Raw genomic sequence first — 72,089 nt, forward strand, 5'->3', positions numbered from 1 at the left:
CTGTTGGGGCGAAGATGGCCTGGATGGACTTGTCCTGCTTTTTGTGTTCAGGACATACCTGGACAATTTTTCACATTGCAAGGTAGATGCCAGTGTTGTAGCTATCCGGGAACAGCTTGGCTAGAGGTGTGGCAAGATCTGGAGCACAGGGCTTCAGTACATTTGCCGGAATGTTGTCAGGCCCCATAGCCTTTGCAGTATCCAATGCCTTTAGTCGTTTCATGACATCACACGGAGTGAATCGAATTGGCTGAGGACTGGCAAATGTGATGCAAATGACCTCAGGAGGAGGCCGAGATGGATCATCAACTCAGCACGTCTGGCTGAAAATTGTTGCAAATGCTTCAGCCTTATCTTTTGCACTGATTTGCTGGGCTCCCCCCATCATTGAGGATGGGGATATTTGTGCAGCCACCTCCTTCAGATAGTTCTTTAATTGTTCACCACCATTCACGACTGGATGTGGCAGGACTGCAGAGGTTAGATCTGATCCATTGGTTATGGGATGGCTTAGCTCTGTCTATCACATGCTCCTTATGTAGTTTGGCACGCAGATACTCCTGTATTGTACCGTCACCATGTTGATACCTCATCTTTATATATGCTTGATGCTGCTCCTGGCATGCCCTCCTGCACTCTTCATTGAACCAGGGTTGATCTCCCGGCTTGATGGTAATGGTAGAGTGGGAGATATGCCGGGCCATGAGGTTACAGATTGTTGTTGAATACAATTCTGCTGCTGCTGATGACCCAAAGCGCCTCATGGATGCCCAGCTTAGCATTACTATATCTGTTCGAAATGTATCCCATTTAACACTGTGGTAGTACAACTTAAAAAGATGAAGGGTTTCCACAATGTGAAGGCGGGACGTCGTCTCCACAAAGACTGTGCGGTGGTCACTCAGACCAATACTGCCGTGGACAGTTGCACATGTGGCAGGCATATTGGTCAGGACGAGGCAAGTTTGTTTTCCTTCGTGTTGGTTCCCTCACCACCTGCTGCATACCCAGTCAAGCAGTTATGTCCATTAGCACTCGGCCAGCTCGGTCAGTCGTGGTGCTGCGGAGTCACTCTCGGTGATGGACATTGAAGTCCACCACCAGAGTACATTTCGTGCCCTTGCCACCCTCAGTGCTTCCCTCAAGTGGGTTTCAACGTGGAGGAGTACTGAGTCATCAGCTGAGGGAGGGCCGGAGGCTGTAATCAGCAGGAGGTTTCCTTGTCCATGTTTCACCTGATGCTATGAGGCTTCATGGGGTCTGGAGTGTATGTGGAGGACTCCCTGGCAACTCGGCTACTCCCTCATGACCGTATGCCACTGGGACGCCACCTCTGCTGGGTCCGTCCTGCCAGACAGTCCAGACATATCCTGGAATGTGATGCAGGTGTCTGGGACATTATCAGTAATATATGTTTCCGAGAGTTTGACTATGTCAGGCTGTTGCTTAACTAGTCTGTAGGACAGCACTCCTGACTGTGGCACAAGTTCCCAGATTTTAGTGAGGAGGACTTTGCAGGGTTAACAGGCCTCCATTTGTCGTTGTTGTTTCTGGTACCTAGGTGGATGACGGGTCTTGCCGCATTGCCCAGGTATTGATGCATTTACACATTGAGTCGCAAATGGTGCTGAATATTGTGCACTCAGCAGTGAGCATCTCCATTTCTGACCGTAGGTTAGAAGGAAGGTGATTGAGGAAGCAGCTGAAGATCGTTGGGCCGAGGACACTAACGTGAAGGAACTCCTGCAGTGATGTCCTGGGAATGAGATCGATGACTTACAAAAACTACAACCAGCTTCCTTTGTGCTAGGTATGATTCCAGCCAACGTCGGATCTTTGCCTCTGATTTGCATTTATTCTAGTTTTGCTTAGGCTCCTTGATTTCCTACTCGGTCGAAAGCTGCCTTGATGTCAGCTCTTGAGTTCAGCTCTTTTATCCATGTTTGAAGTAAGGCTGTATCGAGGTCAGGAGCTGATTTTCCCTGTCAGAAACAAAACTGAACGTCACTGAGCACATTACTGGTGAGTAAGTGATGCTTGATAGCTCTGTTGGTGGCAGGGGAGGCATTGGCTTTGTGATAATGACACTGCAATAGAAATCCAGAGGCCCAGGCTATTGCTCTGGGGTCATGAGTTAGAATCCCACCAGGGAAGATAGTGACATTTGAAATCAATTAATAAAATCCGGAATTAAAAAGCTGGTCTCATGGTGCCATTGTTGTGAAAAGGTAATACAAAATTATTAATTGTTGTAAAGGCCATTTGGTTCACTTTTACACTGATGTGATGGGCTCTGCCATCAATGAAGATGGGGAAAGGTGAGGAGCCACCTCCTCCAGTTAGTTGCTGAATTGTCCACGGCTATTCACGACTGGAAGTGGCAGGACTGCAAAACTTAGATCTGATCCATTGGTTGTGGGATCACTTAGTTTTGTTTACTGTATGCTGCTTCCGGTGTTTTGCAAACAACTGGGCATGTGTTGTACCTCCACTAGGTTAACACCTCATTTTTAGATATGCCTGGTGCTGCTCCTGGCATGCCCTTCATTGAACAAGAGTTGCTCCCCCGGCTTGATAGCAATGGTAGAGTTGGGTAAATGCCGGGCCATGAGGTTACAAATTTTGATTGAGTACAATTCTGCTGCTGCTGATGGCCCACATCGCCTCATGGGTGCCCAGGTTTGAGTTGCTGGATCTGTATGAAAGCTATTCCATTTAGCACGGTGCTAGTGTCACACAACACGATGGTGGGTACCCTCAGTGTGAAGACGGCACTTTGTCTCCACAAGGACTGTGTGATGATCACTCCTACTAAAACTGTCATTGACAGATGCATCTGTGACAGGCAGATTGGCGAGGACGAGGTCTAATAGATTTTCCTTTCTTGCTTGTTCTGCCACCGACTACCGTAGACCCAGTCTGGCAGCTGTGTTCCTTAGAACTCGGCCACCTCGGTCAGTAGTGGTGCCACCCAGCCATTCTAGCTGATGGACAATGAAGTCCCCTACCCAGAGTACATTCTGTGCCTCTGCTACCATCAGTGATTCTTCCAATTGGTGTTCAACAAGGAGAAGCACTGATTCAATAGCTGAGGCAGGGCTGTAGGTAGTAATCAACAGGTGGTTTCGTTGCCCATGTTTGACCTGATGCCATGAAGCTTCATGGGGTCTGCAGTCAAGGATCTGTCCTGCCGCTGGGAGAGGACACGCCCAGGGATGGTTATGGTGGTGCCTGGAACATTGTGAGGTACGAATCAGTGAATATGAGTATGTTTTCTGCTGCTAATGTAGTCTGTGCTACTGCTCTCCCTATTTTGGCACAAGCCCCCAGATGTTCATTGACGATTTCGCAGGGTCGACAGGGCTGGGTTTGTTTATGTTGTTTCTGGCGCCTAGGTGGATGCAAGGTGGTCCCTCCAGTTTCATTGCTTTTCTTAGATTTTGTAGTCGTTTAGTACAATTGAGTAGCTTGCTAGGTCATTTCAGAATCAAGCGCATTTCGGTGGGTCTGGAGTCACATGTACGCCAGACCAGGTTACGATGGTAGATTAGTGAACCAGATGAGTTTTTACAACAATGGGCAATGGTTTCATAGTCACCATTAGAATAGATATTTGAATTCCAGACGTTTATTAATTGAATTTAAATTTTCCGATTTGTTATGGTAAGATTCGAACCTATGTCCCCAGAGCATTAGCCTGGCCCTCTGGGTGCTACTAGTCCAGTGGTATCAACACTACGCCACCGCCTCCCCATGATTCAGCTTGAGGAGAGGCAGAGCTTTAACACTGGTCTAATTCCAGTAAATTCCCTCCTCACATCTTCTAACACTTCATCTAGTCTGGTATTTTCTGTCTATAAATCATTTTAATCCAAGATTTGCTCTCATTTTCTCTACATCTAATGTGCAGTGTCATTACCTCCTGATCCCAGAGGAACTTATTGTGCAAGAAGCAAATGTTCACCTGCCAAACTTTATTTTCCTTCTATAACTTATCTACTGGTCCCTTCAATGCTTTGTGTTTGTTTTATTGAACTGTGAGGTGCAGAGATGATGACCATTGCCCAACTGTTCTCATTCCTTTTTTTAGCCAAATTTGCATTTCTGGATGCTCTCAGAGCTACCGCTGGGAATGGAATTGTAAACCCCACTGGAATCCTCCAAAATACATTATTCCAGGTGTGACTGTTTTTCACAATAATTTCAGAGGATGACGGGCCCCCATTTTACTTTTATTTTGAATTAATTTTTCTTTTTTTCATTTTTATATTTTGCTTGTGTATATTTTATTTTATTTAATCTTTGTTTGTTCAGTTTGCTTACCCACTATTTTAATGTTTGTGCTTGTGGATGTTCAATTCTCAGTTCGTTATCACCCTATCTGCACTAATGCTTTGTCTTCCAACACACCATTAACATACTGTTTGCCTTTGCTCCATGACCTTCTTGTCAGCTATTCTGTGACCTTGTCCTATCTACATCTTCTCCTTTGTTATATCTTGCCCCACCCCCGCTTTACTTGTTTAAAACCTTTCACATTTCTAATATTTGCCAGTTCTGAAGAAGGGTCACTGACCTGAAACGTTAACTCTGCTTCTGTCTCCACAGATGCTGCCAGACGTGCTGAGTATTTCCAGAAATTCCTGTTTTTTTTTTATTTCAGATTTCCAGCATCCCCAGTATTTTGTTTTCATTTTGGTGACTGTTTTTTTGTCAGGCTGCTGATCAACTATTCCCAGTGATGTGCTAACGGCATTGTACTTCTGGCTTCATGCATTCAAAGTTCTCTCAACGTTCTGGACCCCCTCTTAGTAAGGTCACACACGTTTCACCGAGTGTAAGCTCTATCTGTCTCAAAATTTCAAAATCATCACTCATGGCAAACTGAAATTATCGTTTCTCACAAACCAAGTAAACCAAGCCTTTTTTTCCACCCTGTTATTCCTCTCCAACACTTCTGTAAGATCTGTTCAAGTGTTAAAGATTACCCAAAAGGAGATCGTGGATTTATAAGCAGTTTATTTAGGAGCAATAGTTCAAATACAACACAATGTCAGAATAGACAATATGGACATCCGACCTGTGACATGTGAAAATGGTTTTCTATCCCGGATCGGTTGGATGGAATGGCCTGGTCTCTGCTTTCTGAACTGCGACAGGGAGAATGGTTTGCTATCCTGGATTGGATTGATGGAATAGAAAACATAGACAAATCGTACTGGGATTAAGCCATTCGGCCCTTCGAGCCTGCTCTGCCATTCAATACGATCAAGGCTGTTCCTCCAAACTCAGTAACTTGTTCACGCTATCTCCCTATATGCCTTGATCCCATTAGCCCAAAGAACTACATAAAACCCTTTCTGGAAGATATTTTAATGAACTGGCCTCAACTGCTGTCCGTGGTATGGAATTCCACAGGTTCACCAGTCTACGGGGTAAGAAATCTCTCCTCATATCAGTCCTAAATTGCGTACCCCCTATCCTAAGAATGTTACCCCTTGTGCTGGGCTTTCTGCCATCGGGAACATCCTTCCTGCATCTAGTCTGTCCAGTCCTGTTAGAATTTTGTAGGTTACTGTGAGCTCCCCTCTCATTCTTCTAAGCTCTAGCGAATGCAAGCCGAATTGACCCAATCTCTCTTCATACACCAGTCCTGCCATTCCAGGAATCAGTCTGGTGAACCGTCGCTGCACTCGCTCCATAGCAAGAACATCCTTCCTCAGATAAGGAGACCAAAGCTGCACACAATAGTCCAGATGTGGTCTCACAAGTCCTTGTATAATTGCAGCAAAACGCCATTGCTACTGTACTCGAATCCTTTCGATATCAAGGCTAACAACCATTTGCCTTCTTAATGGCTGGCTGCACCTGCATGCTTTCTTTCAGCGACCGATGCACAAGGACACCCAGTTCTCGCTGCACCTCCCACTTTTCCAATATATCGCCGTTCAGATAATGGTATGTCTTTCTGTTTTTGCCACCAAAGTGCATAACCTCACATTTATCCACATTATACTGCATCTGCCATGCATTTGCCCACTCACTCAACCTGTCCAAATTACACTGGCGCTTCTTTGCATCCTCCTCACAGCTCCCACTCCCTCCCAGTTTTGTCTCATCTGCAAACTTGGATCTGTCACATTTAATTCCTTCATCTACATCATTAATATTCGGGTGGCACAGTGGCGCAGTGGTTAGTACCTCAGCCTCACAGCTCCAGCGACCCGGGTGCTCCCTGTGACTGCACGGGTTTCTGCCCGGTGGTATGGTTTCCTCCCACAGCCAAAGACTTGCAGGTTGATAGGTAAATTGACCATTGTAAATTGCCCCTAGAATAGGTAAGAGAACGGTGGGAATGTGGTAGGAAATATGGGATTAATGTAAGATTAGTATAACTGGGTGGTTGTCGGTAGGCACAGACTCGTTGGGCCAAAGAGCCTGTTTGATTGCTACATCTCTCTATGACTGTAGATATTGTGCATAGCTGGGTTCCAGCACTGATCCCTGCGGTACGCCACTAGTCACTGCCTGCCACTTGGAAAAATTCCCCATTTTATTCCTACTCTTTTTTTGCTGTCTGCCAACCAATTCTGTTTCCATATCAGTACCTTACCCCCAATCCCACTTGCTTCAATTTTGCACGCTAATCTCTTATTTGGGACCTTATCGAAAGCCTTCTGCATGTCCAAATACAGCACATCCACTCGTTCTCCCTTATCTATTCTACTAGTTACATCCTCAAAAAGATTCCAGTAGATTTGTAAAGTATGATTTTCCTTTCGTAAATCCATGTTGACTTGGTCCGATCCTGACATTGATTTCCAAGTACTCAGCTATTACATTTTTTATACTGGACTCTAGCATTTTCCTCAACAATGATGTCAGGCTAACCTGTCTATAATTCCCTGTTTTCTCTCTCCCTCCTTTTGTAAAAATAGAGGGGGTGCATTAGCTACCCTCCAATCCGTTGGAACTGTTCCAGAGTCTTTATAATATTGAAAAATGACCAGCAATGAATCTACTATTTCTAGGGCCACTTCCTTAAGTACTCTGGGATGTCGATTACCAGGCCCTGGGGATTTATCCGCTTTCAATCCCATCAATTTCCCGAACTCCATTTCCTGCTTTCATACAGTTCCTCTTTCTAACTAGATCCTATGTTCCCCAAGATTCTGGGAGATAATTTGTGTCCTCCATTGTGAAGACAGAACCAAAGTATGTATTTAATTGGTCTGTAATTTCTTTTTTCCCCATTATAAATTCCCCCCGTTTCTGACTGTAAGGGACCCAAATTTGTCTTCACTAATCTTTTTCTCTTCACACAAATATAGAAGCTTTTACAGTCAGTTTTTATGCTCTCCGCAACCGTACACTCATGCTCTATTTTCCCCTTCCTAATAAATCACTTTGTCCTGATTTGCTGAATTCTAAATTGCTCCCAATCCTCAGCTTTGCTGCTTGATCTGGCCATTTTATGCTTCTCCTCTTTGGATCTAATGCTATCCCTGATTTTGTCAGCCACGGTTGAGTTACCCTTCCTGTTTTATTTTTGCGCCAGAGAGGAATGAACAATTGTTGTAATTCATCCATGCACTCTTTAAATGCTGGCCATTGCCTATCCGTTGTCAACCCTTTAAGTAACGTCCCCCAATCCATCAGAGCCATGTTGCGCCTCATATTTGCATAGTTTCCTTTATTTAAATTCAGGACCTTAGTCTAGGAATCAACTCTCTCACTCTCCATCTGAATGATGCATCCAACCATGTTATGGTCGTTCTTTCCCAAGTGGCCCCACACAACAAGATTATTAACTAGCACATTCTCATTTCACAATACCCAGTCTACGATGGCCTGTTCTGTAGCAGGTTCCTCAACAGATTGGTCCAAAAAATTATGTACGCACTCCAGAAATTTATCCTCTCCAGTATTATTGATAATTAGGTTTGTCCAGTCTATATGCAGATTAACATCACCCATAATTGCAGTTGCACCTTGGTCTCTGCTGTCTGACCTGTGACAGGTGAGAATGGTTTACTATCCGGGATCGAATGGATGGAATGACCTGGCCTCTGCTGTCTGCCATACTGTTCACTGCCGTGCCTTTCGGCTGATCATGGTATTAAGCCAAAGTGAACATGGATCCACCTTGAGGAGCCTCCTCATCTCGTCCGTGTTTTTCTCTTCTCTGATGCCCATTTATGTACTTTATTTTGGGGGCTGGTGGTTGTCTTATGCCAATCTCTTGACCAATTACATCTTCCCATTCAATGGTCCAATTACCAAGGGACCAGGTACCCAAGGTGGACGCCTCCTATTCCAGCCCCCAGCACATAAGGTCATCCCTTTGCTTATCACTGGTAAGGACCTCTTATTAACTTCAGTCAGACAAGGTAAGAGATGGTAATATTATTTTCAGCAACATTTGTGATTGTTACTTGCTGTACTATTCAACTCAGGAACATCGATATTTTAAAACAAATAGAGGAAGATATGTTTTTCAAGAGATGTGCGGTTCGCTGGCAAGGCCAGCATTTGTTCCCATCCCAAATTGCCCTTGATGTGCCCTATGCTTTGTACAGGTGTACAGGAAACGGACCGAACCTGACCAGCATGAATTTTGAAGGCCGAAAGGGCTTTTTCTCCAAGCTAAAGTAACCTGTTAGTTGCTTCAAGCAGTTTTCATTGCAGATTAACGGAGTCACTAGTGAAAGAAAAAAAAACACATTCATGCTGCGGAATATTTAACAAAAAGCGGAAAGGTCATACAAATTGAGTCAAAACCGAAAAAGACTTACTTTAAAGTTATGTTTCACTTTGCTTCCTTGTGAGAACTTTGGAGAAGCTTCACGTACATAGAAACATGCAGAGAAGCCAGTGGTATAGCGGTGATGTCACCAGACCAGTAACACAAAGGTCCAGACTATTCCTCTGGAAGTCCACTCTTATTTAGCAGCAAAGTGATGGAAGGGATCATCGACAGTGCTATCAAACAGCACTTGCTCAACGACAGGACAGACCCAATAGAGGTGTAGGTACAGTGGTATACAGTAGGGATGGTGCTGACCTGTAAGTCCACAACATTGACTCTGGCCCCCATGAAGCCTCATGCCATCTGGTCAAACATGGGCAAGGAAACCTCCTGTTGATTACCACCTACCACCCTCCCTCAGCTGATGAATCAGTACACCTCCATGTTGAACAGCACCAGGAGGAAACACTGAGGGTTGCATGTGTGCCAAATGTACTCTGGTTGGGAAGATCCAATGGCTGTCAGCAAGAGTGGCTTAGGAGCACCACGACTGACGAAGCTGGCCGAGTCCAAAAGGACATAGCTGCTAGATTTGACCTGTGACAGAAAGTGAGGGGACCAACTCAAGGGAAAAAAACTTATTTGACCGCGTCTCACCAATCTGCCTGCCGCAGATGCATCTGTCCCTGACAGTATTGGTAGGTGTGACCAGTACACAGTCCTTGTGGAGACAAAGTCCCACCTTCACATTGAGGATATCTTCCATTGTTTTGTGCGGCACTACCACCATGCTAAATGGGATAGATTTCAAACAGATCCAGCAACTCATAACCTGGCATCCTTGAGGTACAGTGGGCCATCAGTAGCAGCAGGATTGTACTCAACCATAATCTGTAATCTCATGGCCCGGCATGTTCCTCATTTTGCCATTACCATCAAGCCGGGGTATCAACCCCGGTTCAATGAAGAGTGCAGGAAGGCATGCCAGCAGCAACACCAGGCATACCTAAAAATGAGGTGTCAACCAGGTCACTTGTGCCTTACAGCATGCAAAACAGTGTAAGCAGCACGCAGTAAACAGAACGTAACGATCTCATAACCAACAGATCAGATTTAAGCTTTGCAGTCAAGTCACATTCAGTCGTGAATGGTGGTGGACAATTAAATAACGAACTGGAGGAGGTGGCTCCACAAATATCCCCATCCTCAATGATGGGGGAGCTCATCACATCAGTGCTAAAGATAAAGCTAAAGAATTTCTAACAATCCCCAGCCATAGGTTCCAAATGGATGATCCATCTCGACCTGCCCCTGAGGTCCCCAGCATCACGGATCCCGGTTTTCAGCCAATTCGCTTGACTTGGGTTTATATTAAATAAAAACGACTGAAGGCTCAGGATACTGCAACAACTATGGGCCCTGATGATATAACGGCAATTCTACTGAAGTCCTGTGTTCATTGCTTTCCACACCTCGAGTCAAACTGATCCAGGACAGTTACAACATTGGCAGCAACCTGGCAGTGCGGAAAATTTCCCAGTTATGTCCTGTACACAAAAAGCAGGACAAATCGAACCCAGCCAATTACCGCGCTATCAGTTTACTCTCGATCATCAGTAAAGTGATGGATGGTGTCACCGACAATGTTTTCAAGCAGCACTTGCTTAGCAATAGCCTGCTCAGTGACGCTCAGTTTGGATTCCGCCAGGGCCACTATGCTCCTGACCTCAGTACATCCTTGGGTCAAACATGGACAAAAGAGCTAAACTCAAGAGGTGAGGTGAGAGCCACTGCCCTTGATTTCAAGGCAGCATTTGACCGAGTATGGCATCAAGGAGTCCTAGCAAAACTGAAGTTAATGGGAATCGGGGCGAAAACACTCCGCTGGTTGGAAATGTACCTCGTGCAAAGGAGGATGGTTGCAGTTGTTGGTGGTCAATCATCTCCGCTCCTGGATATCACTGCAGGAGTTTTGCATGATAGTATCCAAGCCCCACCATTTTCAGTTGCTTCATCAATGACCTTCCTTCAATCATAAGGTCAGAAATGGAGAAGTTCGCTGCTGGTTGAACAATGCTGAGCACCATTCATGACTGCATGTAGAAATGCAGCAAGACCCAGACATTTTCCAGGCATAGGCTGATATCTGCTCTGTAATTCAATAAGAGGGTGGCTGATCTTAGAGTCATACAGCACTGAAACAGGCCCTTCGGCCCAACGAGTCTGCGCCGAATTGTAATGCCTAATTAAAGATGAGGTGCTCTTCCTCGAGCGGCTGTTGAACTTCATTAGAACAGTTCCGAAGGCTGACGACAGAGAGGTCAGCATGGCAGCAAGGTCGAGAATTAAAATGACAGGAGATCAGAAGTTCAGGGTCAAGCTTGTATTCTGTATAGAAATGTTCAAAGTGGTCACCTAGTCTACGTTTATCTCCCCATTGTAGAGGAGACTGCAACATGAGCAGTGAATACAGTATGCTGACTTTAATGAAGTACAAATGAATAGCTGTTTCATCTTGACACCTCATTTACGGCCTTGGACAGTCAGACTGTGTTAGGGCAGTTGCTACATCCCCTGCTCTTGCATGGGAGGGAGAGTGGGTATTGAATGGGATAAAGGTTTGGAGCAGGGTGTCACTGAGGGAATGGTCCCTCCGGAATACTTAAAGGCAAGGGGAAGATGTGTTTGCAGGCATCACACTAGAGATGGGGGAAATGATGGAGGATGCGGCATTGAATGCACAGTCTGGTGGGGTGGAAGGTGAGGACAAGGAGAACCATATCTGCAAAGGAATTTGAGATAAAGTCCTGGAAATGGAATGGAAATTGAAGGAGGAGGCTGGAGGGAACGGGTTCATAAACTCCGGGGCAAATTAAGCTTCACACTCACTGAGTGCAGCCCCAGACTCCAGTGTAAAGCAGGGAACATTTTCCGACTTCCAATCACCTGGTGTAGGCCTCAAACCCCCATAACATTCTCCAGGTCTCACATTTACTCCAAGCAGGGTGGCAGCTGCGGTGTTTCACCCGGTGACAGGCCCGGGTTAACGGCTGAAATTTTTGTAGGGGACAATGTGCTGCAGGGCGCCTGTGCAGCCATCCTGGACCAGGAAGCAAGGGGAGAGAATATTGTGAATTCCGCTGCTGGACTGACAGTCATGGCTTTTGTAAACTCCTTTTACAGGGATCTGGAAGGGGAAGATTGACAAATGGGAAATTCAAATCAAGCAACACATCAAGGTCTGACTGTCACTTGATTCGTGAGGACCTGAATATCAAACGCCTTTGAATGTGGAAGGAAAAAAGGTTAGTCACTTCTGTCCATGAGAAAAGTTGTCAAGTATCAGTACTGAGATATACAAAGCCCTGGTTAGACCACTTCTGGACTATTGTGTTCACTTCTGTGCACCACACCTTAGGAAGGATATATTGGCCTTGGAGACAGTGCAGTATAGATTTACCTGAATGGTACCTTGTCTCCAACGGTTAAATTAACAAAGAAGAAAGAACGGTACAGCACAGGAACAGATCATTCGGCCCTCGAAGCCTGCACCGATCTTGAAGCCTGCCTAGACTAAAACCTTACAAGGACAGATTACGCAAATGAGTCACAGTAAATACAGCACATAAGGAGGACATTCAGCTTTTTGACTTGATGCCAGCTGCCTGTAGACCAATCTAATAATCCCATTCCCCCGTTCTATCCCGATAGGTCTGCAGGTTTAAATCCGGGAAGTGCCCATTCATTTGCCTTTTGAAATCATTGAATTTCTCCACTTCTACCACACTGTAAGGCAGCGAGTTCCAGATAATTATCATTCACTATGTAAAAACATATTTCCTCACATCCTCCCTGTATATTTTGCCCAAACCCACAAATCTGTGTTCCCTAGCCGGTGTACTATCAGTTAATAGGAAAGCTTTTCTTTGTCTACCTTACCTAGCCCTGTTATAATTTTGAACACCTCGATCAGATTTCCCATCATCTCCTTTGCTCCAAGGTGAACCAACACAGCTTCTCCAATCCAACCTTGTAGCTAAAATCTCTCACTCTTAAAACGGTTCTGGCAAATCTCCTCTGCACCCTTTCTAGGAACTTCACATCTTTCCTAAAGTGTGGTAATTACGACTGGATACACTACTCGATTTGTGGCCTAGCCAGAGCTTTATAAACCCCTGCAGTCACTTGTGAACTTGCTGGAATCTCAGCAGGTTCGATGATCAGTTAAATTCCTTTCCGTACACGGAGCAGATGAAGAACCACTTCCTGCTGTGGACTCACCTGTGGATCAGCAGGTGTTGATATAAAGTGAATCCCTTCCCACATGCGGTGCAGAGAAACAGCCTCTCCCCATTGTGAGTGGGTTTGTGTATCAACAGATTATTTTTGCTTTCAAAGCTCTTCTCATAGTCAGAACGTTTAAATGGTTTCCCATAGAATCGTAGAATGTTTACAGACGGAGACCATTTGACCCCTTGTGGCTGGGCTGGCTCTCTACAAGAGCAACACACCAAGTCCCACTCCCCCGCCAATTCCCCATAGTCCTACAAATTGTTTCTCTTCAGAAAATTTCTCCAATTTCCTTTTGAAGTTCACGATTGAATCATGCTTCCACGACACGTCCAGCTAGTGCATTCCAGATCTTAACCACTCGCTGCATAAAGAAGGTTTTTCCTCAAGCCGCCTTTGCTTCTTTTGACAATCACTTTAAATCAGTGTTGCTTGGTTCTTGCCTCTTCCACCAATTGCAACAGTTTCTCCCTATCTATTCTCTCCAGACCCTTCGTGATTTTGAGCACCTCTATCAAATTTCCTCTCATGTTTCTCTGAGGGGAATGGTTCCAGCTTCTGCAGCATATACCTATCAGAATTTCCTTGCCCTGCAACCAATCTTGTAAATCTTCGGTGTACCGTTTCAACTGCGTAAGCATCCTTCCTAAAGTGTGGTGCTCAGATCTGGACACAATCTCCAGTGGAGGCAGATCCAGCGTTTTATAAAGCATTACCATAACTTCCTTACTTTTGTATGCTATCGCTCTATTTATAAAGCCCAGGATTCCACATGCTGTATTAACTGCTTTCTCAGCCTACCTTGCAACCTGCAGTGATATGTGCAGATATATCCCCAGGTCCCTCTGCTCCTGCACTCCTTTTAGAATTGTACCCTTTATTTTAGATTGCTTCTTCTCGTTCTTCCTACGAAAATGAATCACTTTGCACTTTTCTACATTAAATTACATCTGTCACATGTCCGCCCATTCCACCAGCCTGTCTATGTCTTCTTGCAATCTCTCACTACCCTCCTCACAGATCACAATACTTCCAGGTTTTGTGTCATCTTCAAATTTTGAAATTATGCTCTGCACCCCCAACTCTAAGTCATTAATATAGATCAAAGAAAGCAGTGGCCCTAATACTTACCCATGGGAAACCCCACTAAATATCATCCTCCTGTCTGAGCAACAACTGTTCACCACGACTCGCTTATCTCTCAGCCAACCTAGAATCCATGCTTCTACTGTCCCTTTTATTCCATGGGCTCTAATACTGCTGACAAGTCTGTTATGTGACACCTTATAAAATGTCTTTTGGAAGTCCATGTACACCACATAAACCACATTACCTTCATCAACCTTTCCATTGCCTCATCAAAAAAAAACTCAAGCAAGTAGTTAAACATGATTTTCCTTTAACTACTCCATGCGACTTTCCTTAATAAATCCAAATTTGTCCCAATAATTGTTACTTTTCTCATGGATTTTTGTTTCTAAATGATTTCCCACCCCAAGGTTAAACTGATTAGTTTGTAGATGTTGAGGTTGCAATTGCACACTTTTTGAGCAATGGCGTAATATTTGCAATTCTCTGGTCCTCTGGCCGCACACTTATCTATGAAGGATTGGAAAATTATGGCCAGTATCTCCAGAATTCCCTGCCTTACTTGCATCAGTATCCTTGGATGTATCTCATCAGTTTCTGTTGACTAAGCAACATTACGTACGGTCCCCCCGTGACTGAGAGAGTGAGCGATTACCCGTAACCTTCTGTATTCCAGGGAATACAGGTTTAGTTTATCTAATTTTTCCTCACAACCTGACCCTTGGAGAATGCCCATCTTCCCAAACACTTTGGCTTCATCGGCCATTTAGCAGCTTATCATGGACCACATCGGCTGCTTGAAAAAAATGTATCGAATCTGGTTGTCTTCCAAATTGGTTTATTTTATATTAAAGGCATGTAATCAGTAAGTATGGAATTGAGTTTGTGTCGGAGCTGATGAAATTTGTGTTTCGTCATCACAGTAGCTAATTGGACGAATTTGTTGCATTTTCAAACATGGACGTTGGATAAGCAGTCTGATAATTTCGCAGCACTGGAAACGTGAAGAGAAATGGCTGTGCGGCAGAGTTGAGTGTCATAAGAATACATGTCAAAAATAACGCTGTGCTTTCAAATGATACCTCTGAGGGACAGCAGTTAGACGAGGGAGAGGAAGGGGGCACGGACATTGGGGGCACCAGTGTTTACAATGTGGTAACTGAAAGGGTAGTTATTGATGGTGATTCTATGGCTACGATTAGAAATATAAGAAAATAACATAAGGACATAAGTAACAGGAGAAAGAGTAGGCTATTTGGCCTCTCGAGCTTGCTGCACCATTCATGGCTGATTGGATTGTGGCCTTACTCCACTTTAATGCCTGCCCCAAAAACTCTTGGCTCCTTTGTCAATGAAAAATCTGCCTATCCCAGCCTTGAATACGTTGATTGACCCAGCCGCTAACTCTTTCTGGGAAAGAGCATTCCAAACGCTAACAACCCTGGAGGAGAAGAAATTCCTCCTCATCCCTGCCTTCAATGGGAGATTTCCGTATTTTTCAGATTGTGCCCAACAGTTCCAAATTCCCCCACGAGAGGAAACATCCTCTCTGCAGCTACCCTGTCAAGCCCCCTCAGAATCGTACATGCCTCAATAACATCACTTCTCATTCTTCTAAACTCCAAACACTATAGGCTCAACCTGCTTAACCTTTCTTTATAAGACAAACCACTCATCCCAGGAATCAGCCGAGTGAATCTTCTCTGAACTGCTGCCAATACAAGTATATGCTTCCTTAAGTATGGTGACCAAACCTCTAGAAAGTACTCTAAGTCTGTCTCAGCAACGCTATGTACAGTTTTAGCAAGAATTCCCAACTTTATCCTCCACCCCGCCTTGCAATAAATGTCAGCATTCCACGTGCCTTCCTAATTACTTGCTATTTCTACATGCTTAATTATTCTGATTCATGTACAACGATACCCAGGTCCCCCTGCACCGCAGAATTTTTCCATCGCTCTCCATTTTAATAATATTTGTTTTTTACCCCTATTCTTCCAAGTTAAGTAGTCTAGCTCACATTTTCCCAATTATACTCCATTTGCCAATGTTTTTCCCACTCACCTAACCAATTCTAACACTTCATATAACTCTGCTCCCTCCTCACAATTCGCTTTCCGACCTATTTTCGTATTGTGAGCAAAATTGGCTACAATTCAGTCGGTCACTTTATCCACTTTATGTAATTCATTAAAATAGACTGTAAATAGTTGCCGCCCATCACTGATCCCTATGGCACCTCACGGGTTACAGTTTTCCAACCGGAATATGACTCATTCATCCCAAGCCTTTGCTTCCTGTTAGTTATCCATTCTACATATATTCTAATATATTTCCCCCAGCAGCATAAGCACATATCTTGTCTAGTAACCTTTTATGTGGCATCTTATCGAATGCTTTTTGGACATGCAAATGCACTACATCTACTGGTTAGAGGTTAACATCAGTAGGGATAGCGAGCACTGAATTCCTAAAGGCAGATCATGGTTGACAAATCCAATTAATGTATTTGATGAAATAACAGTGAAGGAATGTTGAAGGGAATGTGGTGGATGCGGTCAATATGGAGTTTCAGAAAGTCTTCGACAAAGTACAACATAAAAGGCATGTTAACAAAATTGAAGCATATGGAATAGACCGGTCAGTGTCTAATTGTATAAAACATTGGCTCAAGGACAGATAACGGGGAGATTTCTTAAATTCTTTTTTTTTCCAGACCGGAGGATAGTAGATAGTGCTGTTCCTCCAGATCAGTGCTCGGACCTCTGCTCCTTTTGCTCTATATATTAAGGACAAGGATTTGGAATACAGAGTAGAATTCCAAAATGTGCAGATGATGTGATAGCCTGGAACCTGCTGCCTGGGGAGGTGATGGAGGCAGGTAGATGGCAACGTTTAAGAGGCGTCTTGACAAATACATGAATAGGATGGGAATAGAAGGATACGGTTCCCGGAAGTACAGAAGATTTTAGTTAGACAGGCATCAAGATCGGTGCAGGCTTCGAGGACCGAATGGCCTATTACTGCGCTGTGTTGTTCTTTGTTCTTTGTTTTTGTTATTTGATGCCAAACTTGGAGCGATTGCAAACAGTGCGGATGCTGTGAACTGCCTGTAGCAGGAACTAGATAGGCTAGCACAATGGATAGACAAGTGGCAGATTACATTTAATACAGACAAGTGTGAGGCGATGCATTTCGCCAGAAGGCATAGGGTAAGGCAATATAGACTTAATGACACAGCTCAAAACGGTGTGTACGAACAGAGGGACCGGGGGCAGCATGCGCATCAGTCTTTGACTGTGGCAGGATTTATTGAGAGTGTGGTTAGTAAATCTGGTTGCATCTTCGGCTTCATAAATAGAAGCATTGTGTACGAAGGTGTAGAACCTATGCTGAACCTATATAAAGATTTGGTTGGGTCCCAACTAGATCAATGCGTCCAGTTCCAGTCACACTTCAGGGAGAATATGAGAGTCATTGAGAGCATGCAGAGGAGACTTTTCAGAATGGTTCCAGGAATGGGGGATCTGAGTTACAAAGTTAGGTTGGAAAAGCTGCGTTTGTTCTCTTTGGTGGAAAATAGATTGTGGGGAGTTTTGCTAGAGGTGAACAAGATATTACAGGCTTAGATAAGTTAGAAAAGGAAAACAAATGTTCAGTTAGCTGCTGGTGAAAGGGCTAGGGAACACAGTTTAAAATTCTGGGCAACAGAGGCAGGGGGAATATTAGAAACTATTTTATTTATGCAATGAGTGTTTCTGTCCTGGAACTCACCTCCCACGTAGGTAGTGGAAGCAGAGACAATCAATGATTCCAAAAGGAAATTGGATAGGCACCTGAAGGAAATAAACTCGTAGGCTACAGAGAATGAGCGAGGGAGTGGGACTGACTGATTTCTGCTGAAAGCCGCCATGGCCTATGTGCGTCGAATGACCTCCTCCTGTGTAGTAAATGACTCTCTATGTCGTAATGACGCTATAAAGGACCAATAAGGTGTATGACGGGTTATAATGAACTATAAAAGCTTACAATGCATTATTATAAAGTTCATAAAATATTATGCATCATTATAAATACTATGAATAATTATATAATGTTATAAAGGATTACTCAGGATTATGAAGGGTGATAAAGGGTTATAGCGGAATATATTATTTTCAAAGAATTATTCAGGTTATTAGGTATTATGAAGGGTTATAAAGGATTAGAAGGGATTATAATTGGTTATAACGTTCATAAAGCATTATGAAGTGGTAAAGTCTCCATAAATGAGTGTACAGGGCTATGATGAATCACAAAGTGTTATCAACGATTACGATTATTATAAAGTGTTATAAAGTTCTCAAATCATTATAAAGCAATACAAATTATAGCAATGCATTGTGAAGTGTTATAAATGTTTATAAAGGGTTATAAATAATTATAAAGGATTAGGAAGGATTAAAAGTGTTATACAGGATTACCACGGGGTTTAAGGGATTATTAGCTGTTAGAAAGTGCAATAAAGAGTTATGAATGATTATAGACTTCTGTCAAGAATTGTGAATGATTGTGAAGGATTATAAAGTGCTATAAATGATTGCACAGGACTAGAAACAATTGCAATGTATAATAAACTGTTATAAAGGATTATAAAGGTTTGTAAAGGGTTATAACATATAAAACATATTATGGATTACAAAATATAAATTGATATTAGATGTTATAAAGTATTTTAAAATGTTACAGTGGATTCTGAAGGGTTAAAAGTTTATAAAGGATTATAAAAAAAGAAAGAATTCTTAAAGATGATGAAGGGTTATAAACGATTCAAACGATTATAAAAATAAAAAGGGTAATAAAGATTTACAAAGGCTTCTAAGGACTTATGAAAGATTATAAAAGGCTGCAAAGGACTATAAATATTATAAAGATGAGAGATTATTATGAACTGGTAAAAAGGGTTATAAAGGATTATGCTGGTTTATCGGATTATAAAGGAGGACAAAGAGTTAGCATCAGTAAAATAGTTATTAAGCATTATAAATTGCTTTTAAGGATTATAAAGATTATAAAGTATTACAAAAGTTTATAAAGTATTATAACGGATTATCAAGGGTTCTAAAGGACCATAAAAGGTTGTAAATAATTTTAAATTGTCTGAAGGAGCGCGAAGTATTATAAAGGTATCTCAAGTTCTATAACGGATTATATAGTATTATAAAGCATTATAAAGGGCTATAATTAAGGATTATAAATGTTTATAACGTGTCATAAAATAGTTAAAATGGATATAAAGTAATATAAAGAAGAGTAAAGGACTATAAAGGATTATGCAGTTCTTAAGATCATTTGTAATGATTCTAAGAATTGTAAACGATGATAAAGTTTCGAAATTATCATAAAGATTTATAAACGGGTATGAAGTACTTAAGGCTGAATCTTCTCACCACTTGCTCTATTCTTCCTGTTGTTGCAGTTTTGGTTGTTGCCTGGTTGCTGTTGAGACTGCCGGTTGGCCGGGCCGCTGGTGACGCTTTTCAGCAACAGACTCTGCCCTCAGCGCGTTGGCGGGGTCAGCGCGGTGGACGGGGCTGCTGTTGCCGCATTCCCCCAGCATACTCTGCTCTCAGCGTAGTGAGCTGTGTCAGCGCGATGGGCGTGGTCGGCAGTCATCAGACCCTGCTCACTGTTCATTTTGCCATCAGCATGGGAACAGGCTGCACCCTGTCTCCATAACGATAAGCTGCCCGCCCCATCACCCCACCAACACCTCCCACCCAGACCCGCGCGCCCCAATGCTCTGTCACCATAGGGCCAGTTTTAGGTCCCACCCCGCTGTCATCATAGTGACAGACGCAATACGTCAGCTGCTGGAAATGTGCAATGAAATTAGATGCTGTTGGAAATAGTCAGTGATTCGCTTCCTCTCATTATTGAATGAATTTACCAATTTGAGTAAAGGGATATTTCAACACATTCTTCAGCTGCTCTCTGAACTGAGCCTGGGTCACTGCATAAATCGCAGTGTTTGTGCAGCAACTCAGGAGCTGCAGCATGTAACCCACTTGCAGCAGAAACATTGGTGGAATTACAGACCGATATCCTAAATTATACAACTGGCTCCAGATCGAAACCACCATAAATACTGCCCATAACAAAATGAAATTTGCCGAGATAACTAACAATAAAATGATCGATTTCCTTCGGCTCTGCATCTCTGGGTCTCTGCGAATCTCCCCAATGCTGTGAGCCCGGAGTCTGCTGCGTGCTCTGCTACTTACTAAAATGTGTCTCACAGTGAAAGCATTGAGAAAAAGAATCACCACAAAGGGGGCAAATGGGGTTAGAATGTGACGGAAGAGCTCGATTGTTATCCAGACCCGAGAGAACCGAATACCATCTGTAACAGAACAAAACCAAGGCATGTTCACCTTCGAATACCGACCTGTAAAAATAAAATACCAGGTGATGTTCTTTAAACAGCTCAGCACAGTCACTGTTCCCAGAACCACAGCTGCCGTTTTCTCGGTGCAATATTTACTTTTCAGCTTCTGGCAACAAATGGCCACAAATCGATCAAAGGTGAAAGTGACGGTGAACCAGACAGAACAGTCTGTGGCTGCAAACAGCAGGACTGCGTGGATATTACACACGGGGATGGACCGCAAGGAATTAAGTTGTTCCAGATAAACAATGGGAATGTGCCTCAATATCAGGTCGAAGATAATGACCAGTAGATCCGCCGCTGCCATGGCCACCAGGTAGCGAGTGACACAATTGGAGAGACCGCACTTTCGCCGAGACATGATCCCAATCGTCAGCAAGTTAACTGTGAGGAAGGGAAATAAACAGGGAAATTATACATCAGGCTGTGCGCAAAGTTGCCAGTTTGATTAAGGACTCATTGGGATTTCGATATGTGTTCCTGTGTCCAGTGATGCATTGAAGTGATCGTAACTAAACTAACAAACGGGATGGTCTGTGAAACTGAGGAAGGCAGGATAGATGAAATGATAAAAGGAAAACACTGAAATAGTCGTTTAATATTACAAAACTTGAGTATTTCTGAAAATAGAGACACATTCTCGCAGCTTTTCGGCTTAAACACACTCATAAGGACAATCCAAAAGTATATGAATGTGAGGAAAAAACAGTAACTTATTGCTATATGAGAAGAAGGTGCTGCTCAGTTGGCAAGTGAAATCTGATTGGTCGAGGCTCTGCCATGGAGAATGCATCAGTTTCCGATGACTGACCGTTAACTGCTCAGCTTTGTTTGCAATTTAAACCAGGGAGCTTGACTCTGATCAGTTGAGGCATTGCCCGGAGGAATGAGCCAACGAATGGATGTCACTCATTTTGTTTAGTTGAAACAGGAGCATTTAAGTTACGTGTTCTTTCTGCCTTCAAAGAACAGGGCTCTGTGTATTAATATATGTAGCTTCCAGTAAGTGCAAATTCGCCACACTGCGAGCCCTACTGGCAATCATGAACTGGTTGTCAGCGCAATTCTTAGTACACTGAAGATTATTTAGGCACCAGCCAGGGACCAGAGCCTGAGGGTGTGAGCAATGAGAGGCAGTCCGGGTAGGAGTGGAAGCCATAGCCCAGTAACTGAGGCTAGGAATTTGGTGAGAGCTAGTAGCCCAGTAACTGAGGTCGGTACAGCAGGGCCTAGAGCCCAGTAACCGAGGCCGGGGAGCAGCAAGTGCCAGAGCCCTGTAACCAAGGCTGGCGAACAACGGCAGCCACAGACCAGTAATAAAGGCTGGTTAGAATTGACAGCTAGAGGCCACTAACGGAGGTTGGGGAGCAGTGAAAGCCGTGGGCCAGTTAAGAGGCAGGTGTAACCATCAAAGTTGACTTCAAGAGTTTCATACCAGAATAGGGAAGAACGCCGTGCATAATGCTTAAAGGGCCACAATTCGTTAAGTGTACCCAGGAGGGCTTTTTGAACCAGCACGTAGAAAGTCCTACAAGAGAAGGTGCAGTGCTGGACCTAATCTTAGGGAATAAAGCCGGAAAAGTGGTGGCAGTGTCAGTGGGGGAGCATTTCGGGGATTTTGACGATAACTCTGTCAGATTTAATGTAGTTATGGAAAAGGACAAAGAGGGACTGGAAATTAAAGTACTGAATTGGGGGAAGGTTGCTTTCAATATGATAAACAGGATCTGGTCAGTGTGGATTGAGAGCAAGTACTAGTAGGAAAGTCTACATCAGACCAGTGGGAGTCATTCAAAAAGGAAATAGGAAGAGTTCAGTGCCAGCATGCTCCAGTAAAGATGAAGGGTAGGACCAATAAGTTCAGGGAACACTGGATGTAACGGGATATAGACGATTGTATCAGGATTTCAGATTCAGAACGCTGAACACAACGGTGACCCTAGAGGTGTATAGAAAGTATAGAGGGGTGGGTTCATGAAAAAGCACTGGTGGGCAAGATAAGTTGAGGCAGCTGATTGGTAAGTAGGAACAGGTGGGTGTTTCTAGCCTATTTTTACTACTTTCAATCGCTGAATTAAATGTAAAGGTAGGGATGTTAGATTCTGAGTGGTAGTGTATGGAGTGGAATAAGGTTCCTACCCTAATTATTACTCTGTATTAAAGGGTGTAACTAAGGAGCTTATTCTAAGGGTAAGTCAGGGCAATAGAGCTCAGCCCTGTGATATGCTCCTCCTGCGAAGGAGGGAAATCTGAGAAACTTGCCATGTCCCTGGCAACCATGTGTGCAGGAAATGTGTCGAGCTGCAGCGACTGGTTGACTGCAATGCGCACCTGGATCTGCGGATGGACTCACTGTGGAGCATACGCGATGCGGAGGCCATCGTGGATAGCACGGTCAGTGAGATGGTCACATCACAGGTAATGACGTGTCAGTGATCAAGCATTTCGTGGATAGCTCTGTAAAATTTAAGGTACTTATGGAGAAGGGGAAAGATGCACAGGAAATAAAGTAACTGAATTGGGGGAAGGCCGATTTTAATATGATCAAACAGGATCTGGCCAAAGTGGAATGGGAGAGCAACTTGTCGAAACTCTCCATAAAACTAATGCGAGTCATTCAAAGAGAAAATAGCGAGTGTTCAGACATGTATCTGCTCAGGTGAAGGGTAGGACCAACAGGTCCAGGGAACCCTGGATGTCAACGGATATAAAAGGTTGGATAAGGGAAAAAGGAGGCTTATGGCAGATTCAGAGCACTGCAAACAGCGGAGGCACTGAAGGAGTATAGGAAGTGTAGGGGTACTTAAAAGAGTAATTACGAGAGCTAAGAGGGGACATGAAAAAACACTGGTGGGCAAGATAAAGGAAAATCCTCAGTCGTTTCATAATTATGTAAAGGGCAAGAGAATTACCAGAGAAAGTGGAGAGCCCATTAGGGATCAAAGTGACAATCTGTGTGCGGATCTGCTGAGGTTTGCAATGATTACTTTTCATCAGTGTTCACTAAGGAGAAGGACGATGTAGGTGTAGAGATTAGGGAGCGGGATTGTGATATACTGGAGCATATTAGCATTGAGAGGGAGGAAATATTAGCTGTTTTAGCGGGCTTAAAAGTGAACAAATCCGCAGGCCCAGGTGAGATATATCCCAGGCTGTTATGTAAGGCAAGGGAGGAGATAGCAGGGGCTCTGACACAAATTTACCAATTCTCTCTGGTCACTGGAGAAATACCAGAGGAATGGAGGGCAGCGAATGTGGTGCCATTATTCAAGAAGGGTAGCAGGGATAAACCAGGTAATTACAGGCAGGTGTGTCTGACATCAGTGGTTGGGAATCTATTTGAAGAAATTCTGAGGGACAGGATTGCTCTCCACTTGGAGAGACAGGAATTAATCAGGGATAGTCAGAATGGTTTTGTCAGGGAGATCGTGTCTAATTAACTTGATTGAATTTTACGAGGAGGTAACTAGATGTGTAGATGAGGGTAAAATAAGTGATGTAGTCTACATGGACTTCAGTCTGGCTTTTGATAAGATCCCACATGGGAGATTGGTCAAGAAGGTAAGAGACCATGGGATCCAGGGCAATTTGGCAAATTGGATCCAAAATTAGCAAAGTGGCAGGAGGCATAGGGTAATGATCGAGAGTTGTTTATGCGAGTGGAAACATGTGACTAGTGGTGCACCGCAGGGATCCGTGCGGGCACCCTTGCTGTTTCTCCTGTGCATTAATGAATTAAACGAGAATATAGGTGGTATGATCAGTAAGTTCGTAGGTGACACGAAAATTGGTGGTGTCATAAATAGTGAGGAGGAAAGCCTTAGATTACAGGACAGTATAGATGGGCTGGTAAGATGGGCGGAGCTGTAGCAAATGGAATTTAACCCTGATGAGTATGAGATGATACATTTTGGGAGGGGTAACAAGGTAAGGGAATATACAATGGATGGTAGGACCCTTAGAAGTACAGAGGGTCAGATGGCCCTTGGTGTGCTTGTCGATAGATCACAGAAGGCAGCAGCACAGGTAGATAAGTTTGCTAGGAAGGCATATGGAATACTTGCCTTTTTAAGCAAAACATATAAGGGCAGGGATGTTATGATGGAACTGCAGAAAATGCTAGTTCGGCCACAGCTGGAGTACTGTGTACAGTTCTGGGAACCACACGATAGGAAGGCTGTGATTGCACTGAAGAGGTTGCAGAGGACATCCACCAGAATGTTGCCTGGGCCGGAGCATTTCAGCAATGAAGAGAGACTGAAAAGGCGCGGTTATTTTCCTTACAGCAGAGAAGGCTGAGGGGGATATGACTGAGGTATAGAAAATTATGAGGGGCATTGATAGGATAGATCGGAAGAAAAGTTTTTTTCTATTAGCGGAGCATCAATGACCAGGGTGCATAGATGTAAGATGAGGGGCTGGAGGTTTAGATGGGATTTTAGGATTTTCTTCCGCCAGAGGGTCATTTGAATTTGTCAGACACTGCCTGAAGGTGTAGTACAGGCAGGAACCCGCGCAGCATTTAAGAAGTACATAGAGGAGCACTTTGAACGCCAGACTCGGGGCCAAGTGGTGGAAAATGGGATTCGAATAGATAAGTATTTGATGGCCGGCACAGACACGATGGGATTAAGGACCTGGTTCTGTGCTGTATAACTCTATGACTCTATGACATCTAAGCTGTTAGTGGTGTCAGTGGCAGCTGTGTGTGGTGATTTCACATGTTCCCATTTACACCTCATCTGCACGCATCATTTGTTTATTTACTTCTCCCATTACCATTCCATTTTTCATTTCTCTATCATCAATTGGTGATATAATCTCTCCTGTTTATCACTCTATTACAGACCATGCCATTTGTACTTTCCTCCACTCCCTCCTTTCCCTGCCTGGCCTAAAATCTGTACCATCTGTCCCTCTCCCAGTTCTGACGAAGGGTCACTGACCTGAAACAATAACTATACTTCTCTCTCCACAGATGCTGTCGGACCTAAGAATATTTCCAGCATTTTCTGTTTTTATTTCAGATGCAGCATCTGCAGCATTTTGCTCTTGTATAGAAAGTTAGATATTGGACTGACTGAGAGATTCTCTCACCTGTGACAGGCAACACGGAATTCAATTATTTCAATGCAATAATTGGAAATGTGTCCACTGAAAAATCAATGAAACAAAAAATCTCAATCATTACTAAGTTAAGTGTAACCAAGGGAAATTCCCAGAAAAATAATGTATCAGGTTGGGAGTAAAAACACCAGTTTAAAGAAGTTCGGGGTATTTCTGCTGGAGACAGGATTTAAATTAAAACATCATGACAGTATTAGGAAATAGAATTTTAATAGAACAGGAATTGCAACTGGAATCAGAGAGAGGATTGAAAAATAAACAAAATAAGATTATTGAACTAAAATGCGTAATACCAGATTCACAATAAATCTGACATCTTGTAATTACAGATGAGGACAGTCACAACTTGTTTCTCAACATTGTGGTGAATGGCTGTTGTTCGGTCTGGAAAGGGTTTTTGAGTGATGTTTCCCAGGGTTCAGTACTCGGATCACGGTGGTTTCTTATGCACCAGCAGAGATCCGGAAATGCTCGTGCTGAAATGACTATCTATATTGCACTCCCTTTAACTCCCCGTCCGATTCCAATCCATCATTCCCATGCAATCAAACTCATGCCATAACATCCTAAACATTTCAGGCCTCCCATATAATCACCTCCCATTCCTCATAATACACCTTGCTCCCGTGCCATACACAACCACCTTCGTAGATCACCCATGCCATTCCCAGCCCATGCCGCCCCATTTAGTTTAACTGAGTTTAGTTTAGCTTAATTTAGAGATACAGCACTGAAAAAGGCCCTTCGGCCCACCGAGTCTGTGCCGACCATCAACCACCCATTTATACTAATCCTACACGAATTCCATATTCCTACCATATCCCCACCTGTCCCTATATTGCCCTACCACCTACCTGTACTAGTGGCAATTTATAATGGCAAATTTACCTGTCAACCTGCAAGTCTTTGGCATGTGGGAGGAAACCGGAGCACCCGGAGGAAACCCACGCAGACACAGGGAGAACCTGCAAACTCCACACAGGCAGTACCCAGAATTGAACCCGGGTCGCTGGAGCAGTGAGGCTGCGGTGCTAACCACTGCATTCTGAACTACTGTGACATCCACCCTCAACCCACCCATGCTGTCCCCTCTCCATCCTACCATGCTGTCTCCACTCCTCCCCATAATGGTGTGACACCGCTCTATCTTCATCATCAGTAGCCAGCAGTGGAAGCCATAACTCATTAACAGATGCTGGGGAGCCATTAGAGTAGAACCCGATTAACTGAGGCCATCGAGCAGAGTGCGCTGAAGGCCAGTAACTGAGGTCAATGGGTGGTAAAAGGCGGTGACCAGTAAGTGAAATTGTGGAGCAATGAGTGATGGAGCACACTATCTGAGGCCGGGGAGCACTGACAGCTGGAGCCTAGTAACCGAGGCCGGGGAGCGGTGAGCGCCAGTGGTCAGAAACCGAGGCCAGATGGTGGGGAGGTGGAAATATGAGAGCCTAAACCCAGTTATTGAGGCCGGCGGCGCGGGCGGGGACGGGTGTTGTGAAGGGGGTGCAGGAGGGTGGGTACCAATGTGAGAGCCACAACCCAGTAATTGAGGCTGGGGAGCAGTGAGAACCAGAGGCAAGTAACCAAAGCCAAGGACCAGTGCGATCATGGGGCGAGTAACCGAGGACAGGGAGCATTGACAGCCGGAGTCCAGTACAAAGGCCAAAGAGTAGCAAGAGCCATCGCTCAGTAACAGGGGCCAGGAACCTGCCAGAACGCAGAACCAAATGGTGCGCACAGCGTGCGCTGGGATACTGAGCATAGTAACCGAAGCTAGGGAGCACTGAAAGCCAGAACAAGGTAACCAAAGTGAGGGAGCAGCGAGAATCAGAGCCTGGTAACCAATACGAGAGATCAGTGTGACCCAGAGCCCAGCAACTGAGGCCAGCGAGCAATGCCAGCTGGAGCCCAGTGAACAAGACCACAGCACAGAGAGCCGGAGCCCAGTAATGGAGACCAGGGACCAGAGATGGCTGGACCAAGGTCTAGGAGGAGAGAGAAGAGTGGGGTCTCATTACCAAGGTAGGGAAGCAGCGATAACCGGCGCTCAGGAACAAAGGTCAGGAACAGGGATGGCTGGAACATATTTACGTAGACCTGGAAGCAGCGCAAATCAGAGTCCAGGAACTGTGGCTGGGGAAGAGTGAGAGCCAAGAGACAGAGCCACTTATTTTGTTTACCTGAATCAGGAGCAATGTCTGTACATGTGCTTTCTTTCTGCAAAGAACAGGGCTCTGTTTACTAATACATGCAGCTTCATGTAATTGCAAATGTACACTTCTTGGCACACTGAGGATTATTTCACAAATGCTGCCCAATTACGGAATCACATCTAATGTTGGACACTGTGTTTTAAGTTTTGCAAGCACCGCCTTGTTGGATTCGGCCTGTGCATTGCCTGTTGTGACCAGTGGAAGGGACATGTTTGATACAATGCACCAGTTTTCCATTACATTGGTATGCTTGGGAATGTCCTGATGAGTGCACGACGAACAGCTTCAACAACTGGTCTCTATTTTCAGCAATATTGAAATAGTTCAACTCACTGTTGATCATATCGACCCCTCCCCCATTTTCCTTGCAGAAACTTAGGTATTGAGGCCACTATCTGAGGCAGTGCAGCAACAGCAGGAGCCAGCATCTAGTAACAAGGGCGGGGAGCAGTGAAAGTAAGACACAAGTAACTGAGATTGTGGAGAAGTGAGAGCCAGAGCCCAATAACTGGGGTTGGGAAGCTGTGGCACCTGCAGCCTAGTAACTGAGGCCAGGGAGCATACAGGGCGGGAGCCTCGTAAACAAGGCCGGTGAGAAGTGAAAACTGGAGCCCAGTAGCCAACGTCAGGGAGCAGAGAGGGTTGGAGCCTCGTTACCAAGGCCGGGCATCAGCGAGAACAGGAGCCCAATTGCCGAGGCTAGGGAAGAGCGAGGGCCAGGAGACAGAGACCAGTAACCGAGGAGAGCCAGAAGCGAGAGCTGAGGGCAGGTCCGTAGTAATTGAGCCTGGGGAGTGGTGAGAGCCAGAACCCAATAGCTGAGGCCAGGGAACAGTGAGGTCTAGGGGTCACTGCACAGTAAGCAAGGCTGGGGTTTAACAAGCCCTGATGCCCATGAGCGGACTGGGGCATAGTGAAAGCTGGAGCCCAATAAATGAGGCCAGTGAACATCGAGAGCCAGAGGTCCATTCGCCGAGACTGGAGGTCATTGAGAGCAAGAGAACAGTTGCTGAGGCTGGTTGTAGTGAGAGCCAGAGCCCAGTAACCAATGCCAGGGAGCAGCGAGAGCTGGAGCCCGGTAAACAAAGGTGGAAGCAATGAGAGCTGGAGCCGAGGAACCAAGTCCGGGGTGCAGTGAAAGGCGGAGCCTAGAGGCCAATAATGGAGCCTGATCCCAGTTTTCGAGGCCAGGGAACAGAAAAGAAATGTCCACAAATCAATTTCAGGAAGCAGCGCGATCTGGACGCCATTAACTGAGGCTAGGAGAGCGGGAGGTAGTGGCCAGTAACCAAGGCAAGGGAACATCAAAAGCCTGAGCCCAGTATGAGAGGCCAAGAGCAGCAAAAGCTGGAGTCTGGTAACAGAAACTGGGCTACAACAAGAGGCGGAGTCTGGAGCACAACAACAGAGCGTGGGGTGCAGCGAGAGCTGGAACCCAGTAATCGATGCCAGGGGCACTAAGTTCTGGAACGCAGTTCTCCAGCCCGGGAAGCAGCAAGTGCCAAAACCAAGTAATGGAATCCAGGAAGCAAAAGGGATCTGGAGCCCAGTCACGAAAGCCGGACAGCAGTTGGAATCAGTATCCATTGCCAAGACTGGTGTGCAGTGAGAACAGGAGGGCAGTAACCGAAGAAAGGGAACAGCAAGGGCCGGTGTCCGGTAACTGAGGCCAGCTGCAGCGAAAGCCAGTGCAGTAATAAAGGCCAAAGAGTATCAAAAGCTGAAGCCCAGTAACCGAGGCCAGAAACCAGCCAGAGCCCAGAAGCCGAGGCACTGAGTCTGGAGAGCAGCAGGAAACAAGTAACATTGACCGAGGCCAAGAGCCAGCCAGAGCCCAGAATCTAAGGCTGTAAGCAGTGAGAGTCAGAGTCTAGTAACCGAGGCCGGTAACATCAGGGTTTGGAGTCCATTAACCAAGGATGGAAATTATAGTGAGATCCAGTAGCCCAGTTACTGAGGCTGGTAGTAGCAGCGCCTGGAGTCAATTAACTGAGGTCGGGGTGCAGCAAGCGCCGGAGCCCAGTAACCATGGCTGGTGAACAACGACAGCCAGAGACCAGTAACCGAGGCGAGGTAGAATCGACAGCCAGAGGCGACTGAGGCTGGGGAGCAGTGAGAACCGAGAGCCAGCAAAGAGGCAGGTGCCATCATCAAAATTGTGTTTATCAATTTCAGATCATAACATCTAATCATGTTATTGTATGGCAGCTGTTTGTGGTGATTTTACATTTTCCCACATACATCTTCTCTACACCCATCATTTGTTTCTTTGCCTATCCCATTGCCATCCCATTTTACGTTCCACTATCGTCATTTTGTGATATAATCTCTCCTGTTTTCCATTGTATTATATACCTTGTCATTGGTACTTTCCTCAACTCCTTTCTTTACCTACCTGGATTACAAACCGTCCCACCTCTCACCTCTCCCAGTTCTGACGAAGGAAACATTAATTCACTGACCTGAAACATTATTTCTTTTTCTCTGTCCACCGATGCTGTCATACTTGCTGAATATTTCCAGCCTTTTCTGTTTTTATTTCAGATTTGCAGGATCTGCAGCACTTTTCCCTTGCATAGAAAGTTAAATGTTGGACTGACTGAGAGATACCCTCACCTGTGACAGGCAGCGCGGAATTCAATTATTTTAAAGCAGTAATTGGAAATGAGCCCACTGAAAAATTAATGAAACAAATAATCTCAATCGTCACTATGATAACTGTAAACACGGGAAATTATAGGGGATCAGACATTAGGTTGGGAGCAAAAACATCAGTTTAAAGAAGTTGAGAGAGACATTTATACATTTATTAACATAGCCAATGATGGATCTAATTACTGTACCTTTGACAGTTATTTCTGCTGGACACAGGATTTAAAGTAAATCATCACGACTGTATTAGGAAATACAGTAAAAAAAAACAGCTGGAATCAGTGAATGGATTGACAAGTAAATAAAAAAAGCTATTAAAGTTAACATGAGCAATAACAGATTTATAATAAATATGACGACTGGTAAATATTAATGAGTACAGTTACAACTTCAGTACGTTTTTCGTATCAACATTGTGGTGAATGGCAGTTGCTTTTCAGACTGGAGCAAGATTTGTAGTCATGGTCCCCGGGTTCAGACCGAGTATCACTGCTGTTTCTTATCCGCGAGCAGAGATTCAGAAATGTTAGTGCTGAAATTAATATCGATATTGTAACAGCGGCCCAGTGGCGCAGTGGTTAGCACTACAGCCTCACAGCTCCAGCGACCCGTGTTCAATTCTGGGTACTACCTGTGTGGAGTTTGCAAGTTCTCCCTGTGTCTGCGTGGGTTTCCTCCGGGTGCTCTGGTTTCGTCCCACATGCCAAAGACTTGCAGGTTGATAGGTAAATTGGCCATTATTGCCATGCAATCCGTCTCATGCCATATCATCCCAAACATTTTAACATTCTCATATCATTACATGCCATTCCCCATCATACACCTTGTTCCCATGCCGTCCCCAACCACCGTCATATACTACCCATGCCATTCCCACCCCTTACCGCCCCACTCCAAACTACCATGATGTCCATCCTCAACTCACCCATGCCATCCTGTCTCCATCCTGCCATGCCGTCTCCACTCCTCCCCCACAATGGCGTCGCACCTCTTTCTCCCATCATCATCAGGACCGCTGGTGGGAGGCCAGAATACAGTAACAGAGGCTGGAGAGCCACAAGAGTTGGGATCGAGTAACTGAGGCCGATCAGCAGGAAAAGGCGAAGACCAGTAAGTGAAACTGGGGAACAATGAGAGATGGAGCACGCTATCTGAGTCCGGGAAGAAGTGAGAGTGGAAGCTGAGTAAACGAGGTTGTGTAGCAGATAAAGCTGGAGGCTGGTAACCAAAGCAAAGGAGCAGTGAGAGCCCAAGCCCATTAACCAAGGCCAGGGAGCAACGAGAGCCGGAGTCCTGTAACCGAGTCATGACAGCATTGAAGGTGCAGCCCAGTAACCGAGGCTGGGGAGCCTTGAGAGCCGGAGCCCAGCTTTTGAGGTAAGGGAGCGGTGAGAGCTGGCGACCACTAACCGAGGCTGCACAACAGTGAGAGCTGGAGCCCAGTAACCGAGGCCGGGGTGGTTGGGGTGAGGGTGGGGGAATGTGAGAGCCAGAGCCCAGTAATTGAGGCCGGGGAGCTGTGAGAGCTGGAGCGTAGTACCAAGGTCCGAGCCAAGAAAGAGCTGAATCGCAGTAACAGGGACCAGGAACCAGCCAGAGCCCAGAACTCACGGGCGTGAGCAGTGATCGCTGGTATCCGGAGCCCAGTAACCGAGGCAAAGAACAGTCAGAGCTAGAACCAGGTACCTGAGGCAAGGCAGCAGTGAAAGCCAGAGCCAGGTAACTGAGATGAGGGATCAGTGAGAGTCAGAGCCAGGTAATCGAGGCAAGGCAGTTGTGAGAGCTGAAGTCCGGAGCCATGTAATCGAGGCTTGTATAGCAGACACCTCATAGCAAATCAAGCCACTATCCAATCAGAAAAGTGCAGACAGATAGTAATGTGTTTTATTTTTACAGGTTTTATGTTTTTCATCAATACTTCTGCTAGGATACATTAGCTGACATCTCGGAAACTATCTAATCGACATAAATTGGGCTAACATACTTGTCCTCATTCAGTGATAATTGGATTAATTTTCAAAGGGGCCTAGACAGTAAAATATCCAAAGCCATCGCCATTCACTATACCTCAGTTATATACCAATACAACCAGTTACAGTAACGGAGGGAAGGATATGATAGAAAGTTAAGTAGAAACAGAAAATGCTGGAAATACTCAGTCGGTCCGGCAGCGTCTGTGGAGAGCGAAACAGTTAATGTTTTAGGTCAGTGATACATCGCCAGAACTGGCAGTGCTTTGAGATGTAATAGTTTTTCCTCCAGGCAGGGAATGGGAAAGATAAAATCATCAACATTAAGTTAAAAACAATTCAGATCGTAAAATCTGATCTCATTATTGGACGGCGGCTGTTGCTGGTGAATCGGCATTTTCCCATGTATACATCCTCTACACCCATTCTTTGTTTCTTTACTTGTCCCATTGCCAATTTACATTATAGCATCATCCGTTTTGTCGTTTAATCTCTCCTGTTTTCCACCCTATTACAGAATTTTCCGCTTATACTTTCCTTCTCTCTTTCCTTTCCCTGCCTGGTTTACAATCTGTTCCCTCTCTAGGCACTCCCAGTTCTGACGGGGGGTGGGGTCACTGACCAGAAATATTAGTTATGTTTTCTCTCTCCACAGCTACTTCCAGACCTGCTGAAAATTTCCAGAATGTTATGATTTTATAACAGATTTCCAGGTTCTGAAGCACTTTTCTTTGTATAGAAAGTTAGTTATTGGAAAGACTGAGAGATTCCTTCACCTGTGACAGGCAGCACGGAATTCAGTTATTTCAGAACAATGATTGGAAATGAGTCCACTTGAAAATCACTGAAGCAAGTAATCTCTGTAATTGCTAAGTTAACTGTAAACAGATATTGTCAGAGAAATTGTACACCAGGTAATGAGTAAAAAGATGCGTTTGAAGAAGTTGGGTGACATTTGTACATTGGTTACCAGATTCAGGGCTGCATATAATTTGTGGCAGGAATTTCCCGATGAAAAATGGGTTTGAATTAAATACTTTTTTATAGTGCGGGAGCTATATAGCGGGTCTGGCAACATCTGTGGAGAAAGGAATTGAGTTAACGTTTCAGTTCTGCGACGTCATCAGAACTGGAAACGGTTATAAATGATATCAACTTTGAGTAATTGGTGGTGGGGGAAGGGGGAAAGAAGAGCAAAAGGGACGTCTTTGATAGAGTATAGGGCAGGAAAGATGAAATGAAAGAAATATCCTGCAACAGCAGGCAAAGGGATTGGTAATAGTAAAAGATCAAGGCATGAGTCCAACATGAGTGTTAATGGCAGAATAATGAACAGCTCTGTCTGAAAGGAAAAACATGAAAAACAAGTTTAAGCCCAGCAGAATGCAAAACAAAATGGCAGTCAAGGTCGAAATCCGATTTTCTCCACGTGGTTTAAAGAAACGGCTGAAGGCACTGGGTACTGCAAAGGTTATGGGATAAGAGCAAAGTACTTCAGAAGCTGGAACACTAAAATGAGAACAGGAAGTACCAGGAATATTTAGCAGGTCTGGCAGAATCTGTGGAGGGAGAAACAGATTTAAAGCTTCAGGTCTGCGATCCTTCATCAGAACTGGCAAAATGAACAAGTGAGATGGGGAACGGGGGAAGTAGAGCAAGAAGGAAGGACTGTGATGGGACAGAGTGAGGAGAGATAAAATGGCAGATGCCATGCAACAGAATGCAAATTGAGTACTAAATAGTTGCAGTAAAAGAAAAGGCATGAGTCCAGAGAGAATGCAAAGGCAGAATATTGAATAGCTGTGCACGAAGGCAAAAACATGAAAAGTAATTTAGAGACTAGCACACGCTTAAGAAATGAATAACGTGAAAGAAGCATATATATTTATATAGATAAATTAAATAAAAGTAATAAATAATCAAAAATAATTGGGCTCATGTTCTGAAATTATTGAACTCATTATTGAGTCCAGTAGACTGTAGATTGCCTAATGAAACAATAAGGCATTGTTCCTCGAGCTTGAGCTAATGTTCATTGGAACACTGCAGCAGGCCAAGGACATACATGTGGCTATGGGAACAAGATGGAGCATTAAAACGGGAAGCTACCGGAAGCTCAGGATCATGCTTGTAGACCGAGCGGAGGTATTCTGTAAAGTGGTTACCCAACCTGTTTTTGTCTCCCAATGTAGAGGAGACCGAACTATGAGCAGCGAATGCAGTATAGTAAATTAAAAAGAATACAAGTAAATCACTGCCTCACCCGACCAACCCTGTTTGTGGACCAAAATAAGCTGTGCCCTGAGCCAAGCTGTTCCAGTACAGCTGCAACCCAGCAATGTAGAAAACTGCCTAAGTTGAGAGGAGGTGTTGCTGTAGTGGTATTGTCGTTTGATTAATAACCCAGAGGCCCCGAGTATTCCCCTGTGGACATGGGTTCGAATACCACCATGGAAGAAGATGAAATTTTAAATCCATGAATAAAAAAATATGGGACTAAAAAGCTAATTTAATGATGGTCATGAAACCATTGTTAAAGGTCACAAAAAAGCAGTCTGGTTCACAATTGCATTTTCATGAAGGAAATCCACAGTTCATACCTGATCTGGCCTACATTTGACTACAGACCCACATCAATGTGTTTGACTCTGCAAATTGTCGAGCAATCCACTCAGTTACACCTCTTCCACGAACATTCACTCCCTCCACCAGCGATGTACAGTGGCAACAGTGTGTACCATCTACAAGATGCAATGCACCAAGGCTAATCAGCCCATACTTTCCAAACATGTGACCTCTTCCACTTGAAAGTACAAGGGCAGCAGATGCACGCCAATAGCCCTAGCTGCAATTTCCCCTCTAAACCACACACTATTCTGACTTCAACTATATGACCTTTCCTTCGCTGTCACTGCGGCAAAATCCCAGAACGCAATTCTTAATAGCACTGCGGGTCTACCAACACCACATGGACTGCAGCGTTTCAAGAAGGCAGCTCACCACCTGGGCAATTAGGGATAGGCAATACATGCTGGCCTGGGCAGCGATGTCTACATCCCATGAAAGCAATAAAAACACTAAAAAGACGGACCTGCTGGCATCGACCTAGGCACTGGAAATGACTACAGAAAATCCAGCCTTGTTGATCCTTACTAACGTCTGGGAGATTCTGTCACAGGTGGGGGAGCTGTGCCACAGACTGGTCAAACAACAGCCTGACAAACTCATACTTTCTACATAATTCCTAACGGACCTTGTTCCAGACACGATTATCGCCATTCATGGCAGGGCAGACCCAAAAGAGGTGGTGGGCCTGTGGGAGGGAGTTGCACTGGGAGTCCTCCACATCGACTCCTGAGTCCATGAAGTCTCATGACATAGTCAAGGAACCTCCTGCTGATTACCACCTACTGCACCCGCTCCCCACCCTCGTTCTCAACTTATGAATCAGTAATCCTCCATGTTGAACACCACGATGAGGTAGCACTGAGGGTGGCAAGGGTGAAGAACGCACTCTAGGTGGAGGACTTCAATTCCCAGTAGCTCGGTAGCACCACGACTGGTCGAGTCCTGCAGGTCATAGCTGCTGGACTGGTTCTGCGGCAAGCGGAGAAGGAACCAACACGAGGGGGAAATATACTTGACATCATCCTCATCAATCTGCTTGCCGTAGATGCATCTGTCCATTGGTAGGAGTGACCACCGCAGAGCCCTTGTGGAAACGGAGTCCCACCTTCACATTGAAAATACCGTCCATCGTGTTGTGTGGCATTATCACCGTGCGAAGTGGGATGTCTTTAGAACAAATTTAGCAATGCAAAACTGGCATCCATAAGGCACTGTGGATCGTGATCAGCATCAGAATTGTACTCAAACACACTCCCTAACCTCATGTCCCGGCATATTCCCCACTCTACTGTTACCATCAAGCCAGGGTATCAACCCTGGTTCAATGAAGAGTGCAACAGGACATGCCAGGTGCAGCACCAAGCATACCTCAAAATGAGGTGCCAACCTGCTGAAGCTACAACACAGGACTACTTGCATGCCAAAGCAGCATAATCAGCATGGGCGAGACAGAGCTAAGTGATCCCACAACCAACGATTCAGATCGAAGCACTGCAGTCATGAATGGTGGTGGATATTTCAATAAATAACTGGAGGAAGTAGATTCATAAATTTCCCGAACATCAATGATGGGGTAGCGCAGCACATCAGTGCAAAATACCAGGTCGAGCTTCCGGACTGTTGCTGGAACTGCATCCATCCAAGCAGGTCAAGAGTATTCCATCACACTCCTGACTTGTGCCTTGTGGATGGTTGACAGGATTTGCGGAGTCAGGACGTGAATTACTCAGGACGGGATTCCTGGCCTCTGACTTGCTATTGTAGCCACGGTACTTATATGGCTACTCCAGTTCAGTTTTTGGTCAACGATCGCTGAAGCCCCCACTTTCAAAAGCATGGCGGTTATCATTGACCAGAAACTAAACTGGAGTAGCCATATGAATATCGTGGGTACAACAGCAGGTCAGAGGCCAGAGATCCTGTGGGGAGTAACTCACATCCTGACTCCCCAAAGCATGTCCACCATCTTCAAGGCATAAGTCAGGAGTGTGATGGAATACTCTCCACTTGCTTGGATGGATGCAGCTCGAGCAACACTCCGGATGCTCGACAACATCCGGGACAAAGCAGCCCGCTTGGTTAGCACCCCGTCAACAAACATTCCCTCCCTCCACTACCGACGCACAGTGGCAGCAGTGTGTACAATCTGCAAGATGCACTGCAGCAATGCACCAAGGCTAATCAGGCACCACCGTCCACACAGTCCACCTAGAAGGACACGAGCATCAGATTCGTGGGAACAGCACCACCTTCAGGTTCCCCTCCAAGCCACACACCATCCTGACTTGGAACCATATCACTATTCCTTCATGGTTGCTGGGTCAAAAGCCTGGAACACCCTTCCAAATGGCACTGTGGGTGTTCCTACACTATGTGGACTGCAGCGGTTCAAGCAGACAGCTCACCACCACCTTCTCATGGGCTATTCGGCATGGGCAGTAAATGCCGCCTGGTCATTGACGCCCACATCACATAAAACAGATAAAAAAGTATGTCCTGTACATAAAACGCAGGATAAATCCAACCCGGCGAATTACCGCCCTATCAGTCAACTCCTGATTATCAGCAATGGAATGGCATAGGTCGTTGACAATGCTACAAAGCAGCACTTGATCAGCCGTAAACTGCTCACTGATGCTCAATTTGGCTTCTGCCAGGGCCGTGCAGCTCTGACCTCATTTAACCTTTGATAAAAAGATGGACTAAAGAGCTGAACTCCAGGAGTGAGGTGAGAGTGACTGACCATGACATGAAGCCAACATTTGACAGAGTATGGCATCAAGGAGCACTAGCAAAACTGAAGCCAGTGGGAATCAGGGGGGAAACTTTCCATTGGTTCGAATTGTACAGAGCACAAAGAAAGATGGTTGTGGTTGTTGGAGGTCAATCTTCTCAGTCCCAGGGCATCACTGCAGGAGTTGCTCAGAGTAGTGTCCTGGGCTAATGATCTCAGTTGCTTCATTAACCAACTTTCCTCCAGCATAATGTCAGAAGTGGGAATGTTCACTGATGATTGCACAATGTTCAACACCATTTGCGACTCCTCAGATACTGAAGCAACCCATGGCCACATACAACAAGTCTTGAAAAACGTCCAGCTTGGGCACATAAGTGGCAAGTAACATTCGCGCCACACAAGTGCCAGGCAATGACCATCTCAAACAGGAGAGAATCTAACCATCTCCCCTTGACATTCAATGGCATTGCCATCGCTGCATCCCCCACCATCAACATCCTGGTTGTCACCATTGAGCAGAAACTGAACTCGACAAGACAGATAAATGCTTCATCCACAAATGCAGGTCAGTGAACAAATAACAAAGAACAAACAATGTACAGCACAGGAACAGGCCATTCGGCCCTCCAAATCTGCGCCGATCTTCATGCCTGCCTAAACTAAAACTTTCTGCACTTCCGGGAACCGTATCCCTCTATTCCCTTCCTATTCATGAATTTGTCAAGATGCCTCTTAAATGTTGCTATCGTAACTGCTTCCACCACCTCCCCCAGCAGCAAATTCCAAGCAGTCACCACCCTCGGTGTAAAGAACTTGCCTCGCACATCCTCTCTAAACTTTGCCCCTATCACCTTAAACCTAAATCCCCTAGTAACTGACTCTTCCACCCTGGGAAAAAGCTTCTGACTATCCACTCTGTCCATACAGCTAATAACTCTGTAAACCTCTATCATGTCGCTCCTCCACCTCCGTCGTTCCAGTGAAAACAATCCGACTTTATCCAAACTCTCCTCATAGCTAATGCCCTCCAGATCAGGCAACTTCCTGGTAAACCTCTTCTGTACCCTTTCCAAAGACTCCACGTCCTTCTGGTAGTGTGGCGACCAGAAATACACGCAATATTCTAAGTGAGGTCGAATTAAAGTTCTGTACAGCTGCAGCATGACTTGCCAATTCTTATACTCTAAGCCCCGACTAATGAAGGCAAGCATGCCGTATCCCTGCTTGACTACCTTATCCACCTGCGTTGCCACTTTCAGTGACCTGTAGACCTGTATGCCCAGATTTCTCTGCCTGTCAATACTTCTGAGGGTCCTGCCATTTACTGTACACTTCCCACCTGCGTTAGCCCTTCCAAAATGCATTACCTCACATTTATCCGGATTAAACTCCATCTGCCATTTCCCCGCCCAAGTCTCCAACCGATCTATATTTTGCTGTATCCTCTGACAATCCTCAACACTATCCGTAACTCCACTAACCTTTCTGTCGTCCGCAAACTTACTAATCAGACAAGCTACATTTTCCTACAAATCATTTATATATACTGCAAACAGCAAAGGTCCCAGCACTGATCCCTTTGGAACACCACTAGTCACATCCCTCCATTCAAAAATGCACCCTTACACTGCTGCACTCTGTCTTCGATGACTGAGCCAGTTCTGCATCCATCTTGCCAGCTCCCCTCTGATCCTGAGTGACTTCCCTTTTGTACCAGTCTGCCATGAGGGACCTTGTCAAAGGCTTTACTGAAGTCCATATAGATAACATCCACTGCCCTTCCTTCATCAATCATCTTTGTCATTTCCTCAAAAACTCAATAAAATTAGTGAGACATGACCTCCCCTTCACAAAACCATGCTGTCTCTAGCTAATACGTTTGTTTGTTTCCAAATGGGAGCAAATTCTGTCCCAAAGAATCTCTCTAATATTTTCCCTACCACTGACGTAAGGCTCACCGGCCTATAATTACCTGGATTATCCTTGCTACCCTTCATAAATAAAGGAACAACATTGGCTATTCTCCAGTCCTCTAGGACCTCACCCAGGCTGGTAATTCTCTGGTGAGCACCTCACCAACTGTCTTCTCAATGCCTGAACACCATCTAGAAGGCTCAAGTCGGATGTGTGATGGAATACTCTCCTTTTGCCTGGAAGGGTGCATCTCCAACAACACTCAGGAAGCTCGATATCATCCAGAGTGGCACCCAATCTACCGCTTTCAACACTCACTTCCTCCACCACCAAGGCACCGTGGCAGCAGAGTGTACCAAATAGAAGAGGCGCCTTCGGCAGCACCTTCCAAACCCGTGAACATGGGAATGCCACCACCTGCAGCTTCCTCTCCAGGCTACACACCATTTGCATTGTAACTATATCAACGTTCCTTCATTGTCGCTTTGTTATAATCCTGGAAGTCCCTTTCTAACAGCAATGTGGATGTACCTACCTGATGCGGACAGCAGTGGTTCAAGAAGGCCGCTCACCACCATCTTCTCAAGGGCCATTAGTGATGGGCAATACATGCTGGCCTGGCGAACGACGCCAACAGCACATGATCGAATAAAAACATAGTTGTTGAACTTAATATTGAGTCGTGAGGACTGTAGAATGCCGAAAAGGAAGATGAGGTGCTGTCCCTCGAGCTTCCGTTTACATTAAATCATTCTGATTGGACTGGCAAATAGACTAAAAGGAAGCATCGATTTCAAACAAAGAACAAAGAACAAAGATAATTACAGCACAGGAACAGGCCCTTCGGCCCTCCAAGCCTGCGCCGATCCAGATCCTCTCTCTAAACATGTCGCCTATTTTCTAAGGTTCTGTATCTCTTTTCTTCCTGCCCATTCATGTATCTGTCTCGATACATCTTAAAAGACTCCATCTTGCACGCATCTACCACCTCTGCTGGCAATGCGTTCCAGGTGCCCACCACCCTCTGCGTAAAGAACTTTCCACGCATATCCCCCCTAAACATTTCCCCTTTCACTTTGAACTCGTGTCCTCTAGTAATTGAAACCCCCACTCTGGGAAAAAGCCTCTTGCTATCCACCCTGTCTATACCTCTCATGATTTTGTACACCTCAATCAGGTCCCCCCTCAACCTCCGTCTTTCTAATGAAAATAATCCTAATCTACTCAACCTATCTTCATAGCTAGCGCCCTCCATACCAGGCAACATCCTGGTGAACCTCCTCTGCACCCTCTCCAAAGCATCCACATCCTTTTGATAATGTGGCGACCAGAACTGTACGCAGTATTCCAAATGTGGCTGAACCAAAGTCCTATACAACTGTAACATGACCTGCCAACTCTTGTGCTCAATGCCCCGTCCGATGAAGGAAAGCATGCCGTCTGCCTTCTTGACCACTCTATTTACCTGCGTTGCCACCTTCAGGGAACAGTGGACCTGAACACCCAAATCTCTCTGGACATCAATTTTCCCCAGGACTTTTCCATTTACTGTATAGTTCACTCTTGAATTGGATCTTCCAAAATGCATCACCTCGCATTTGCCCTGATTGAACTCCATCTGCCATTTCTCTGCCCAACTCTCTAATCTATCTATATTCTGCTGTATTCTCTGACAGTCCCCTTCACTATCTGCTACTCCACCAATCTTAGTGTCGTCTGCAAACTTGCTAATCAGTCCACCTATACTTTCCTCCAAATCATTAATGTAGATCACAAACAACAGTGGTCCCAGCACGGACCCCTGTGCAACACCACTGGTCACACGTCTCCATTTTGAGAAACTCCCTTCTACTGCTACTCTCTGTTTCCTGTTGCCCAGCCAGTTCTTTATCCATCTAGCTAGTACACCTTGGACCCCAAGCGCCTTCACTTTCTCCATCAGCCTGCCATGGGGAACCTTATCAAACGCCTAACTGAAGTCCATGTATATGACATCGACAGCCCTTCCCTCATCAATCAACTTTGTCACTTCCTCAAAGAATTCTCTTAAGTTGGTAAGACATGACCTTCCCTGCACAAAACCATGTTGCCTATCACTGATGAGCCCATTTTCTTCCAAATGGGAATAGATCCTATCCCTCAGTATCTTCTCCAGCAGCTTCCCTACCACTGACGTCAGGCTCACCGGTCTATAATTACCTGGATTATCCCTGCTACCCTTCTTAAACAAGGAGATAACATTAGCAATTCTCCAGTCCTCCGGGACCTCACCCGTGTTTAAGGATGCTGCAAAGATATCTGTTAAGGCCCCAGCTATTTCCTCTCTCGCTTCCCTCAGTAACCTGGGATAGATCCCATCCGGACCTGGGGACTTGTCCACCTTAATGCCCTTTAGAATACCCAACACTTCCTCCCTCCTTATGCCGACTTGACCGAGAGTAATCAGACATCTTTTCCTAACCTCAACATCCGTCATGTCCCTCTCCTCGGTGAATACCGATGCAAAGTACTCGTTTAGAATCTCACCCATTTTCTCTGAGTCCAAGCATAACATTCCTCCTTTGTCCTTTAGTGGGCCAATCCTTTCTCTAGTTACCCTCTTTCTCCTTATATATGAATAAAAGGCTTTGGGATTTTCCTTAACCCTGTTGGAATCAGCAATTGATCCAGAACTTGATAAAACATGGATTTATCGGATTGCATTAAACATGAGTAAGAAAGGGAGGCTTTGCATTGAAATAGCGCCTTTGACGACCACCGGACATCTCAAAGCGTTATACTGCCAATGCAGCATTTTTGAAGTTCAGTCACTGTTCTCATCCAGGAAACGCAGCGCCCAGTATGCAGACATCAAACTGCCAGAAACTGCCTAAATACCTGTTTTTCTGATGTTCACTGAGGGACACATATTGACCAGGAGACCAGGAATGGCCTCCAAGCTCTTATTTGAAATAGTGCCACGGATTCGTTTGTAACCACCTAAACAAGCCTTGGGTAGTGTCTCTTCTGAAAGCTGGCACGTCCAACAGTGCAGCTCTCCCTCAGTATTACACTGTCATTTTGTGCTCAAACCCGAGATTGGGACTTGAAGATAGAATATTGTGATTCAAGGTAGTAACTGGTTGCTAATAAATCAGCACTACACTCAATATTGATAACAGAATTCAGGAGATCTTTTACCAACATTTTAGTGAATAGCTGTTTTTGGGACTAGAGAGAGCTAAACAGTGGCATTCCTCAGGGTTCAGTACGATGACCACTGCTGTTTATGATATACATGAATGACTTCGGGGTACAAAGCACAATATCGAAATTTGTAGAAGATGTGAAGTGTGGTGGGGGTTAAACTAATTCAACAGGGGAATGGGAACCTAAACTGTAGTGCCAGTGTACAGGATGTTGAGAGTAGTGAGGTCAGGGAAAAGGTTCCAAGGACGCAAGAGGGCACTAGCAAGCAATAACCTGGTTCAAAGTGTGTCCACTTCAACGCCAGGAGCATCCGGAAGAAGGTGGGTGAGCTTGCAGCATGGGTTGGTACCTGGGATCTCGATGTAGTGGCCATTTCGGAGACATGGGAAGAGCAGGGGCAGGAATGGGTGTTGCAGGTTCCGGGATTTAGATGTTTCAGTAAGTACAGAGAAGATGGTAAAAGATGGGGCGGGGGGGCGGTGGGTGTGTGTGTGGCATTGTTAATCAAGGAGAGTATTACAGCGACAGAAAGGACGTTTGAGGACTCGTCTACTGAGGTAGTATGGGCCGAGGTTAGAAACAGGAGAAGTGAGGTCACCCTGTTGGGAGTCTTTAATAGACCTCCGAATATTTCCAGAGATGTAGAGGAAAGGATAGCGAAGATGATTCTAGACGGGGGCGAGAGTAACAGGGTAGTTGTTATGGGGGACTTTAACTTTCCAAATAATGACTGGAAATACGATAGTTCGAGTACTTTACATGGGTCAGTTTTTGTCCAGTGTGTGCAGGAGGGTTTTCTGACACAGTATGTAGACAGGCCAACCAGGGGCGATGCCACATTGGATTTGGTACTGGGTAATGAACCCGGCCAGGTGTTATATTTAGATGTAGGTGAGCACTTTGGTGATAGTGATCACAATTCGGTTAGGTTTACCTTAGCGATGGGCAGGGACAGGTATATACAGCAGGGCAAGAATTATAGCTGGGGGAAAGGAAATTATGATGCAAATAGGCAAGATTTAGGATGCGTAGGATGGGGAAGGAAAGTGCAGGGGATGGGAACAATCGAAATGTTGAGCTTATTCAAGGAGCAGCTACTGCGTGTCCTTGATAAGTATGTACCTGTCAGGCAGGGAGGAGGTTGTCGAGCAAGGGAGCCGTGGTTTACTAAAGAAGTTGAAGCGCTTGTCAAGAGGAAGAAGAAGGCTTATGTTAGGATGAGACGTGAAGGCTCAGTTCGGGTGCTTGAGAGTTACAAGCTAGCCAGGAAGGATCTAAAGGGAGAGCTAAGAAGAGCAAGGAGAGGACACGAGAAGTCATTGGCGGATAGGATCAGGGAAAACTCTAAGGCTTTCTATAGGTATATCAGGAATAAAAGAATGACCAGAGTTAGATTAGGGCCAATCAAGGATAGTAGTGGGAAGTTGTGTGTGGAATCAGAGGAGATAGGGGAAGCGTTAAATGAATATTTTTCGTCAGTATTTACAGTAGAGAAAGAAAATGTTGTCGAGGAGAATGCTGAGATTCAGGCTACTAGGCGAGATGGGATTGAGGTTCACAAGGAGGAGGTGTTAGCAATTTTGGAAAGTGTTAAAATGGATAAGTGCCCTGGGCCAGATGGGATTTATCCTAGAATTCTGTGGGAAGCTAGGGAGTAGATTGCAGAGCCTTTGTCCTTGATCTTTATGTCGTCATTGTCGACAGGAATAGTGCCGGAAGACTGGAGGATAGCAAATGTTGTCCCCTTGTTCAAGAAGGGGAGTAGAGACAGCCCTGGTAAATATAGACCTGTGAGCCTTACTTCAGTTGTGGGTAAAATGTTGGAAAAGGTTATCAGAGACAGGATTTATAATCATCTTGAAAAGAATATTTTCATTAGCGATAGTCAGCACAGTTTTGTGAAGGCTAGGTCGTGCCTCACAAACCGTATTGAGTTTTTCGAGAAGGTGACCAAACAGGTGGATGAGGGTAAAGCCGTGGATGTGGTGTATATGGATTTCAGTAAGGCGTTTGATAAGGTTCCCCACGGTGGGCTATTGCAGAAAATACGGAAGTATGGGGTTGAAGGTGATTTAGAGCTTTGGATCAGAAATTGGCGAGCTGAAAGAAGACAGAGGGTGGTGGTTGATAGCAAATGTTCATCCTGGAGTTTAGTTACTAGTGGTGTACCGCAAGGATCTGTTTTGGGGCCACTGCTGTTTGTCATTTTTATAAATGACCTGGAAGAGGGTGTAGAAGGGTGGGTTAGTAAATTTGCCGATGACACTAAGGTCGGTGGAGTTGTGGATAGTGCCGAAGGATGTTGTAGGGTACAGAGGGACATAGATAGGCTACAGAGATGGGCTGAGAGATGGCAAATGGAGTTTAATGCGGAAAAGTGTGAGGTGATTCACTTTGGAAGGAGTAACAGGAATGCCGAGTACTGGGCTAATGGGAAGATTCTTGGTAGTGTAGATGAACAGAGAGATCTTGGTGTCCAGGTACATAAATCCCTGAAAGTTGCAACCCAGGTTAATAGGGCTGTTAAGAAGGCATATGGTGTGTTACCTTTTATTAGTAGGAGGATCGAGTTTCGGAGCCACGAGGTCATGCTGCAGCTGTACTAAACTCTGGTGAGACCTCACCTGGAGTATTGCAAGCTTTTCTGGTCACCGCATTATTGGAAGAATGTGGAAGCTTTGGAAAGGGTGCAGAGGAGATTTACTAACATGTTGCCTGGTATGGAGGGAAGGTCTTACGAGGAAAGGCTGAGGGACTTGAAGTTGTTTTCGTTGGAGAGAAGGAGGAGGAGATGTGACTCAATGGAGCCATATAAGATAATCAGAGGGTTAGATAGGGTGGATAGTGAGAGTCTTTTTCCTCGGATGGTGATGGCAAACACGAGGGGACATAGCTTTAAGTTGAGGGGTGATAGATATAGGGCAGATGTTAGAGGTAGTTTCTTTACTCAGAGAGTAGTAGGGGCGTGGAACGCCCTGCCTGCAGCAGTCGTAGACTTGCCAACTTTAAGGGCATTTAAGTGGTCATTGGATAGACATATGGATGAAAATGGAATAGTGTAGGTCAGATGGTTTCACAGGTCGGCGCAACACCGAGGGCCGAATGGCCTGTACTGCGCTGCAATGTTCTAATTCTAATTCTAAGTCTAATGGAATTCTAAAGGGAATGGCAGAGCAGTTGCGTGGGCGGACACAAGGACACCAATATGCATTGGTAACACGCCATTATTGTAAGTAAACTTGCCAAGGTGTGTGGCAGAATCATAAGAATACCAAGTAAGACACAGAGCTGTTATGATGTACATTAGGCTATATTAAGCTATTTGGCCAAAATCATGGACAAAACGGTACGCTTTAATGGGTGTGGTAAACGAGAAAAGCGCCGGAGAGGGGAGGTGAGATTTGGACAGGGAATTCCAGAGTTTAGGGCTGAGACAACTGATGGCAAGTCCGACAATGGTGAAGCGATTACAATTAGCGATGCATGAGGAGCCAGTTCTGCATGAGCACAGATATCGAGGATGGTTGTGGAGCTGGAGGATATTACAGATATATAGAGAGACGAGACCATGAGGGGGTTTGAAAACAAGGAAAATAATTTTAAAATCAAGACTTTTGTTAACTGGGAGCCAGCGTTGGTCAGCGAGCACAGAGGTGTCAGGTGAACGGGTCATGGTGCAACTTAAAACATGACCAGCAGCGCTTTGAATTATTTCATGTTTATGGAGGGTGGAATGTGGGAGAGCAGCCAGGAGTGCATTGTAATAGTCCAGTCTGGAGGGTTTCATCAGATCGAATGTGGCAGAGTGAATTTCAAGTACTGTTAAGGAGTTGGAACTGGGCGATCTTATTAAAAGTGTTTGATGAAGCAACACATAAAATTCTTGCTACCAAAATTGGAAATCATGGGATTATCGGATCAATGGTTTCACGGCTCGGATTTTGGCTGAACAACAGATAGCAGAGAGTAGTGGAGAAAGCTTGTTTTTCAGTCTGGAGGGAAGTTCACAGTGGGGTTGGGACCGCTGCTGTTTTGATGTATGTTAATGTCATGGGCATTTGTACACAGGTGAATAATATCGAAGTTTTCATATGGCACGAAACTGGTAAATGTTAATCAACAGTGTGAAGGACAGTAACCTATTTCAGGAAGACAGAGAGTGACTGGTGAGATGCGCAGCCACCAGGCAAATGCAATTTAACACTAAAATGTGATGAGATACCTGCTCTGAAGACATGTGAGGAAACGGCATTTAAACTGAACAGTTCAATTTTCATGCGGATGCAGGATTAAAGGGACCTGAGTTATCCGTACCCAGAACTTTGAAAGTTGCAGGACAAGTTGAGAAGTCTTTCAAAAACATGGACTCCTCGGCTTTGCAAATAGAGGCACAGAGTAACAAAAATCATAATATTTCTTTTATCCATCATTTGTTAGTTCCCAGCTCGAGCATTGGGTCCACTTCTGAGCAGTACACTTTGGCAAGGATTTCAAGGACTTAGTGGAGAAGTGGAGGTAGTACCAGAGATCAGAACCTACAGTTGCATGGAGAGATTGAACAAGCTGGGATTGTTGTTTCTCGAGCAGTGAAGGGTAAGGGGAGATTTAATATAGAAGTTCAAGAAGATTTTGATCGGGTAATTCAGGCAGAACGTTTTCTCGTGTCAGAAAGTTCAGTATTAAGAAAACATAGATTTCAGGTAATTACCAAAGAACCAGTGCGGAAATGAGGAAAATTCTCTTACATAATGAGCTGTTGGCATCAGGAATTTCCTGCCTGCAAACATGCTGCTAGCAGATCCAAAAATATATATTTCCAAAGGAAATTTAGCAAATACATCAAAATGAAAAGAGAAAACATATCAATGCCATAGTCTGGGGAAAGTGGAGGTGAGGTGAATAATTAGATAATGTTTTTCAAAGAGCCAGAATGGCCACAACAGGCAGAATATCCTACCTTTGTGTTGCATAAATCTAAATGACCAGTTTCTTGTTGAATCGGAGGCACCACGCATAATGCTCCTTGGTTAGGTGTAGGTATAAAAAGCGGCCCTGGAAACTCTGGAAAACATCTCCTTTTGCAACTCTTAAATTTCTCTGCAGCCTCTAATGAATTGATTGGTAATGTTGCAGACCCAGAGGTACTGCAATTACAGTCCTCAATCTTTGACTGGAGTAGGGTCACTAAATCCTATGGCCTCCCTGAATGTCTGCAGCAGCTCACAAAACAACCTCAAGAAAACCATCCACAGCACCTCCACTAACTGTGCAATAGCAGGCATAAGTCAAAAGCCTGCATGTTGGATACCTGGGACTTTTAAATAACACTGGAGGGGGTTTCTCGTGCTACTGAACGCATGTTCAACTGTGGGTGACTAACACGGGAGTACAGTGGACATGAACTGGAGTCCTGAAAAACATGGGGAACTGTGCAGGACACGCTGGACGTGTACAACAGTACAAAAGAGATATTTTATGGATCCAGGTTTCCGTAGCATCGGTGCCAGGGAAGGATACAGAAGAAAATAAATTCATTCTAAAAGGCGAATTAGAAAAAGTCTTGCAGAAATATGAAAAAATAAACAAGGGAAAGGGACTAATTGTTGCGATGAGGCCATGGAGGGATTTAAACACAAGAAATATAATATTAAAATTAAGGTCTGCCAGACCGGAGCCAATGCAGGTCAGAGAGCACAGGGATGGTGTGTGATCGGGACTTGGTGAACCTTCGGATACAGGCAGAAGCAGTTTGGATGAGCTGACGTTTGGAAAGCTATGTAACATGGATGATGGCCAGGATAGCAATGGGATAGTCAAGTGCAGAGTTAGCAAAGGCACAGATGAGGGGTTAATGTAGCAGATGGGCTGAGACAGAGGTGGAGCTGGGCAATATTCGAGATGTTGGTAGTTGGCAGCGTTGGTGATGGAGAGCATAAGGGGTCGGAACTCAGCTCCGGGTTGAATAGAACACAGGGGTTGTTGACAGTCTGTTGCATGTTCAGTCATTGGCTAGGGAGGGAGATGCAGTTCGTGGATAGGGAACAGAGTTTGTGAAAAAGATCGGTGAAATCGAAAATTTCAAGTGCACTATTTCAGTGAAACAGCATTTGCACATCTAACGTCTGGAAATAGAGACTTACCAGAGGCAGCAACAGCAGCAAAGATGAGAAAGTAAATTACAACAACTGTATTTCAATGAAAAATTGTTTGCATATCTGATAGCTAGAAAGAGAGACTTACTAGGGGCAGCAACATCAGCAAGGAGCGAGGGGTAAATGAAAAGAACAGTAGTGCAGTTAAACATGACTATGGAATTAATAGCTGGATATGGCATCTTACCAGGTACACCAACAATAGCGAGCATGGGGTAGTAAATGTATTGAATAATCAGAAGTGCAAAATAGATCCGCCATTTTAATGGTAGCCCATCATAATTCGCAGAAAGATGATCAAAATCCCAGGATAAACTCCGGTCCATTGTTGTAACATTCCCATCTACTGTTCTCATATTCTGGCCCATTGTTGTAATTGTCCAATTTATTTTTTCAGATATTCACGCATTGTTGTATCATTGCAATCTATTGCTCTCAGATTCCGATCTATCCTCTCCCTCTCTCTGGAGCCGCTGATCGCTTTTAGTACTGGAGGTGAAAGTATGGGATCACACATTGAAACGAGTCCCTTATTAATAGAAGAGAGAAACCCTCCAGTGATACAATTAGAGTCCATATAGACTGACATTAAGTACGGTCACTGAACAAACAGGTTCAGTTAACTCCTCTCAATCCAATACGTTTCGCGCCACAATTAAGTATAACATTTAGCAGGCCCAAAAGGGATAGATGAGGGCTGACTATGGAAGGAATTGTGGGAAAAAGCAGAGGAACGGGCCAGAATCTTCCAATCCTCCCTGTGTATAGGACTGGCGACAGAGGACTGGAGATTTACAAATGTTACACTCTGTTTAACAAAAGGAGAGGTAGTGCAATGTCCTCGGGTTTCATAAGTTAGAAATCATCAGGCATTAGTCTTTAGAACTGCTGGAGCTCTTTGTTTGTATCACTCAGCTTCCATGCTGCTTGGGAAAACTGCCTTTAGGGTGATGTAGTGTTACATGTCACATACTCCAGTGTAGCAGTGAATGTGGCTGCCTGGAGCTCCCTAACACATAAAAATAAGTTCCTATCTCGTTGGTTTTTAACTCTTTACAAACAACATAAAATATCAGTCTTTCTTTAAAATAATGACACCTCCATATGAGTATTACTGTTGCACTCACTAACTTTTTTTTCGGAACTAAAAAAAATTAACAGTAGACTATCAGAAATAACCCAAACCACTTTTGGAAACTTATTTAAGGCTTCTTTTCTTTGCTAAACATTTTATTCACGGTAGCACCTAGCTGGAAATATTTTGAACGTCCATCTTGTAGATTTGGTATTTGGCACTTTCCGTGGTGAATTCACACGCTGTGCAGGTGATGTTGTGTGAGATGGTCCTGATTTTGCAGTAGCCGTACTTGCTGTTGCTAATGTTGTGCCACTTTCTGGTGACGTTGTTTGTGTTATCCCATTGGTTCGTGATGTTTCCGGTGTTGCTGATAACTTTTTTCTGTTTTTTTCCAGCTTAGTTCTAGGTCGAATATGGACTCTGTTTCTTCTCATTTCTGCCTCACTGGTGCAGGACCTTGGATTATGAGCTCCAATAACAGCTTTCTCTATCTTCCAGGATGTTATGATTGGATACTGTACGTATAGAGTTTATCCTTGCAACAGCTCAGGTAGGGATTTAGCATGCATGATATATCGTTGACATCTTCTGCCTGTGCTTCAGTGAGTTGTTGTTTCACTTCCCCCTGGGTACTTGAAGGATGTATCTTTCATGGCAGAGTTCTCTTATACATTCTTCTATGCAACAGCTCTGCAAGCAGTTTCATGTCAGCCTTGAGAGGTGTGGATCGAAGTCACAATAAGTCAAAGTTTGGGTCTTCCTTCATCTCTCCGATTTTTTCTAAGGTCTCTTTTCACCGCGTGGTCATCTCTTTATTGATACCCGTGTCCCTGTGGCAAGTGAGGTGAAGCTGTTAAGCAAAGTCATTGAATTCTCTGGAGGTGGGTTGGGTGCCATCATCAAATTAATTTTCAGGAATACCTTGCTGAAGAAACTAACCTCCTACTGCTGGAATGCTTGGCGTAGCTCTCAACTCTTTTACCTTCTGGACAAAAAGGGAACATTGTATTGTAGTCTGCGACTATGAGGTATCATTGTTGATTTTTTCTGAATAATTTGGCTTCCACAGTATGCCATGTCCTGCGTGGTACTTGTGAAGCTGTCATCTCCTCTTTCTGTAGTGTGTTTCTGTAATTCTGGCATACATTGCAGGTAGACAATTTTTTTCCATACCTTTGTATGTTCCTATCCAGATATGGCTCTCAGCTTACACTTCCCATTCCCACTTGGCCTTCATGTATCTTCTGAAGAAGTTCTTCCTGCATTGTTTTGGGTTTGATCATTCTGGATCCGGCTAGCAGAATACAGTCTTCTAGTGAGATGTCATCTCTGATAGACCAGTACTGCCGTTTTGTTGGCTCTGTTTGATGTATCTTATGAGGCCTTCCCTGGATCACTTGCTGAGAGGGCAACTGTAACTGCGTTTTTGCTGCTGGTATTACGTTCGCTAGGTGATGAACCTTTATATCCAAATCGTTTATATTGTGTTTCTCCTGTGGCAATAACCGAGATACCGTGCCTGACTGTACCATTTTTCTTCCTGGCTTTAATTTCAGAGTGAAATCCTAACTGCAAAGCCACAAGCCTAACCGCTGCAGCTTTGCTGGTGATTTACCTGGATTGATATTGTTGATCTGCTCCGGTGGACGATGATCACTCTCCACTATGAAGTGTCTTCCATAGAGAAAGGTGTGGAACTTCTCACACCCATACACAACTGCCAAAATCTCTTTTTCTGTGTTGGCATATCTTGCTTCAGCTGATGCCAGAGCTTTCGATGCAAATGCTATCGGTTTTTCTTCTTGTACCAGGGCCACTCCCAGACCTTTCATTGAAGCAACTACTTGCAGATTGGCAGGTTTCTTTCTGTCGTAGTATCGGAGACCTGTCTCCTAACATACTACCTTTTTTGATTTTGTTAACACTCCTGGCGTGTGACTCTGACCACGGGTCCTCTCCATCTTCTTTCATCAGATCCTGCTGGCTTGCGGTGCCTTCTGACATGTGTGACATTTAGGAGTTAATGCATTGGATCAAGCGAAGGAAACTTCACAATTCTCCGTTGTGTCTTGGGGCTTCCATTCCGGAGTTAGTAAAGATTCTTTAAGTACTTGTCTTAACTCCATCAGATGTGTACACCATTCAGAAGAATTGAAATCTGGGCACCTTCACAATGCATCTGCCTGCAATTCACTTGATCCCAGCTTACCTGGTTGTCTCCATGGCTTCATGTAGATGGCTGTCATGATCTTATCATCTACACCGTATATCTGTACATCATCAGCCAGGCCAGCTGTTCCTTTACATACTCAGTATTCCTTATCAACTTGCTGCTGGAACACATCCTGGCTCACGTCAATTCCAAAACGTAGACGAAGGAATTTGTGCAATCCAAAGGGTGTATAAGTTTATTTTGGGTTTTGGGACCAGAATCTGTCCAATAGGACAGTTGGATGAGCTGTGTGCTGGCAAATCAAATCGGAGTTTATTAAATAAGTAAAAGTACGCTTATCAGCAGGCAGCAGACATTCAGCGATCATTCAGTTCTTGCTTCCCGAAGCTGCTGAGCACAACAGATGTCGTCTTCAACATGTTTGTTCTTTATTCTCTCATGATAACTGCGCATCGTTCCTTATTTTCAGCCCTTTTTTATCCGCTACTTCTTTAACCATATTCGTCTGTATTTTGCCATTCCTCGTATGATTGCCTAATTCTAACGTCACTGTTGTCCCATTGCTCCTTTCCCCGGACTGTCTTCATTGACATATACACACCGTACAGTTGTATTCTTTGATTCGATCACGTTGTGCCTATTCTATCATTTACTAGACATTTATCCTCTTGTGGAACCTATCTGTTCCAGATAAATCTTAGCATAGCCTCCCAAATGTCGTGCCCTGTGCCGTCAGCATCATGATTTAATACTTGTGGTTTGCAATCAGCCAAGTTCTGCAAACTTTCTGATTTCAGCATTATCATCTCGCTCCCCGACGCCTGCCCAAAGGTCGGGCTAGTACTTTAACACTATCATGCGTGGCTTAATATCCCATCTTGCATTCAACTTAGCAGACATAGCCTTTCTTAGAGCACATGATATTGCGGGTAAAATCCAGACAATCAATTGATTATAATCCATTACAATTCATTCGTACAAATCATTCCTTCGCTGACGTAATCATAATCTTCTTTAAAAGAACAGATCACGATTTTTAAACACATCAATCTCTGGAACTAACAGGAGTTTATAGTAATATCAACAGCGAAGATTCCTCATAAAGCTTCACGTTCCTGAAGGCATTTCTGGCATCAATCGTTCGGAAAGATTGTTACCCTGCCAGTGAAGGTAGAATCTCTTCCTGTGCTGGAATATGGTCGCGAATACTCTTTATTGCTTGATTATGATCTTTGGGATCCATGCCAATTCTGGCTATCCATTTGGCTTCTTTCTCACCATGCTGGAATTTACCCAGTCTGCAGGCTCTCTGACTCTGGTGTTCACCTTTTTTCCTTCCATCTCCTGAACTCCCTTGCAAGTTTATCTTTTAGCTCTATTGGTACTCTATGTGGGGGCTGAATCACTCGCTTACATAGAAACATCGAAACATCGAAAATAGAAGCTGGAGTAGGCCATTTGGCCCTTTAGGCCTGCTCTGCCATTCAAAAAGGATCATGGCAGATCATCTAATTCATTACCTTGTTCCCACTTTCTCCCAATATCCCTTGATCCCTTTGGCAGTTAGAACTGTATCTATCTCCATATTGAATGGCTTGGCCACCTCTCCCTTCTGCAGTTGATAAGACCACAGGTTCACCACGTTCTGTGTGAAGAAATGTCTCCTCATCTCGGTTCTAAATGGAATATCCCATATCCTGAGACTGTACCCCGTATCCTGTGACTGGCTTTATCGTTGGGTCGATATTGTTGTGATAGTCAAAATCTTCAAAGCATCGCACTGTCTTATCAGAACACTTTGGGGACATTTGTCCCCGATCCTGTTTGCTTTCGATTGGAGGGCGCCTTTCAATGGATGTACGGTCTTCAACCATCAGTGTCGCCTCCTTCCTCATGCTTTATTGAGATCATCTGCAGCTCGCTGCAACTGCTCAACCCGATATAGCAGGACCATCAGTTTCAAGGACGTAGAACATGCACTTAACAACGTTTCATTTGTGTGTCCCTCTGATTTGCGTTGTTCCTCGTAGTCGAATCTCAATTCCCCTGTATGTTGTTAGCACGACGTTGTTTGCTATCAGAGCATCTTTTCTTGGATAGCCATTGTCATCCAAATTTTCTCGAAGTATATTCTGCTACAGTCTGAGCAGGATAAAGTTACTGTGTGCTCCAGTATTAATCTTCACCTTCAGGTTTATCGTTGTGCCCTTATTTCTCACCCTCTTCCTGATCTGCATGGTTGTGTGAATTTTGTTTCTCTGGAAACGGTCGCATCCAGACATTTCATGCAGTTGTATGATTCCTATATATACCGTGTGCTCAAACTCATCGTCATTTTCCACGGTATGGACATTATTATTTCTTTTCCTGTTCATGCGCCCTGTTGCTCTGTCCCTGGTGAATCCTACACCACGTTCCTTCTTTTTTTCTGCACATCTTTACTTAGTGATTGGTCTTTCTGCATGTTTTGCAGATTGATAAATATGAGGGACATTTTCTTCTGTCTGCGTAATCATATGGCCATCCATAACGCCTACACACATTTCTGTCTGTCCAATGTGCATTTTGGTTGCTGTTTCACTGCATCAATCCTGCTGCCTTTCTCTTGAATTAACTGAAGGCAGGTCTTTTGGGAAGTCAATGTCTTCTTCTGTCTGCTCGTGGAGTAATGTGCTCTAGCAGAGCCTACAGCCTGCTACATTTTGAGCTTGTCCATTCCAATTCGAACATTTTGTACTTAATGGGAGTGCAGACCCTAAATTAGCTGATCTGTCAGTCTTTCATCAGTGTCCTTAAACTTACATTTTCTGGATGCATTTTACAATCTTGTTTAACGCTTATTGCCAAGGTAATTGAATGCAAAAGTTGGGAGGTTATGCTTCAGCTATATAAGGCATTGGTGCGACCACATCTGGAGTACTGTGTACAGTACTGGTCTCCTTATTTAAGGAAGGATGTACATCCGTTGGAGGCAGTATAGAGACGGTTTATTAGACTCATACTTGGAATGGGTAGGCTGTTTCACGGGGAAGGATTGGACAGGCTAGGCTCGTATCTGCTCGAATTTAGAAGAGTAAGAGGCGACTTAACTGAAACAGATAAGGTCCTGAGGGGTCTTGACAGAGAGTGTAGATGTGGAATGGATGTTTCCCTTGTGGAAGAATCGAGGACGAGGGGTCACTGTTTACAAATAAGGTGTCGCCCATTTAAGTCAGAGACGAGGAGTTTTTTTTTCTCTCAGAGGGTCGTGAGTCTTTAGAATTCGCTTCCTCAAAAGATATTGGAAGCAGAGTCTTTGAATAATTTTAAGGCAGACGCAGATGGGTTCTTGATAAGCAAGGGGGTGGAATGTGTTCGGGAGTAGAAAGAAATGTGGAGTAATCTGTTCAGCCATGAAATTATTGAATGGCAGAGCAGGCTTGAAGGGCTGATTGGCCTACTCTTGCTCCTAGTTTATAAGTTCATAAGAAGGGCGGCACAGTGGCGCAGTGGTTAGCACCGCAGCCTCACAACTCCAGCGGCCCCGATTCAATTCTGGGTGCTGCCTGTGTGGAGCTTGCAAGTTCTCCCTGTTCTTGCGTGGGTTTCCTCTGGTTTCCTCCCACATACCAAAGACTTGCAGGTTGATAGGTAAATTGGCCATTAGCAATTGCCCCTAGTGTCGGTAGGTGGTAGGGAAATATAGGGACAGGTGGGGTTGTGGTAGGAATATGGAATTAGTGTAGGATTAGTATAAATGGGTGGTTGATGGTCAGCACAGACTCGGTGGGCCGAAGGGCCTGTTTCATTGCTGTATCTCTAAAGTAAACTAAAATAAGTTACTACGTTCTCAATCGGCTCACCTAGCTCCTTTATGAGGCCTTGAAATTCATATCTGCAGATATATTGATTTGATTTTGGCTGGAGATGATTGCTGAATCTTCCAACTATTTTGTCTGGGTTTCTGGTGTCCTCTTTACTCAGCTCCGAGCTAATAAACAAATGTAATCCTTTATCTTCTGCCCACAGAAGGATATCGCTGAGCCACTGCTCTTCATTACTGCCTTTCAGAAAACTGCTGAATCTCAATATGTACTTTTGTTTAAACTTCTTAAATGCCTCTATGACCCCGCCAGCCATCCATTTCATTATGAGCTATGGCTGAGCATTCAGAGCTGTGCCTGTGGTCATTTTTGCTTTTGCACAATTCACCGTATCTTAAATGTCTCTCTGGCACCAATGTGGGGCTTTTTTTTGTATTTAATGCAGCAGTAAATTGATTTAAATATTTGTTGCCACCCTTTTATGTCTTCTGGTTCCCACAAATGTCAAATCATCATACTTCAGAACTTCTGAACACTCTGTATATTTCATTCGCTTTTATTCATCCTGGAGAAACTGCCATGCGGCCGGTGTAGTGTTACATATCACATGACTCCAGTGCAGCAGTGAATGTGGCTGCCTGGAGCACACTTACCTAAAACAATAAGTTCTCAACTAATTAGCTGTTAGAACTTTGCCTGAAATATAACGATATTCAACAGGTGAGACAAATCATGTAACGAAAGGCCAGTCAGTCTAACGACACTGCCTGAGAAATTTCTAGAGGTCATAACCCAGGAGAAAAGTATGTGTTGTTTGGAAAGACATTGGTTAATAAATGACAAGCAGCACGGATATGATAATGGCAAATCGTGTTTGTTAAACTTCAGCAACAACAATAAATTATGTTTACATAACACCTTTAACATAATAAAATATACCAAGGCACTTCACAGGCGCATCAAGAATCTATTATCACACTGCTCCACAAAAGGACAGATTGGGTCAGATGACCAAAAGCTTGGTCGAAGAGGTAGGTATTAACGAGTGTTCCAAAGGAGGAAAGCGATGTGGAGAGGTGGAGAGGTGCAGGGAGGATGTTCCAGAGCTTGGTCCCAGGCAACTGTAAGTGCGGCCACCAGCGGTGGAGCGATGAAAATCAGGGATGCACAAGTCCCCAGAATTGGAGGAGTGCAGAATTAGAGGGTTGTAGAGTTGCTGGAGATTACAGAGTTCGGGAAGGATGAGACCATGGAGAGATTTGAAAACAAGGATAAGAATTTTAAAATCAGATGTTGCTTCAATGTAGTAGGTCGGTGACTGATAGTTGAACAGGAGTTAGTGTGAGTTACAACACAGGCAGTCGAGGTTTGGATGACCTCAAGTTTACCGAGAGTGGTAAGTGGTGGAGCAGCCAGGAGTCCGTTGGAATAGTCAAGTCTGGAGGTAACGAACGCAAAAACGAAGGTTTCAGCTGCAGATTAGCTGAGATATGGGAGAGATCGGACGACTTTGTGGATGTAGAAATGTTTGATCTTAGTGAAGGTACAAATATAAGATCATAAGATCATCTCGGGGTCAAATGTTAAACTGAGGTTTCGAAGATGCCAGCTTAATATCTGACTATTACCAGGGAGAGGGGTGGTGTTGGTAGTTAGGTATTGGACTTTGGAGTGCGGATCAAAAGGAACATACAAACATATGACTTCGAAGGAGGAGCAGGCCATTTGTCTCTTCGAGCCTGCTCTGTATTTGATAATATCATTGCTGACCTGATCGCCACCTCAACTCGACTTTCCTGATCACCTGCTATAACGTTTAACTCCTTTGTTAATGAAGTGTGTATGTAAATCAGCCTTTAAAATATCCAATGACCCTGCCTCAGGAGGGTTGGATTCCAAATATTTAATTGGAAGACATTACTAACACTGGATGTCAGATGGACAGTTCTATAATTTAGCAAAATTGGAGTCCAGATAAGTGGTGGTGATGTAGAGCTGAGTGTCATCAGTGAATGTAAAATCTGATGCTACCTTTGCCGCCATTTTGACCTTTCATCCACACAGATATTTTAGTAACGTTTTTAATGCTTTACCTTACTTGATGTTCCCAAATACCAACAGTACCTTTGATCTATCGCAACTAATATGAACACGAACCTGCAAAGTGATCCACAGAATAAAGGAGACTGCGATCTGTTTGTTTCTGCTTCGCCACATTCACCTACAAGCGGATCCAATGCCAATGAGATGAAGTCATCACGAGAGGCCCTTCCACTCAGTCGTAAAAGCTGCTTTCCATGACCTGTGAGTGGGTTTAAGCTGCACCTCGATCAGTCAATCTCAGCAAAACTAGAACATCATCAGGGGTTCGATTACAGAGTGGGATCCTGAGATGTTTTTTGTGGCAGCCTGGCTGCTGCTGCTTGTACCTCTCACAATCTGAGAGGTGGTCTGTACCAATCTCCCTCCGAGAGAGCAGTTGGATTAGAAAGTGAAGATCTTGTGCTATTATTCAGATTAACGGCCGGTAACAATTGGAAATTGTTACTGAGGAAATCCCGGGCGTTGTTATGTGCTCGTCTCCCTCCTGTTGGTCCAGATGTAAATGCTCGGTGTGGACCGAGTGCTATAAGTGTGGCGCATCTATGTCCAGAACAGAAGCTGCGTCTTTGAATCACATCTAGATGATAGAGTTTCCACAGTTTCAGCATCCTGGCTTTACATCAGGGTAATGAATTGAGGATGTTCTTTTTCCAGTGTCGCTGCAATGAATATGTTCAAAAACCTATGGTCATATCCGTTTTATTTTTCATTTACTGTCGATTTGAGCCCTCCATTTTCATTTAACACAATTTTATATTGAGCATCGTTCAAGGGTTGTGTGTGTTCTTTTTTTTCCAAATTAATTCTGTCACCCAGTTTGAGCAGTCACATACAGAACCCACCCAGCGTCTGGCTGAAACCTAATCCAGAGCGATATTTTTTGTCGGTTAGATCAACTGGTTCGAACGTTATGCTAATAATACCAAAGGCACGGGTATTTTCCTAACATTTCATGCCGGGACATTGCAAATAAAGTCAGACAAAACGTTGATTGGTGGGAACGGGCGCGGGGGATTATTTTGAATAATATCCATTCCACCTTTGCTACTGGGGTGGAGTAAAACCTTTTTTTCTTTAAATTAGCTTTTCTTAGGCTTGTTAATAAATGTTTAACTCACAGTCTGTTCTTCTTAATGGTCGCAACCAGTAACAAACAGACAGATTGTGTCTGAATATCCCATGATGTAAGGAATACGTCAGCTTAGGGCAAAAAGGTTCCGATCAAATGTACACCCCAAATAAACAAAAGCAGGTAGATAAATAAAATTTCACTTCAGTCGATATTAATATTCCCCATCCTTGAACATTCTTATTTCAACACAGCCTTTAGTAGCGGAGAAATAACTTCAGTGTAAATCACACTTTTATAATTCGACCAGTGGAAGAGATGCAACATAACTAAAAACTGCCAGAAACCCGACTGAAGCCAGGGACACTTAGTGTAGCACTCTCCCAGCTGAACTAGTTCTACCTCACATCAAATAAATCGTTACCTCATTCTTTTTGGAGAAAGTAAACCCTGGTAAGCATTATTCCTCTCGTGTGCTCTTCACTTCGGGATCTTAGAGCTCAGTGTGTATAAATATTCTGCTGAAATATTGATAAACATAGAAAGATTATTTACCAGGAGAGACCTCACAGTGTTGACCACACAGTGAAATACCAAGACATGTCTATTGTTACGAAAGTACTTCCACTTGTTGTTTCATTTTGTGGACTTGTCTTTTTAAAACTGTAAAGGATTTCACAGATGCAGGACTTTATGTTTTTTTGTTTTTTTTTTCAAGGAAGATGTCATCAGAAGGCTTTTTGGACTTGGTTTGTAAACAGCCCTTACTGCAGATCACCTGCTAAGATAAATAAACAACATTTACTGGAAAGTATTAACAGAGAAGTGACAAGGCAAGAGCAATGAGGATCAGGAGGATATTGACCTGCTCTTTGAAGTTTGGTTTTTGGAGAGATTATTTTTGGTTTTGCTTTGGACAGAGAATTGGGGGTGTGGAGAATGTTCTAAAAGGAATTTAAAGAACAACCTTCCACGGGCAAATCCCAACTCAGCTACTTCCACCTCTAAGAAAAATGGCTTCCAGCTTTCAAACTCTTTAAGGAGCCCTGAGAAACAACTGCAGGAAACTGATTGAATGTTTTGCCACATTCCTTCTGAGAGGCCTGCCAATCTGATCTCAACGTCACCTCCAAAGACCTGCTCCAGGAAGATCCCAGTGAAAGTTGTCAATGTGTAATTGGGACGCCAGGCATAAAGGGGCAAGCGACATCTTTCCATGTCTTCTTTTTTTTTCTTTTAAAGTTAGCAAGTATTAGCTGTACACTGCTTATGCAAAGCAGGTTGATGAGCAGAGCTCATGAAGTTTATACCCTGTTTACTGAGTAGACTTCCACAGATTATGAGGTGGCAAAAAGTCTATTCCAGCTGTGTGTGAGCTGGCCCTGAAGATTACTGACAAAAAATTTTGCAACCTCTGGAGACAGCCTGGGCAGATTTATGTAGAATTTCAGTGGGTTAATCAAATTAATTGTGATCGTTGGATGCAGGCATTAAAGGTAGAAACCAGGGATGAGGTTCTTAGGGAAGTAATTCTCCTGGAAACATTTTTTTAAAATTCCGTCCATTGGAAAGATTCCATGTAGAGAACCAGAAGGTACCAACAGCCAGACAGGCAGTGGAAATTGCTGACGAACAGAGGCTTGTTGACAAGCCCACACCCTTTGCCCATCATCCCCACAAATGCAAGACGGATATAAATAGGGAAAGTGAAAGGAAAGCAAGTAGCTGCGGACAAGAAGGAAGAGTGCGGCAGGCCTCTGGATCTCCTCCTCAGGACAGGAAGGAAGGTGCTGTGGGTGGAAGTGAGGTCCAAAAGCCAAGTATTCTCATCATCACAAGGTGAGACGCCGTTTTGCAGAATGCTTAATATTGTAGGGCAAAGCCATGGGATTTACTGGAGTACACAAAGCCAATGTTGAACAAGCATCCCTGACTGAGAGTATGACAGAACAGTCTGTATCTCTGACTGCAGTCTAAGTACTAAAACTGCTGTGAATGCGGAGTCAGGAACAGGGTACCTGAGAGTTCTCAGTATTTCTTGTCAAAAGGAAAAGTAACACCTTATTCCTCAAATGGGGCAGGTAAACCCATGAATAACTTAAAGGAGCGACACAACATTATTTACTCAGAACAGGCATAACATTTCCACCAGAGAGTGCACTGAATGTCCATGTTTTAGTGAATAAAATTGGTGGGCAGAATATGTCCGTACTTTTATATCAGGTGCAGCTGGAGTGTAAACTATGCCTAATTTTTTCAGTGCAACGCGCTCTGCGGAAGTGCCACCACACAGCCCTCGTGATATTACGCGTTAGGGCTTTCTTAAATGGAGGGAGCTGAGCAACAAATATTCATGACATAGAGGGGGCGGCCGCCGTGTCACTGGCAATGGCATCCAGGCGCCACCGTGCCAGCACCAGCACCATTTTTAAAGGTTTTCAAGCCCTTCAGGATGTATTTACATTGTTGAAAATAGAGACATGTTGTCGAAGCTTTCTGTCTTGCACTCATCAGAACAATATGCAAGAATAACCAATATAGGTGAAAACAATAACTTTTATTGCATGAGAAGAGAGTGCTGATTGGCTGGCAAGTGGACTCTAATTCGTCGAGCTTTAGCCATGGTGAATGCACCAGCTTACGGTGACTGGCAGTTAACTGCCAAGCTTTGTTTGAAATTTAAAGCTTGACTCTGATTGGTCATGGCATTGCCCTGAGGAATGAACTAGCGAATGGCTGTCACTTACTTTGTTCATTTGAAACAGGCGCATGTGCGTGCATATTCTTTTCCCACCTGCAAAGAACAGGACCCTGTGCATTAATATATGCAGCTTCCAATAGACACAAATCCGATCATTTCTTGCTTTATGTACTTTAAACCGATGAACGGGCCTAAGGCTGTCATTTTTTGGCTCTGAAAAGTGCCCTGTCTATCTCAAATCACCTTGGAAAGGGAATGTATCCCAAGAATTTGAATAACAGGCTAGCTGTTTCACCCTGCTACTATGCAGTAGCAACACGTGTCGGCTTCACCACTAACAGGATGCTGCCCTCAAGCCAAAAAGACGTCCTACCTGTCACACAAATGAGTAATGTGATCTACACTTTTCAATGCCAGCGTGATGCTCGGTACATAGTAAGTACGTCCCAGAAACTGGCGTACCATAGCAAACATGTTCCTTCCACTGCTCGCAGTGGGCAAAGTGCAGGTATTATACACCAGCCTGTGCTTGCAAAACGCAAAACACACTGTCCAACATGAGATGTGATTCCACGATTGGACAACATTTGCTACATAAGCCGCAATGTGCTAAGAGTTACGCTGACAACAAATTTAAGATTGTCAGTAGGACTCACAGCGTGGCACATTTGTGCATACTAGAAGCGCCATATATTAATACGCAGGGCCCTGTTTTTGCCGACAGAAAGAACATGTCCGTACATTGCACCTGTTTAGCTGAACAAAGTAAGTGACAGCCATTCACTAGTTCATTCCTTAGGGCAATGCCTTGACCAATCAGTGTCTATCTGCCTTGTTTAAATTTCAAACAATGCTTGTCAGTTAACTGATGCATTCTCCATGGCAACTGCTCCACCAATCAGAGTTAGTTCACTTGCCAACCAGTCAGCATTCCCTTCTCATGCAGTATACGTTGTTGTATTCCCCTCTATTGGTTATTCTTGCATATTGCCCTGATGAATGCAAGACAAAAAGTTTAGACAACCTTTCTATTGTGAGCAATTCTCAAGTACTGTGCTGCCAAACGAATATATATTTAATTATTGAAGGTGTCACTGCAATTAAAAAATAATAGCATTGAATCCCCTATCCCCTGCCCCCGCCCCCAACTGAGAATTCAATACATAAATTGACCTACTCTGAATAAAAACACTTATTGAAATTCTGAACTTGTCCCTCCGACCTTCAGTATCATTGATCCTGAGACCCTTCACGACTTTCCCCACAACCAATAGATATAGTTTACCTCGCTGCCCCCTCCCGCCCGGATCATTTTATTCTTCCTCCCAACCCACCAGTGTCCTGCTTTGGAACGGAAACGGAATTCCGAAGGCATGCTAGTTGAGCCAGTTGGCCCTAAAATTGGTGTGTGACAGCTGGCGGCAGCAGGTAAGTTCATTTGCACGTCAGTGCTTCTAATTTCAATATTTTAATGAAGGCCTCATCACTTCGCCGCGTGGGTATGGGCGCACCGAGGCCTCGCCATCGCCACTAATATCCGGTGTGGCATTCCCGTTGTCGTGGGTCACGGTGGACCGCTCCCAGCAGCATTTTACAGGTTTCCCAGCCACAAGCAACAGTAATGAGGGGCTGGTAAAATTCAGCCCATTGAGAGAGAGATTGAGTCGGAATGAGGCAGAAAGGCGGAGAGAGACAGAAGAGATGTGATACTCAGCATCCCACACTATCTGCTCTACATTGTTGGACTCTAACACCTTCCCTCCATCAGCTCGCCCATGGGGAAATGATCCAGTACAGGGGCAGTGGGGTGGAATTGTAGAAAAAAATCAGGACTGGGACAAAGAGAGAGGGATTCCGGCTGTATTCCCTCTCTCTCTCGCTCTCTCTCACACACACACACACACACACACACACACACACACACACACACACACACACACACACACACACACACACACACACACACACACACACACACACACACACACACACACACACTGTAATCAGCTACCATTCACCTGGGGACAGAGATACAGAGGATGAGACAAAGAAACTCACCTCCAGCCACATGGAATTAAAGAATGGTGGCTGATGTTGTACTAACATATCCCAGACTCTGTCACTCAAATAACTCTCTCTTTCTCTCTTTGGCCTCCTTGTCTCGAGAGACAATGGGTAAGCGCCTGGAGGTGATCAGTGGTTTGTGAAGCAGCGCCTGGAGTGGCTATAAAGGCCAATTCCAGAGTGACAGACTCTTCCACAGGTGCTACAGATAAAATTGGTTGTCGGGCCTGTTACACAGTTGGCTCTCTCCTTGCACTTCTGTCTTTTTTCCTGCCAACTGCTAAGTCTCTTCTACTCGCCACGCTATAGCCCCGCCTTTATGGTTGCCCGCCAGCTCTGGCGATCGCTGGCAACTGACTCCCACGACTTGTGATCAATCTCAAAGGACTTCATGTCGCGTTTGCCGACGTCTTTAAAGCGGAGACATGGACGGCCGGTGGGTCTGGTACCAATGACCAGCTCGCTGCACAATGTGTCCTTGGGGACCTTGCCATCTTCCATGCGACTCACATGGCCAAGCCATCTCAGGCGCCGCTGGCTTAGTAGGGTGTATATGCTGCGGATGTTGGCCACCTCGAGGACTTCTGTGTTGGAGATATGGTCCTGCCACCTAATGCCAAGGATTCTCCGGAGGCTGCGAAGATGGAATGAATTGAGACGTCGATCTTGGCTGACGTACGTTGTCCAGGCCTCGCTGCCATCGAGCAAGGTATTGAGGACACAGGCTTCATACACTTGGACCTTTGTGTTCTGTGTCAGTGCGCCATTTTCACACACTCTCTTGGCCAGTCTGGACATAGCAGAGGAAGCATTTCTCATGCATTTGTTTAATTATGCATCGGGAGACAGGTTACTGGTGATAGTTGAGCCTAGGTAGGTGAATTCTTGAGCCACTTCCAGAGCGTGGTCGCCGATATTGATGGATGGAGCATTTCTGACGTCCTGTCCCATGATGTTCGTTTTCTTTAGGCTGATGGTTAGGCCAAATTCATGCAGGCAGCCGCAAACCTGTCGACGAGTCTCTGCAGACACTCTTCAGTGTGAGATGTTAATGCAGCATCGTCAGCAAAGAGGAGTTCCCTGATGAGGACTTTTCGTACTTTGGTCTTCGGTTTTAGACGGGCAAGGTAGAACAGCCTGCCACCTGATTTTGTGTGGAGGAAATTTCCTTCTTCTGATGACTGGAACGCATATGAGAGCAGCAGGGAGAAGAATTTCCAAACAGTGTGTGTGCGAGAACACATCCCTGTTTCACGCCACTCAAGATTGGAAAGGGGTATGATGAGGCACCGCTATGCTGAATTGTGCCTTTCATATTGTCATGGAATGATGTGATGATACTTAGTAGCTTTGGTGTACATCCAATATTTACTAGTAGTCTGAAGAAACCACGTCTGCTGACGAGGTCAAAGGCTTTGGTGAGATCAATGAAAGCAACGTCGAGGGTCATCTGTTGTTCATGGCATTTCTCCTGCTGCTGGCGAAGGGAGAGCAGCATGTCAATGGTGGATCTCTTTGCTCGAAGGCCACACTGTGCCTCAGGATAGATGGGTTCAGCCAGCTTCTGGAGCCTGTTTAAGGCGACACGAGTGAAGACTTTCCCCACTATGCTGAGCAGGGAGATTCCACGGTAGTTGTTGCAGCCACCGTGGTCACCCGTGTTCTTATACAGGGTGATGATATTGGCATCGCGCATGTCCTGTGGTACTGCAGCCTCTTCCCAGCACAGGCAAAGCTGTTCTTGCAGTGCTGAGAGTATAGCAGGCTTGGCACTCTTGATGATTTCATGAGTAATGCCGTCCTTCCCAGGGGCTTTTCTGCTGGGCAGAGAATCAATGGCGTCACTGAGTTCCGATTTTGTTGGCTGTACGTCCAGTTCATCCATGACTGGCAGAGACAGGGTTGCATTGAAGGCGGTCTCATTGACAACATTCTCCCTGGAGTACAGTTCTAGGTCGTGCTCCACCCAGCGATCCATTTGCTTGCGTTGGTCAGTGATTGTGTCCCCTGATTTAGATTTGAGGGGGGCGATCTTCTTGACGGTTGGCCCAAAAGCTCTCTTAATGCCATCATACATTCCTCTGATATTTCCTGTGTCAGAGGCCAGCTGAATACGACAGCATAGGTGTTGCCAGTAGTCATTTGCACAGCGCCAGGCTTTAAGTGCTACGGATGTTAACTCGCTGGGGGCTTTCTTGTAGTTCAGCAGTGCGATGCACTTTGCGGCTAAGACAGGTTTCAGCTCTTCAAAGTGAGATTGAAACCAGTCTGCATTCCGCTTCACACGATTGTATTAGGTGGTCATTGCTGAGTCATAGATGGCGTCTCTGATGTGGGCACACTTGGTCCCTGCATTCCCTGTGGGAGTGTTTTGGAGGGCTTTTTCAAGTGAATTTAGAAACTTACGTAACAGCTGCAGATGAGAAATGCTGGTCGTGTTGATGCCTGGGTGGCCCTTCTGCTTGGAGTGGTGCAGCTTCTTTGGTTTGAGGCTAATCTTGCTGCATACCAGGGAGTGGTCGGGTTCGCCGTCCGCACTGTGGAAGCTGTGTGTGATTTGAACGCTGTTTAAAGAGACTCGCCTTGTGACGATGAGGTCGAACTGGTGCCAATGACGTGATCTTGGGTGTCTCCGAGAAATCTGGTGACAGGGTTTAGTGTGAAAGAACGAGTTGGTGATGCAGAGGTTATGATAGGTACACAACTCAAGTAGTCTCTGTCCATTCTCATTCATCCTACCAATGCCAAATCGCCCAAGGCAGGAGGGCCATGAGTCATGGTCGACCCCAACCCTGGCATTAAAGTTCCCCAGCAGGAACAGGTGTTCGGTGTTGGGGATGCTGCTGATGATATTATGGAGTTCCTCGGAGAACTGGTCTTTAGCTTCATGTGGGGAGCAGAGTGTTGGAGCATTTATGCTGAGTAGGTGAACAGTCGGTTGGACCGTATGCGTTCCGAGCCATTTGAGGGTGGCTCCATCATGCTGAGCAAAGAGTTTCTGATGGCGAAGCCCACTCCATGCTGTCTTGGTTCTTCAGGATCCCTACCCTGCCAGAAGAAAGTGTAGTTGTGCTCTCGTAGAGATCTGCTCGCAGGGAGGCATATCTCCTGAAGTGCTGCAATGTCTACATTGAGTCCACTGAGCTCGTTGTTAATGATGGCGGTCTTCCGAGAATCGTTCATTTATGTAAGCTCTTCCGACAGGCCAGGACACATAATTCCGACGTTCCAGCTTGCAAAATGAAGGGCTGGTACCTTCCTTCCTTTTTTGGTCGTGCTGTTTGGTGCAGTGTTACAATCCACTTGTCGGGAAATGACCCTGAACTCCAAGCACCCATTGAAGCAGGTGGACTGTGGTGGGACAGAAATTTAGTGACTGGGGGCTGCCCGTTTTGAGGCGGGCGGTAGCTGTCCAGTGAGATGCGATGACCTCTCCCACCGACAAAGGCAACCCGTGGCGCCCAATCTCTACGCCAATTGAGCTGGACTTATCACCTATAACCGCTGCCTTCCGTGTTGATTTGGTCACCGTGAGGCGACTCGGGAGCGACCTCTCCGTGTCGCATGCCTGGGCGTATGTTTAGAAGTTGTGAGTTGCCCAAGCGTCAAAACCCCCCTCTCGGCCTGCCTGGTGGGGTCCAAAGGAGTGCAGAGCCCGACGTTTGGCACCAGTATGGCTGCAGGAACTGCCGGAAACATGCCAAAGGTGACACATGACCGCCTTCGGGGTTCCGCTCCGGATTTTCTGTTAGAGTTTACTCCCGCAGAGACAGGGTGAACGGCTGGCAATCCGGGAAAGGAAAGGAATTCTGATGAGGACGCTGCCAGTAGAGGCCAAGCTTGGCCAAATGGACAGGAAGATCACTTGGCCATGTTTGGGGAGCCCGTCCACGGCGGCGATCAGGAGGGAGAGCGGCCATATGGTCCTGGCAGCTGCTCCCGCTCACTCACAACTCAGCGCTGTTTCCACACAAACTTTCCCCTCAACTCCGGCTCGGCTCCCGGATCCCGATCCCGATCCCATTCGTGGTACACTATTGTAAAAGGGACAGTGGTGGGAGCTGATGCAATGTTTTATTACCTGCATCCCCTCCCGCACTCTCCCAGCTCACCCCCTCGCATCCCCTTTACACCACCCCCCTCGCACCCCCTTCCCAGCTCCACCCTTGCACCATCCTTCCCTCGCACCCCCTTCCCCTGTCCCCTTGTGCCGTAGTCCCTGCAGCCCCCTCCCAGCTCCCCTCGCTCCCCCTTCCCTCCACCACTTCCCACCGCACTCCTCCTCCTCTCACCCCCTCCCCACCGCACCCACTTCCCCCACCTCCTCCCACCAGCATCCACCTATCCCTGTGTCGTGTCCCCAACAACCCCACTGCCTTGTGGGCGTCTCGGGAGAGACCAAGGCTAAGGGAATCTTATACTACATCAGTAATAATAATTGATTTTCTTTGACAAATTCGGGACAATGGTTGCACCTGTTTGGAGGTAAAACCAACTGTTCCAGGAGAGTGGAGAAATTGTGCAATAGCAGCTGGTGCACGGTGTGTGATGATTCCTGGGAAATGGCCGATGCCAATGTTGTCTGCAGACAGCTGGGTTGTGGCCACGCTCTATTGGCCCCAGGAGGGGCTACGTTTTACCAGGGTGACGGTGTTATCTGGCTGGATGAGGTGAAGTGCACTGGAAGCGAATCTTCTCTGGCCGACTGTCCTTCCTCATCGCGGGCTCAAACTGACTGTGATCACAAGGAAGATGCCAGTGTGATTTGTTCCGGAAAAGGTGGCAGGATTTGGAGATTGGGTTTAGGCTTCCTTGTATTATTAAATTGACTCATTACTTCGGGAAATTACGAACAGTATTTCTCGTTTAAATGGAAAGTGCTGAAATTTTATCCTCCTGAACATTTTGTATATTCCACAGGACTCGATGTGCTTCTAACTGCTTTCCCGTCCATATCTGCAGGTACTTACCATTATTAGTATTCCAGCTAGCATTAGGGTTTGTATTAGTAGAATTGGTATCGTTGTCATTTTCTGAAGATACTATGAGCACGTTCTCACTGACTGGAACATTTTTTTCTCACTGTATATTTCAAATGGTCCGGTTGAAATTCTGCTCATTCCAGTTTCTGACTGTACCTGAACTGTCCTGTACTCATCAGCAACATGGTGGCACTGTCTCTGTAATTTGGACTGGCTCACACCTTATTCTGGTGCAATGTGCACCACACATACTGGGGAATGTTCAGCCCGACTCATTGCCCGGAAGCAGTGGTTATAATTATTAAATACTTCTTGAAAATATGTTATCATGCAAGACGGACTGTCTCTGTGTTAAACCTTTCTGTATTGTTCTCATTGAGAACAGGGATATAAAACTACTTCCATCCTAGTTGCGGTCTGCTTCGGAGTCCCGCTACTCTGTGTTTTGATCTCACTGATTGTGGATATACAGAAAAAGTCAATCAGAAGAGGTGAGGCTCATATCTTCCCGTGGATCCAACACAAACTTCCCAGATATTGTGTCATATGCATGCAAAACTCTCGTTCATTGCAGCTTTCTATGGACTGTCAAGTGGCCTTGTTAGAAATATATATATATATATTGCTGATTTTCTACATTCAGTCTGCTCTGGAATTAGTAAAATGTGACGTTTAAAATAGAGAGTGATTTGAAGTGTCCACATTCACTGTGAGAATTCACCACATAATACATGGAAGTCTGGAAGAATTGTAACAATAGATCGGGAAGTTTAATTGGCATTTTTGGGCTGTGCACTCAGCTATTTATTTGACTGATAATCTTCCTTCATCTATTGGGTATCAATTCCTGCCCTTCATATTCTGGCTCTTGGCATGCAATCTCGAGCTGTCTCCCCGGATCTGTCCGTTATTTTGACAAGTGATATTTGTACAGGACCTTCTCCATTCACCAGCGGTGATTCTACATTCGAAAACAACGCTTCCACTCATATTTCACCCATCCAATTCACTCCTGATTTATTATAAGAAATGGGCCTCTTAATGAAATACACTTTTAGAACAACAAAGAATAGTACAGCACAGGAACAGGCCATTCGGCCTCCAAGCCGATGCAGATCTTGATAACTGTCTAGATTAAAACCTTCTGCACTTCCGAGGACCGTACCCCTCTATTTCCATCCTATTCATGTATTTGGTAAGATGCCTCATAATAACATAGAGTTCTTATAGAAATAGCTCGCTCTCTCTTATTAACAAATATTCTATAGCTCGGACAGCATCGGCCTGATATCTCAGCCAAGGACCAGACCATAACAGGCTCTGAAACAAGACAGTCCTAAAGCGGATAAGATCAAGCTTTGTAACCTCACTAGACTGGCAGTCATTTACAAACGATCACAAGCACGCGATCAGGTCAAAGAGTCATAGAGTAATAGAGTTATACAGCACAGAAACAGGCCTTTCAGCCCATCGTATATGTGCTGGCCATCAAGCGTATATCTATTCTAATCCCATTTTCCAGCATTCGGCCCTTAGCCTTGTATGTTGTGCGTGCTGATCTAAATACCTTAAATGTTGTGAGGGTTCCTGACTCCACCACCTCTTCAGGCAATCTGTTCCAGACTCCAGATATCCTCTGGGTGAATATTCTTTCCTCAAATCCTCTCTAAACTTCCTGCCCCTTATGTTCCATCCACGCACCCCGGTAACTGAACCCTCTGCTAAGAGAAAAACTTTCTTCCTATCTATCCTATCAATGCCCTTTGTAATATTGTATACCTCAATCAGGTCCCGCCTCAGCATGTTTTGCTCTAAAGAAAACAACCCTAGCCTATCCAGTCTCTCTACATAGCTGAAATGCTCCAGCCTAGGCAACACCCTGGTGAATTTCCATTGCACCCTCTCCCGTGCAATCACATCCTTCCTAAAGTGTGGTGACCATAACTGTACACGGTACTCCAGCTGTGGCCTAAGTAGTGTTTTATACAGCTCCTTCATAACCTCCCTGCTCGTATATGCTATGCCTCAGCTAATACATACAAGTATCCCATATGTCCTTCCTAACCATCGTATCTCCCAGTGCTTCTGCTTTCAGTGATCTATGGAAAGGTCCGCCAAGGTCCCTCATTACCTTTGAACTTCCTAGGGACCGACGATCCATTGTATATTCCCTTGCCTTGTACGTCCTCCCAAAATGCATCACCTCATACTTCTCAGGATTAAATTCCATTTGCTGCTATTCACCCATCTTACCAGCCCATCTATTTCGTCCTATAATATAAGGCCTTCCACCTCACTGTTTACGACACCAACAATTCTCATGTCATCTGTAAACTTACTGATCATACCTCCTATATTTACATCGAAATCATTAAGGTACAGTGCAAACAGCAAGGCTCCCCGCATCGATCCCTGTAATACACCACTGGTCACTGGCTTCCACTCTCAAAAACAACCTTCGACCATCACACTCTGCCTCCTGCCACTAAGCCAATTTTGGATAAACTTTGCCAAATTGCCCTGGATCCCATGGTCTCTTACCTTCAAAAAGGAAATAGTGAGAGCTCAGGGCCAACATGTTTCCCAAAGGTTGAAGGGCAGGACCAACAAATCCGGGGAAACCTGGATGTCAAGGGATATAGAGGATTGGATAAGGAGTACAAAGGAAGCTTATGGCAGATTCAGAGCGCTGCACACTTTGGAGGCCCTCGAGGAGTATGGAAAGTGTAGGGGTACTTCAAAACGAAATGAAGAGAGCGAAGAGGGGACATACAAAAACACTGGGCAGCAAGATAAAGGACAATCCAAAGGCGTTTCTTTTTAAAGAATATTAAGGGCAAATGGATAAGAGTAGGGCCGATTAGGGACCAAAGTGGCCATCTGTGTATGGAGCCGGAGGACGGAGTTTAGGTTTTAAATGATTACTTTTCATCTGTGTTCACCATGGAGACAGACAATATCGGTGTCGAGATCAGGAAG

The 72,089-nt window shown here is 44.9% G+C and overlaps 1 protein-coding gene across 1 annotated transcript; it reads right to left on the reverse strand.

Moving 5' to 3' along the window:
- Nucleotides 1-20,040: 20,040 nt before the first annotated feature.
- LOC137364617 (probable G-protein coupled receptor 139) lies at nucleotides 20,041-49,505 on the reverse strand. The gene is made up of 2 exons (XM_068027710.1): nucleotides 49,325-49,505; nucleotides 20,041-20,939 (listed from the first exon to the last, which is right to left on the reverse strand). Exons 1-2 carry the CDS (start codon nucleotides 49,503-49,505, stop codon nucleotides 20,041-20,043), a joined length of 1,080 nt encoding a protein of 359 aa, XP_067883811.1.
- Nucleotides 49,506-72,089: the final 22,584 nt, after the last annotated feature.

Source organism: Heterodontus francisci, unplaced genomic scaffold (assembly GCF_036365525.1).
Source record: "Heterodontus francisci isolate sHetFra1 unplaced genomic scaffold, sHetFra1.hap1 HAP1_SCAFFOLD_140, whole genome shotgun sequence".
Lineage (NCBI taxonomy): Eukaryota > Metazoa > Chordata > Chondrichthyes > Heterodontiformes > Heterodontidae > Heterodontus > Heterodontus francisci.

Coding starts and splice junctions, on each gene's coding strand:
- LOC137364617 (XM_068027710.1), bottom strand. CDS start 49,505: ATGGGCCAGAATATGAGAACAGTAGATGGGAATGTTACAACAATGGAC. Junction 20,940..49,324: donor CGCTATTGTTGGTGTACCTG/GTAAGATGCCAT, acceptor CCTTCCTCACAG/TTAACTTGCTGACGATTGGG.